This window comes from Taudactylus pleione, unplaced genomic scaffold (genome assembly GCF_031769625.1).
Source record: "Taudactylus pleione unplaced genomic scaffold, aTauple2 ptg000232l, whole genome shotgun sequence".
NCBI classification, from domain to species: Eukaryota; Metazoa; Chordata; class Amphibia; order Anura; family Myobatrachidae; genus Taudactylus; species Taudactylus pleione.
This window is the reverse complement of record NW_028284634.1, coordinates 1,932,059-2,004,147: the sequence shown is the minus strand read 5'-3', so window position 1 is coordinate 2,004,147 and position 72,089 is coordinate 1,932,059. Positions and strand designations below refer to the sequence as shown.

Here is a 72,089-nt window from a genome sequence, read left to right as displayed (position 1 = left end):
TCTATTCTAGAATGCATCATCTCTGTGGAAATCACTTGCATCTAGTGATTAATGATTTTTATTCTGTCTGGAATTTGGTTATAATAGCATTACAATTTAGTATGCTTTAATTCAGGCAGTCTCTAAGGGTGCTCACAGGGCAGTGAAAGTTAGATGATAGCCACTGGAAGCCACAACACCAGCCAATGCACAAGCAGAAGTATTTACATTGATGCACGCTGTTATTCCATCCTCTCTCTCAAATTGAGATAGCAAAGAAAAACTGACATATTATGTAGCTGCACATTGAGGGGATCATGGCATAAATTACATGCATTGATATAACAGAATGTGAAACTGGCCCTGTCCAAATGGGATTACAATCTAAGAGGGTTTTTCTAACACGATACCCAAGGCAGTGGTAGTGTGCATGTGTTTTTCTGAACATTTATATAAAACTACACACAGTAGAAACTAAAAATTATGTATAGTTTGAATTATATTTTTGATTTCTAGAATATATTATTTATATGTCAAAAACTGTGAAATGTCAGATAATTTTTTGGGATTTTCATCATAGTATCAAGTGCTATTTATATGGTAATTATATATATATATATATATATATATATATATATATATATATATATAAATAAATATATATATATATATGCAACCACCGTATGATTCTAGCTTTTCTAACACAGGTAAAAGTGAATAGAATATTCTCTAAAAAGTTGGTATTTTGTGAAAATATTCTGTTCTAATTATTAGAACAAGATGGTGATATATTTACCTCTTTAAAAATATACTGTATTATTACAATACTTAATTTGTTGAAACAAAGTTACCGCACTTTAGTTTTTTATTTTGAATTTGTCTGTTTTTCTTTCAAATCTATAGAATATATTAAATAGACAAACCTTGCACATGAGTACAAATAAATAATATTGTAAAATAAACCAGTCTTTTACATTGCATTGGCATTGTGCAACAAGATAAGTGATAGGTACAACGTAAAAAATCCTTTTATATTTTAATGCAAATGAACTTGTCTAAAACATTTTGGAAGATGCTGTGTTGAAGGATAGTCCTGGAGAGCAGATGGCTTTTTTTCTGTAAGACTTAATCTTACACTAGCTGTAAATGTCAAATTTAAATTCATACTTAGTACCACCTTTGATTTCAAAGAGGATTACACCTATTCGTTGAAAGCAAAGCAACACCAAAGTTACATGAAATGGAATTACCACTACTTAGGCCTTTTTCTCTTGCTCTTTATATTGTTAACTCCTTCCAATTCATTAAGTCTAATCCTTATTAGTCTAAGTAAGACACATATGAATAGACAGGACTGGACACTGGAGCATATGTGCCTATTGTATCACTCCCTGCTTAATTCAGAGCCCGGTGTGAGTACAGACACTATAAGACATGATTGGCTCGGGTTTCTGACTAGGCTGAGCAATGTGCCTCTCAGCGGGGCACCACAAAAGGACTCTGTGATCGGACAAACTCAGTGCAGGAGGCCTCCACTGCACTTCTTTGTTAATCAATCTGTCTTGTATTATGTACATAGAACTCAAACCAGCAAACATACAAACATAAGCACTTACAGTATCTTTCTACGTTATAGAAAATAGCATCTGTGTATTGGATCTACCACTGTATGTGTTTAGAATTTTTGTGTATACTTTTGGCATCTACAAATTATAGAACTTGTGAGCTGTGAAAAGGATCACAATGAGTCAAGTAAAACTCATGCGTTCTGTAATCCACAATAAAAAAACAGCATAGTAGTATTTCATAGTACATAGTAGTAAACAAAGCAACAGTAAACGTAAAAGTATCAGTTAAAATTATTTTCATGTAAGGGATTAATAGCAAAAAAAGGCCAGTGCAGAATTTTATTATAAACAACAGTTCCTGAATAGTTACTCAAAGGTAATGAAAACTTTAAAATATGGAAAAAACCCTGCAGCAAGTGTTCAAAAGCAAATCAATTAAATCAAATGTCAGTGCGCTGGGTTCCTCGATATATATATATATATATATATATATATATATGAATGGTAGCACCACAATTGAAATCTGCTTCCTATTAAGGCACACAAAAGGCTTGTACAGTATATCAGTTAATATTTACTGTTGAATAAAAATCACTATTATGTAAATATAAAATCCTAAAATCAATTGCACAATCATATGAATAGGCCTATTCACCAGCAATAATTAAATATATCATTCAGTAGAAACAATGTTGCACATACATGTCTCCAAAATACATAGAAATACTATGTTGCTAGCTGTTCATAATATGAAACAATAAACAGTCAAAGTCAATTACATTGCTCAAGCAAATAATAATATTATTATCCGGGCCTGGTAAGTGAAAAGGGAGTGCTTTGAATGACACTTAAATTATGTCCCACGTTCATATCACTTTACACTGGCATTCCAGTGAAGTATATAATAGTGCTAAGATCAGTAATGCGGGAAACGTAAAAAATATTTACCCTTCCAGGTACAGTATTTTGTATATTGTCCCGGACAGACGGTATAGCTGTATTTGATGTCAACATGAAATAAAGCTATACCGTCTGTCTGGGACAATATACAATATACCTGAAAGGGTAAATATTTTTGACTGATCTTAGCACTATTATATACCTGGCAAAACAAATTAAGGGAGCAATGTGAGATTCAGCTTTGATGAAAATTGCACCCTGGTCAGTAATATTGTGCCAGTCAATTTTTGGATTCTGGGCACTAGCTAACAGGAAATTGTTGCCCAGGAAAAATACATTTGTGGTAATCTGTGTGTAGCTCTGTAAACTCATTGGGCCATGTAAATGGAAATGTGGAGTACTGCAGCAATCAGAATATGACACATTATTACATCACAATAATGTCCATTGCAATGTTTGCTTTTATTTTTGATATTACAACTAGACTTAGACAGTGCCGTCACAAGGTGGTGCGGCCCGCACCCTGGTGTCACCTACCGAGGGGTGACACCAAGTTGCAGACCAGTGGCGGCACTTGTGAGCGGTGGGCCCAGGTGTAAAAAATTGCTTTGGGACCCCCTCCTCCGCCCTTCTCCAAGTTCAAAGTGCAGTGGGTGACACGGAGAGGTGGAGGGTGACAGGGAGAGGCAAGAGGTAGACAAAGAGAGGCAAGAAGTGACAAGGAGAGTGTGACAGGGAGAAGCAGTGGGTGACAGGGAGAGATAATAGGCAGTGGGTGACAGTGAGAGGGAGGAGGCAGTGGGTGACAGGGAGAGGTGACAGGCAGTGGGTGACAAGGAGGAGGGTGAGAGGTGACAGGGAGAAGCAGTGGGTTACAGAGAGGGGGAGAGCTGACAGGGATAGTTGACAGGCAGTGGGTGAAAGGGAGAGGGGATAGGCAGTGGGTGATAGGGACAGAGTGAAAGGGAGAGGTGACAGGCAGTAGTGACAGGGAAAAGCAGTGGGTGAGAAGGAGAGGTGACTGGCAGAGGGGGTACAGGGAGAGGGAGGGGCAGTCGGTGACATGGAGAGGATGATAGGGACAGGTGACAGGGTGAGGGTGATTGGAAGAGGTGACAGGTAGTGGGAGACATGGAGATGCAGTGGGTGCCCGACACATTATACCATACTGTAGTGCCCCACACATTATGCCACACTATTGTGTCCAAACATTATACCACCTCTAATGCCAACACATTATTCTACACTCTAGTCCCCACACATTATGCCACCTGTAGTACCAACACATTATGGTACAATGAACAGTGTAGTGCCCACACACTATGCCACATGTAGTGCTCACACATTATGTCACACTGTAGTGGCCACACGTTATGCCACACTGTAGTCCCCACACATTATACCACTGCAGTGCCCACACATTATGCTACCTGTAGTGCCCACACATTAGGCCACCTCTAGTGCCCACACATTATGCCACCTATGGTGCCCACACATTATGCTACACTGTAGTCCCCACACATTATGCCACCTGTAGTTCCCACACATTATGCCACCTGTAGTGCCCACACAGTTTACTCACCAGCAGTATCCTCAGGCAGCTGGCAGAGCAGCAGACACAGCCTCACAATGAGTCACACCCATGAGGCTTTGCTGCTGCTAAACTCCACGTCCATGGAGCATATGATGGGCTCCTAAAATCAGAGCTGCGCACATGCTCCTCTGACCTCGCTGCAGAGATTACTGGTGTTTATTACCCACTAGTGCACTGCAGTGCTGAGCCTGACTGAACTGTGACCTGGTCTTCTCTGCATGTAGCTGCTGGCCATCTCAGTCACAGCCTTGATGACTGCCGCTTCACTGCAGCCTGCCATTTACAAATGGCGCCGGGCAGCGTGGATCCCTATATTTTGGCAGGCCCCAGTGCAGTGCACTGGCTGCACCAAAGGTAGTTCTGTCCCTGGTTCAGATTCCCCCTCAGTGACAGGAGCCGGGTGCAGAACTGTAGAATTAACTGCAGCACTCGGCTCCTGACACTGTGACGGAGCTGGCACTGCACACAGGGCAGTCCACACTTCCTACACCCCCCTGGCCCTCCCAGTAAAAAGTAAAAGGGAATGAGGGGTTCCAGTCGAGATGCAACGCCACCTTCCCGCATACCCATGCCACTGTGTGAGAGGCCACACCCTCTTTTCTTTGGCGTGCAGCTACGCCGCGAGCATAGCATCCCTCCGCACAGCAGGTGACACCACGGGGAGTGACGCCACTGGACTTAGAAAACCTCAAGATGTATTTCTAAATATCTCTATATTGTTCTTAACATTTTTCTTTTTTATCTGTAAAAATCTTTATTGTTTATGGTGAGAAATCAAAGAAGAATGTCATGCCAGTAATAATGTAACCAATATCTGTATTGTGTATTTGTACACAAAAATGATACATTGATCAGTGTAGTGCTTACATATTTTCTTGTCCTATCAGGTCCACCACATGCCATCCATACACAGATACCACCAGTAGAGTTAGAGAAGTAACATAAGGACTTTCAATCTTCAGGGGAGACCACAGTAGATATAAATGAGGCACAGAGGAACAGACTATTCCTCAAGAACAAGAACTGTTGATATCCATTATGCATGGGACTCTTGACAATTTATAAGCTTAAGTTTGGGTTTATGCATGAGCAGCAGAGGCTGAACTACTGGCGGTGCAGCCGGTGCACTTCACTGAGGCCCGCCGCAATATAGGTGTCCACATGCCATTTGTAAATGTCAGGCTGCAGTGCAGCTGCTTGCCAGGCAGTCATCAAGGCTGTGACTGAGCTGGATGGCAGCTACATGCAGAGAGGACCAGGGCACAGTGCAGTCAGACTCATGGGTATGACTCATTGTGAGGCTGTGACTGCTTCTCTGCCGGCTGCCTGAGGATGCTCCTGGTGAGTACACTGTGTGGGCACTACAGGTGGCATAATGTGTGGGCACTACAGGCGGTGTAATGTGTGGGAGTTACAGTGTAGCATAATGTGTGGGCGTTAGAGTTGGCATAATGTGTGGGCACTAGTGGTGGTTTAATGTGCGGGCACTACAGGTGGCATTATGTGTGGGCACTACAAGTGGCATAATGTGTGGGCACTGCAGTTGTATAATGTGTGGGGACTATAGTGTGGTATAATGTGTGGGCACTACAATGTGGCATAATATATGGGCACTTGAGGTGGCATGTTTGGACACTATACTGTGGCATAGGGCCGTAACTAGGGTAGTGCAACCTGTGCCATGGCACAGTGCACCGCAGGGCGAGGGATCACTGTTTGGGCCTTTCAATTTTCCTGTTTATTATCATTCTCACTTGCAGCTTCCTCTTATTTTTTCCCCAGCATCTCCTGGCTTTCCTAATCTCTTCTCTGGCCCTTACCCATGAGGCCATAGCCCTTTTTCAGGTGCACTATCTTATGCCCCTATTTAAAAAATGGGAGAAGGGGGGCGCCAATGCTTTCTCTGGCACAGGGCACCAAAAAGTCTAGTTACGGCTCTGGTGTGGCATAATGTGTGGGGCACTACAGTGTGACATAATGTGGTGGACACTACAGTGTGGCATAATGTGTTGGTCACACACTGCATCTCCATGTCACCCACTGCCTGTTACCTATTCCGATTACCCTCTCCCTGTCTCCACTGCCTCTCCCCGCTCCCTGTCACACACTGCCTATCACCCTCTCCCTGTCACCCATTGCCTGTCACCTCTCCCTATAACCCTCTCCCTGTCACCAACTGCCCGTCCCTCTCCCTGTCACGCACCCCTCTCACCCACTGCTTTTCCTTGTAACTACTGCCTATCACCTCTCCCTATAACTCTCTCCCTGTCACCCACTGCCTATCCCTTCTCCCTTTCACCCATTGCCTGTCAACTATTCCAGTCACCCTCTCCCCCTCTCTGTCACCCACTGCTTCCCCCTGTCTCCTCTCACCCTCTTCCCTGTCACCCACTGCCTCTTCCATCTCGCTGTCACCCACTGTCTGTCATCTCTCCCTGTCACCCACTGCTTCTCCCTGTCACCCACTGCCTCCTCCCTCTCCCTGTCACCCACTGCCTCTTCCCTCTCCCTGTCACCCACTGCCTATTATCTCTCCCTGTTACCCACTGCTTCTCCTTGTCACCCTCTCCTTGTCACCTTCTTGTCTCCCTTTGTCTACCTCTTGCCTTTCCCTGTCACCCTCTACCTCTCCCTGTCACCCATTGCACTTTGAACTTGGAGAAGGGTGGAGGAGGGGGCCCCAAAGCAAATTTTTGCACCTGGGCCCACTACACAAAAGTTCCACCACTGATGAGCAGACAAAACAATTTAAGTACATTACTATTCATCGCAAACTGCTATGGATCCTTCAGCATCAGAATTCACCAAAATGAGACTAACCAATACTTGAGAAAGAATATGCTAATCTATGCTTAAACTAACACCAGCTATATGCGAGCAAAACACAAATAATTAATTAATTAGTAACCACATTTGTACTGCATTCAAAAGTTTATAACAAGGTCAAACCTAACAATTGCCTTAACCAAGTACATGACAACCAGCAGCCAAAACAAGACTCCACCAACATCTGTTACAACTAGTCCACCAAGACTAAATGTGAGGACCCGGGTAGGACAAAGACTTGAAATGTCAAGCAGTTGAGGTGTTGTGTGTTTTTGAATATTCCATTTTGAATTCAGTAAAACTTGGGTGTTTACTCAAAGTTTGCATATCTAGGACTTCAAGAACCTGGCAATGGAGTATGACTTATTTGATGTCTTAATGTCTTTTCATCCATCATTGTTATTGTAGAAATGATGTGACCCTGTCAGACAAATAGATCATATAACGAATCACCAAAATCAGTATTTTACCTATTACTTTGTTATAACATGTACTAGTTCTTTGGTATATGCATTAATACCTAGTACATTTCATCTTTAAAAGTTGCTTAAGTAAGTGGCGTTCCTCCCTGTGGTGATACCCGGTTTGGGGAGGGATGCCATGCGCGTGGTGGCCAAAAAGGGGGTGTGGCCCCAGATAAGAGGTGTGGTATCGGGTAAGGGGTGTGGCATCTTGTCCCAAACCCCGGTTCGAGGTTATCAATTGGGTGGTGGGGGGTGCCCGAGGTGTGGCCTGAGCAGTGCCGGCTCCCTCACTGTGACAGGAGCCGAGTGCTGCACTTAATGCTACAATGCAGCACCGGGCTCCTGTCACTGAAGGGGAGCCTGCACCTTGATGTCACCCCTCGGCAAGTGACACCCGGGTGTGGCCAGCAACCCCCCTGGTGATGCCACTGGCTTAAGGTAATATTTACTTAATGTACCTGAAGCCTACAAGGTTCTTTTATGGGTATTCAAAAAAAATTTAGGCATACTCCCCTAAAAATTTTTTTTACCTACCTTGGTATATGCTTAAAGCTGTAGTTAAAGACATACTGTAGAAATCCAAACAAAAAAATCCCAAGTAAACAACATTTAAAAAAAAAAAGCAAAATGCAATTAACCAGAGAGACTCTACCTATATTTCATAGTTTCAGAAACCAGTTTTGCTCTCTGCTTACGTATCAGGCTCAGAAAGCCAGGGATTTTTCACTTGCAAAATTATGACTTACAAATTTCTGCTGCCTAAACTCAGAGGACACCAGACCAAAGTCCCCACTAATCAACTTACACAGACTCTAGGAAGAAAGTGCTATTAGCAATAAAATTATTGCCCAAAGCTTAGACGTCAGACCAAGATGGATTCCTAAATAAGTTATATTCAACCTGCAGCCAACAGCTTGTTCCAACTTTTAGACTTTTGTATAATTCATGGTTGGAAGAGGGCAATTTTTCACAGGAAATGTTGGAGACACAAATTTTCACTATTCTGAAGCCTGTGTTAGATTCTCTTCAGCATCATAATTATCATTCCATAGATTTAATAAAAAACTAATTTCAAAATATCTGATTCTGAGTTGGGAGTCAAGTAAAAAAGAGCAAGTATCTTTGCAGCTTGGTAAAACCATGTTGCACTGCAGGTGGGGCAGATGTAAAACGTGCAGAGAGATTTGGGAGGGGTGTGTCCAAACTCAAATATAAATTGCTGTGTAATAATAAAGCGGTAAAGCATTTGTGGGCTACATCCGAAAGTATCCAGTATTTAGCATGCATGCAAATTAATAAATGTATGTGCAACCCCTGCATTGCCACATGGTATGTCCAGGTGCACATTTACTTGCTCTTTTTTTTGCTTTACTCCTAACTCAGAATCAGGCCCAATATGTCGATACTGAATATGTCAACAGTCAATATGTTGTTGGGAGAACGCCAACGGCATAATGCAGACACAGTTGTAATGTTAGTTAAACCATTTTAACTGTGTTGACATTCTAACTTTAAACATTTTGATCCTGTTTAAAGTTATAATGCTGCCATGATTGAAATGCTTTAACTAACATTACAAGCGTGTCTGCATTTTGTCGTCAGCATTCTCCTAATGACATATTTACTCTCGACAGCACAAATGTATTTTCTATGAATTCCTAGTTTCCCATACACAGATCGTGTTGATCAGGTAGAATTCATCCGGGGTTTCAAGACAACACTCACCAAATTCTCACTTTTGGAGCTTCTCAGGTTTCATACAGATACTCTTGGTTTTATCACTGGATTCAGATAAGGCAGTTTCTGTTGAGACTACATTAACCTTATACTGCCAAAGGGCCTGATTCAGAGCCGGACGCTATTTGCGCTCGCTCGTTCAGAAAAGGGGCCGGATATTTAAATAGAGCGCTCGCTCTTTGTGGTCTGTTGACGCCTCTATGTCTGAACGAGCGAACGAAACATGCGCTCGCTATTTTTTAAAAAACTCCCCCTGGCCGCTCGCATCCTACGTCATCTCCGCTATTTATTAGATTAATCGAGTACATCGAAAGGCATCTGAACTGCTCGCAGTGCTTGTGGTAGCATTTTCCTACCGCAATCATGCGAGCAGTTCAGGCTAAAAGACAACCAAGTGAAGTGGCCGATGACGCTGCTTTATTAATTATGCACACCCTTAAAACGCCCGTTTTGACCGTTTGGCACCCTTGCGTTCGGATCACCACTCCCCGTTTTCAAGCACCTTCCCCTGTTACCACCAACAAACGCCTCATCCTGTCACTCAAATTAGCAGGCATTCGCTATTTTGCGAGCACACAATTTCCAACCGCAATGATTGGTTCGCGCATGAATATTACAACCCATACGTATGCGCAGTTGTGCGAACATCGCTTGGAGTGAATGAGTGGCCGCTTACGAGCGGCTCTGAATCAGGCCCAAAGTTAGCAAGGGGTACTGAGCAGCCCAGTGCTAATCCCACTGCTAAATGGGACAGTGTACACTGAGAAAGGGTGATTCTCACCTCCACCATTCAGGACTGAGAACATGAAGATACAACCAGATACAACTGTGTGTGGACTGGGAATTTTGTACAGATCCTCTCTGCTGATGCCTCATTTCTCTCACAATCAGATCCCTCTCCTTACAGCCTGTCACCAGGAGGGATGCTGTCAACATCAGCAGTGCCAGGAGTCACAGCCTACCCCCAAGTCTACATTCAAAGCTGTTACACTCATCACCTGTCTGCACTACCTCCCTGCAGTGCTTAAAGTGGTCATAGAGAAGTGGGGGAACTCACCCTCCTCCTCTTAAAAAAATGAAAATGTGTGCTGTAGGCATGCGCTAAAAAATAGGGGCATGGCTCTCAAAAGAAAGTGGCGTGGTTACAGAATAAATGGGCATGGTCACACAATTCTATTCCCAATTCAAATGACACCACTCAGTAGCACAATCGTGATTCACCCGATTCATATTACAACACATAGTAGTGGCCCTTATTCATTTATGACACACAACAGTGCCCTTTTTACACCATGCCCACATTTGTGCCCCTTATACACAATGCCCACAGTAGTAGTGCCCCTTATACAATGCCCACAGCAGTAGTGCCCCTTATGCAAATTCAATGCCCATTGTAGAGGTACCCCTGATGCAGTGCCCCCAGTAGTGGTGCCCATTATGCAGTGCCCACAGTAGTGGTGCCCCTTATGCAGTACCCCCAGTAGTGGTAGTGTACCTTTTGCAGTGGTCCCAGTAGTGATAGTGCCCCTTATGCAGAGCCCCCAGTAGTAGTAGTGCCCTTTATGCAGTGCCCATAGTGATACTGACCCTTATTCAGTGCCCCCAATAGTGGTTCCCCTTATGCAGTGCCCCTAGTAGTGGTGCTTCTTATTCAGTAACCCTTATTCAATGCCTCCAGTAGTGGTGCCCTTTATGCAGAGCCCACAGTAGTGGTAGTGCCCCTTATGCAGTGCCCTCAGGAGTAATGTAGTAGTAATTCCCCCATAGTAATGCCTCTGTAGTAATGCCCCCAGTAGTAGTGCCCCCTGTAATTTTGCCCCCAGGGTAATGCCCCCAATAGCAGTGCCCCCTTAAGTAATGCCCCCTGTAGTTGTGCCCCCATTAGTAGTGCCCCCTAAGTAACGCACTCTGTAGTAGTGCCCCCTGAATACTGCCCCCTGTAGTTGTTCCTCCTGAGAAAAGCCCCCTGTAGTTGTGCCCCCTGAGTACTGCCCCCCAGCCCCATGTTGTGAAGCTGATACAAAAAAATAAAACCTAATACTTACCTTAAGTCCCGCTCCTGCATCCACTGCCATCACCTAGTCCACTGGGCTGCTCCTCTGAACTATGGGAGAGATTTCATGACGTCTCTCCCACAGTGCACTGCACTCAGTGGGAGCCGGAAGCCGGACCTCATGAGTGAGCTTCAGCCTCCAGCTGCTGCTGGTGCTGCGGGGAGGGAGCCGGGTGCATGCTGGTAACAAAATCTCAGCGGGCGCCCAGAAAATGCAGCCTCCCTGTGGTGCCGGGGTTAGGTGGGTCGGAGAAGGCGGAACTGGTTCTGTCTCAAAAATAAGTTACGGAACGCAGTTCCGCCCCGTTCCGGCCCACTTTAACCCCTGCCTCCCTGACACCTTCATACACACTACTACCTATCTACAGTACCTCCCTGACCCCTGCATATTCACCACTACCTCTCTACACTATACCCATGACTCCTCTATACCTAACACTAGCTTTCAGCACTGCCTCCATGCTCACCACTACATACTCCAAGGGTCTATTCATCATAACATAAAGTATGTTGAAATAATTAGGTTTAGAACTCACATTGAGTTCTATCTAATTACCAAAGTAATTCATCATTCCTTCTCCACATAATCATCTCTTCCCGCAAAGCAGCCATGCTTGCAGAGACAGCTGTTCGGTAAGGATATACTTTTCCCTGCCTGGTCTAAGTAAATGAAGCTGCAATTAGTGCTATGCATGCGCTGCTTCCGCTCACAGAAGCGGTGCATGCGCAACATTGAGTACAGCTTTGTCAATTGAATATATTTAATTATTTTTCAAAAGACTTTTCTATGTTCTCCCTGCTGCTGCATGCTGCCTGTGATGGGAAACATCTCCCCTCTGTCTGTTCCCCGGTGGCACTTGTAAGTGCTTCTTCAATTAACTGTTTATAGTAAATAAATAAGTGATCAAGCTTACTTACAAATGCCACGGGGGAACAGAGGGGAGACTCTTCCCATCAGCATCAGCATGCAGCTGTGGGGAGACCACAGTGCAGCCGGAGATGGGAGCGACAGTTGGGGACCAGCTCACAACCGCTGAAAGCAGGTATATATATTGTGCTGCTACACAAACTGCTGTGAAAAGATCAACTTGTGAAGCATTATGGGGGCTGTATGCCATCTGAGGTGTATAGACTTTGAATTGCCTAATTTCTACATCCCTATACTAAAGTGCGGGGAGTGTGGAAATTATTGTGGCTGCACAAGTAACCAGGAATTCTCAGTGCATTACTAGAATAATGAATGGGGCTGCCACTTACAAATAACATAGGCATATGTTATTTATAGGATGATGAATGGACCCCCAAATATATTCTATTCAGTTTTATAGTATTCTATTTTTAGTATATGCAGACATGACCCCTTCCAAAAGTTATAACATTTTCTGCTCCTGGACTTCCCATTTACTATACAAATGCTGTCACCTGTGTTGGACTGATTAATCAATGAGAACAGCATCACTAGGTGGTTGCAGTCATAAATTAAATGGGAAGTCCAGGAGTGTAGAATTTTGTACCTGGTGGATGGGATCATGTTGGAGGGTCTGCATATATAAGTGGTCATAGATGATACCAGAGGTTCCCAAACTCAGTCCTCAATGTACCCTAACAGTTCAGGGTTTAGATTTATCCATGGTTGAGCAACAGTGTTTAAATCAATTTGACTAAGGTACTAATTAAGTCACCTGTTGTCAAGCATGGATATCCTTAGTATGTGGACTGTTTAGGTGCCTTGAGGATCAAGTTTCAGACTATACCGATACTTTTGCCCAGTCTAGTTGTCTCCCAACCCCCACCCCACCCTCACCAGTGACTTGCCTCATCCCTTTGTGGGCCTTTATTATTGAATTTCACTGTGGGCTCTTTATGCTCTAGTCCGCCACTGAAATAAGATGTATAGATAGATAGAAATATTAAATAAAAGTCAAACTATTATTGTGTATACAGAAATAAACTGCACATTTGCCCAAATTTAGGATGTGCACTTACAGTATTCAAGAATTAGCTGTCCAAGTAAATGTATTCATCAATATATGTATTGAAGAACTCCCATTACAATAGCAATGCTTGGCTTTTCAGGTAACAACTGTCCACACACTAGGTAGAATATATGACTGACACACTGACTATTTGCCCAGGTAATGCCCCAGAACCATGCACACTATAGTTCACAGATCTGACTGATATGATAAAAAAATGTTGGCACATATATACCAAATTTACTGTATTGTGTAGAGAAAAATACTGTAGCCTCAATAAGACGTGGATACTGTTATGCAATGCAATGTAATGCAATAGAATTATATAACACCAATTCTAATGAATGGCTACTGTTAGGTCCAGTGAAAGGGTGTTAGGTAGAGACAGGGGTATCAGAATGATTTTATGTTGGGAGACAAGATATAATTTCATTTTTGAACCTCCCCTCCCCCTCCAACTCACCTGCTGCCAGGTGGAGGTGGGTCGGTAACACGTGGCAGGAGGAGGCTGGCACCACAGACGAAGGAGAGGACGGGACCACCAGGGAAGTGTAGGTGGCACCATAGTAGAGTAGGAGTCAGGGGCTGTGCATTATAGCAATAGGCTACACTGCCCCTGCACTGCATTGAGAAAGAGGTGTAATGTGCATTTTTTTAACTTAAAGACCTACTTCTCCTTAGTTCAGTTCAGGGGCTGTGCAGCCTATTGCTATAATGCACTGCCTCTGACCATCCACGACTGCCACTCCACTTGCTCTGTAATGTCTGGGAGGAAGAGCCACCCCCTTGCCCCTCCTGGTCTGGCTCTTACGGATAGAGATTAGAGATGTTCGCTGACCCCCGTGTTTTGGTTTTGGATCTGTATCTCCTTGTGTTTTGTATCTGGATTTGGTTTTACCAAAACCACCCATTGCGTGTTGTGGTTTGGGATCTGTATTTTTTTTTAAATATATAAAATCTGCTAAAATAAAAAAAAATATTTTTTTGTTCCTACAGTATTTTTAACATCAATAACATTATTTTCCACTTATTTCCAGTCAGTTTTGATGACCTTACAGCTCACAATATTGTTTTCATCTGGTTTAGGCCCAAAATGTGCACCAAGCTAGCTAGCTGTCTAAGCTAAGCAGCAGCAGTGGGTGGCACAAACACATGGCAGTTCAACTTCCAACATCAGGAAACAAATGTTTTTTAGAGGGAGTTGGAGTATGTACATAGTTGAAGGCAGGGACAGGAAGGGTTGATTGGTAGTAAATTTAATTAAAATTTTTTATTCTGAAGCAAATTTATGAGGGAGGAGGGTAGGGGAGGCATTCACAAAAAATATTTACATTTTACTCATTCACATCAGTCTTTGCCCTAGAAGAATCATTGAGTGCTATGCCTGCTGCTGGGAGTGGATTTTCATGCCAGAAGTGGACCAGGAAGACTACTAATAGTGCTTTCAAAAACAATTGACTGTTAAATAATCCTTTTCAAAGATTCCACTTCACTAGAAAAGCATTTCCCAACCTATTTAAGGACATAAAAAAAAAATAATTAGTGGCCTCCAAAATGCCGTTGTACCCACTGTCTACTTAATCACAGAAATGTGGATAAGCCAAACAAAGCAAATGCAAGATTTAAGGTTTAAGTCTTACATTGTGTCTTTCTTGAGAATCCTTGAGCACTATGCCTGCTGCTGCTGGGAGTGGAATTTCATCCCAGAAGGGATGAAGACATTGCATCTTTCTTCCCAATGTACACAGATCTGAAGAGGTGCAAAGAGCTGTTAGTAATCAAATTGTCAGCTCAAGTGGCATGTGATGCAGCAATGGCTTATCCTTCAGTTTCTCCAGCAAGTGCATCTGCCGAGAAAAAACTAAACTTTCCCAAAACACCCACTGGTGCTACAGATGAGTCAACACAACCAAGTTTTGACATCTGGTCAGGTCTAAAAGAATTGCCTACAATTAATGAGACCTCTACCATGACTCCATCTGATATGTTCACCATTCAAATAATGGTTGAGGACTATTTAAACATTTTTAATGATAGCATCCAAATAGGCATGTCAGACAGTCCGTTTGACTACTGGCAGGACTACTTTCACACACTGGCTTCTTTACTTGAGCTGCACACCCTACAGTGTGTACTCAGAAACAGTTTTCAGCACAGACTGTCAACCTTGTCAGTGAACGGCTTATGAGACTACTTCCCCAATATGTGGAAAAGATGATGTCCATCAAAATGAACTACAAATTATATGAGAAAGACCGTTACCGCCAATAACGTCCAAAATTTACAGAGGCACCTGTAATGGTGGATTCCAGCAGGGACAAATTAATATTATGTAAAGATGATGTGAGGAATCAGATAATGATGATGATGGTGACAACATCTTGCTTCTGTAAAGCCAGTTTGTGCACATAGAGATCATTGCCAGCAATGTCAGCTGCCCATTGGTAGCTTGTTTTGTGGGGGCCCAAACAAAGCAATTGCTTCATGATTGAGGATATTGTTGATGAAGGTGTTGTTGGTGAAGATGGCAGGTGCTTGGATCTAGCAGAGAGAAGGGAGCTAGCTGATGCTGGACTGCTTGTTACTTTTTTGGCCAAAGTTTCTGAATTTTTGCAAAAATGTTTTTGATGGATGTGCTACAGATGACGTAAAAGGGTGGAGGTTCCTCGATGGTTAAGGTTCCTACCTCTACTAATTTTGGCTTTACAAAGGGTACAGATGCCTTCACAACTGTTGTCAGGATTTGGGTTACAATAATTCCACACCCAAGATGTGGCTTTTCTGGTGTTATGCCCAGGCGTCACCTCAGCCTATAACCCTAGCTTATATCATTACCCCAGCCTATAAGATCACCCCAGATTATACCAGCACCCAAGCCTATATCATCATCCCATCCTGTGTATAAATTACAGCTGCACTCCCTGTTAGATTGGGGATTCATTGTCCACTTTAGTGGATATGAGCTCCATTTTAGTCCATATCACCATACTTTCTACACATCTTCTGACCTGGGCTACAGGAGTAGAAGCTGTACTCTGGAATACGGTTGCATGGAGTTGCCCCTCTGACTCGCTGAAATTCAGGTAGAGGGGCCATGGGTAGGGAGTAGGGACATTATATCAGAGAACGCAGTTTTAGCTGCTTTCCATTTTTAAACCATATTCTCTAATTTCATCTTTTGAAAATATGTTTCTGTGAATCTCAGCTGAGGAGTTTGTGATGGCAATTATGATTTATATATTATGCACGTTATTAAGCACTTTGTTGTGGTCTTGTAGTCGGCATGTAGACTAATCATTTATTCATGATTGATGAAAGAAGCGAAAAGTTGCATTTTTTATTGCTAACTTTGTGTTAATAAATTGTAAAATTGTGAAGTTTCCACTTACAGTGTCACAAATTAATTTAATATGTGTTGAATATCACACTGCGGTTCCACTTACAGTGTCATAAGATTTCTTATGAATAAGAAAAGAATAACACTTCACTACCACTTACAATGACACAAGATTTTTTGTGAATAAGAAAAGAATAACAAGAATAACTACTCTGGGGAAGAGCACCACTGGACGAGGCAGCAGCCCCTTGATGAACAACACAGACAGCACCACTTCTTTATGGACAACAAAGCACCCCTGCTGAGTGCGGGCAGACCACTTGCAGAGTCACAAATACGTGGTCGTTAAACTGCGGTCTGGCTGGCAGTGTCACCAAACAATAATAGTGCAGCTAAGTTGCTAATGCACACACACACACACAAAATATATATATATTTTTTTGTGAATTGATATTGATATTATTAATTTAATTTCACTTACATTTTTTTCACACTGGGGAACACAGGCAGCACCCCTTTTTGATGTACAACAAAGCAGACCTGCCGAGTGCGGACAGACCACCTGCAGAGTAACAAATATGAGGATGATAAACTGCGGCAGTGTCACAATACAATGATAGCGCAGCTAAGTTGGTAACGCACATATACACACAAAAAAGCACTTTTTATTTTTTTTACACTGGGGATTAGCACCTGAATGAGGTAGCAGTCCCTTGATGAAAAACATACACAACACTTTCTTTATGGACAACAAAGCACCCCTGCCGAGTGTGGCCAGACCACCTGCAGAGTCGTATATACATGGACTGTAAATTGCGGTCTGGCCAGCAGTGTCACCAAACAATAATAGCGCAGCAAAGTTGCTAACACACAAAAAAGAGAAGCACTTTAATTTTTTTACACTGGGGAACAGCACCCCTAATTGACAGAGCACCCTTCCTGGACAACACAGCACCCCTTTATGGACTGCAACCCTAGCCCCTTGATGGACAGAACAACAACAGCAGCCCTTATGTATAATATAATAACACAGCAGCAGCCCCTTGATTGACAGGACAAGTGACACAGCAGCTGCAGCACCCACTGAAGCCCCCTTTATATACTGCAGCCCCAGTCCCTTTATGGACAACACAGCAGCAGCCTTCAGCCCCAGACTCTGACAGGACAAGTTGGTTAACACATTGACACAGACAGTGACAGCAACATGTCTGTTCAGTTCACCTTCCACACAGGAGTGAAAATGGCGCCGTACATGAGGACCTTCATAGAATCCAAAACCCGCAAGAATCCGACAGTGGGAGGATGACATTTTGCCTCTTTTTGAGATCCGAGTCACGTGGGAATACCCAAGCCTAGCCTCTAGTAGAGAAGTGCGCAGAACTCTATGCTTTGGTTCTAAATCATCGTCGTGTTTTGGTTTATGCAATGACACCCTCAAAATCTTTTAATCTGGACTTGTTTTAGAGCCTTATTCAGAGATGTACACAAAAATTATGGTTTTTGAACATTTTCAATATTTTGGGATCTGTGCCTGCGCAGGACCCATTCTGTGCATTTACAGAATGGCTCCTGTGCTTTCCCAAGCTGCATCATGATTGACATGCTGCAGTAATTGGGTTGCTGTAGCGCACACAAGGGGGTTTCTGAGTACTCAGAGACCCCCCTGACATACTGGAGTGCAGGCACCATGTTCTTAAGCCCCGTCCCCTCACAGCAAATTGCCGTGATTTGTAGGTCAATATGGAGGAGATGGAGCCAATATGACGTAATTTCATTAGAATCAAGTCATTTAGCCCCATCCCCTCCCAATTGACCCGGGAATCACATCAATTTCCCGCTTAAGAACATTGTGCCAGCCTGCCAGCATGATAGGTCCTGTCCCAATCAGATCTGCATACAGTAAAGTACCCTTACTGTACTTTACTGTATGCTGATTCACAGATAAGCTGCTTTTTACTATCTCCGGACAGGCATTCATTTGCAATATTGAATCTCTGAAATTGTAAACTGTGTTACACTATGTATGTCTATTTTAATGTTTTTTTGGATTGCCTTTAAAATTATGAAAATCATTACTGATGTCAGTGACCTTATGAGGTTCTTCACAAAGAACATGAGATAAGCTGTCGTAATTTTATGCACATGGTACGGGTTCACTCATAGCCCTCTTCACACAATTTTGGTGTTGTTTCACAGTTATTGCACTAGGAGGTGCCCTTGTTTTTTGTTAATTTACACTTTTACATATATGTATATATATACTGTGTATGTATGTATATATATATATATATATATATGTATATATATATATATATATATATAGATAGATATATGGAAACCCCCCCCTATAAATATCCTGCGTTTGCCCCTGGGTGTGGAGAGGGGTTGTGTCTGGACAGAGTTCCTGGAAATGGGGACATGTCCCTCTGTTTTCCGGGAGGGATGAGACCAGGGTCTGCGTTGGTGGATGCAAATTTTCTGGTCTCGCAGGCAGTCAGGAACTGGCAAGGCTGAGTAAGTCTCACCTTGAGCAGCCTGGCCAAAGGAGCAACCATCACAACCAATGGTAGTGATGGTTGCAATGGTGATCTACAGATGCTGCACACCGATCATCAGATGCGGCAAGGAGATGTCTATTTCCTACAGACACATTACGCTGCATTCGCATTTAGGTTGGACAATATGTATAGCTGCATCCTTGCAGCTTTGCAAAACCATCCATCTCTGAATCAGTTTCTTAGTTCCTACGCTATTATTACCTTCAAAAACAACCATTTCCAGTAATTTTCAGTCAATTTTGTCCATCTCACAGCTCGCAATAATATTTTCACAAATATTGCCCAAAGGTTGCTGTGAACTGACTAGCTAAACTTAGCAACAGAACAACTGCAAAAATGCATGGTAGTTTAAAAGAATATAACACATTTGTGAAACATAGTGGAACAGCAGAAAGCATGGCAGTAAAATCAACTAACCCTATATACTGTTTTCATTAAGCAAGAACTAATAGCCTAACAATAAAAGACTAGTAAAAAATCTAAAGACAAAAAGATAATAAATAATAAGTTATTAATTAAAAACAAACTTCTCCAACCAGCAAATCACAGACCTCATGCTAGTACAGGCAATTGGAGGTGGAGATAATTAATTAATCAATTTGGGGGAATATAAAAGAGAGTCTCATTACCAGAGGGCACCTCTTAGTATTTCCATAAATTTAGTTTGGCTGATATAATCTGCTGACTTCTTTATTTTATATAATGGTTTACATGTATTCAAACTGTTGCCATCACTATTCATATTCTTTTTATGGGAGCATAGTGATGATAATCACGTAGAGACTTGTAACTGTGTCTTCATGCTATCAGAATTTTTTTGTTATTAATGTTATTTTGAGTTGAGGCCAAAACACCCAGAAAAGTAAAATAATATATGCTGCCTTTCAAACACACAATCTTGGCAATACCCATAATGAAAAGTAATGCACAATGCAATTGTCATTGGGCTCTTTCCTTGGGAATTGCTGTTCTGGCAAAATAGAATTTTACATGGATGTTGGTACCATGGACACATGACAGCAACTAATCAGCTAAAACCAGAGTATACTGCTTGAACTATCACTATCAGCAAATTTATCACCAAATTTATGAAAAACAGCTAAAATCATGTAATTTGGGCCTGCCTACAGTGTTATTAACCTTAATTACATTAATTTCCAGTCAATTTTGACCACCGCTGCACAGTTCACAATATAGTTTTCACCCATATTGGCCAAAGGCTGCAGCGAGCTGGCTGGCTATAGTAAGCACCAGTGTAGCAGCACAAACACATGGCAGTTTAAAAAAGAATATAGCCCATCTGTGAAACTTAGCACTCTGCAGTGGCAGACAGGATGGCAGTTTAATGTAAACTATATGATGCTATAGAATGTTTATATTAATTAAGAACTAGTTCAGAGGCCTGAGACCAGCACAAGTAAATGAAGGTTGCAGTATTAGTGGCAACCAGGTAAAGGATTGATTGATTAATTGATTGATAATAATTTAACTATAACAATATATATTCAAAGAAATGGGAAACACTACTAAAGAACAAGCATCCAAAATCCCAATGAGATTGATTCCTCAGGATTTAAGGTAGAGTAACAGCCTAGTCATTAATGACACTGGTAAACAAAGATTTTGTCCCATGCAAAAAAGACATGATTCTGATATACTTTTTCACTCTGAATTCAAATATGGTTTAAGATTTTTTCTAACAACCATAGTTTTTTTGTTCCAGCAAAAGCTCTTTAATTCATTTGGAACCAGAATAGTAGCAAACATCGCTATTTTTGTAGTTTGTTTAATGGACTATGATCGGGTAATTTATAAATATTGATTATAATCAAAGAAAAGTATTATTAAATGCAAGATCTAAAATAAATGACTCACTAGAAGCCTACATAAACATGACGGAAGTCAATATATAAAGAAAGTATGAACAAAACAAATGTCACTGACTGAAGGGCAGAAATATATAGTCAAGACTCCTCTTATTGATCTGGAGAAAATTTTTCTGCCTCCGTTGCACATTAACCATCAACCCAGTGATGTCACAATGTGTGCATTGGTCATCTCCATGGGGCTTGGCCAATATAATACAATATACTGTAGAGCAATTAAAAAGATACAATTAACAGCATAATGGTTTGCTAGAAACATAAGTCAGTTAAACCAGAACAATAGCTAAACACTTTAACATTTTAAATTACTGCACTACCAATTTGCAAAATATAACTTGAATGAACAATGATATAACCCCACATTTCAATTGTATCTTTAATCTAAACTATAACCTCAAAGTGCTTAAGTCAATACATTTCTAGAATGGTTGGCGAACTAGCTCTGTGAAGGTGGTGCACAGCTGACGATTTTGTAATCCTATGCCCCTTGGATATAGTTGGATACAATTAAATAGTTTTGCTTTAACACACTTTACTTTGTACCCTGGCTCTTTTTAAGTCTGCACTGATTATTGCATGGTTTAATCAGGATCAGTATGATTTACATGGCCGGTGGTTAAAATCCTGACAGTGGCAGCCTGGCAGTGGTGGAAATCCCAAATGTCTTAAGGTAAGTATAAACTAACCTAATTTTTACCCCCTAACCCTCCTTTAGGGGTGCCTAACCCTAACCCCCCAAGTGCCAAACCCTAACCCCCCTCTAAGTGCCTAAACCTGAACCCCCCCTTCCCAGCAGCCTAACCCTAAGTCTCCCGGGAGGGGGTGCCTAACCCTAACCCCCTCTTCCCCCTAGCCTAACCCTAACCTCCCCTCCACGTGGTTGTCCGCGCCCGATGCCCAGCTTACCTTCGATCGGGATGGTGGGCGTCGGGCTCCTGGCATAAGTAAAATGACAGGCATTAGGATCTCGATGCCTGTCATTTAACCATTGCCGGGATTAGAGAGTTGGGAAGCCGGCGGTCGGGATTCCGTCTGTCGGCTTCCCGACTGCTTCCCATTTAATCCTTCCTCTCTGTGCTGTAAACAAGAGTGAAGGCCTCTGGCAACATTTATAATGTTAGCATGTAAGTGTTCCAAAGAGAGCAGGTTAGTTTCTATTGGTTTTCAACCGGTACAGTCTATCTTCCTTTGCACAATGTGTAATTCTAAAGCTGCATTGAATACCATGATGACAAAGCAGTTTAATTAACTTTGAGCTCAAGGCCTGATTCAGAGCCGGACGCTATTTGCGCTCGCTCGTTCAGAAAAAAGGGGTGGCTATTCAAATGAACCGTTCGCTCTTTGCGGTCTGTTCACGCCTCTAGGTCTGAACGAGCGAACAAAACATGCGGTCGTTTTTTGGAAAAATACACCCCCTAGCCGCTCGCATCCTACGTCATGTCCGCTATTTATTAGATTATTCGAGTACATCGACCAGTTTTTGAACTGCTCGCTATTCTTGTGGTTGGTTTTCTCTACCGCAATCTTGCGAGCAGTTCTGACTATAAAATAACCAAGTGACGTGGTCAATGACGCTGCTGTATTAATTATGCACACCCTTAAAACGCCCGTTTTGACCTTTAAGGATGCCTGCGTTCTGATCTCCACTCCCCGTTTTCAAGCACCTTCCCCTGTTACCACCCACATACGCCTCCTCCTGTGACTCAAAATAGCAGGCATTCGCTATTTAGCGAACAAACGATTTTTGGTCGCACTGACTGGTTCACGCATGCGTATTACGATCCGTACTCATGCGCAGTTGTGCAAACATCGCTCGGAATGAACGAGCGGCCGCTTACGAGCGGCTCTGAATCAGGCCCTCAGTTAGTATTCTTTGCTGCTACACTAGTAATGATGCTTTTGTTGAGATCTGAAGTATCCATATAATTGGAGCAATCTATGAAGAAGGTTGTCTTTAGCTTCTGTTGTAACTGCCTGATTTTACTATGTGAGTCTGTCTGCTGGGTCTGGAAGTTATCAGCTGATTAAGGCAGCAAACATGCTGAAGATAGGAAAATAGCTTAACTCAATCACTTATTAATTAATAATTACTGTAGCTGCTCCAAGTATTCAGTTTCCCTAAGGAAGGGTACAGCTACACTGGCAATAAGGGACACTGAACTGTGAGTGAATGCAGCATCCCTTGAATAGGCATCTATGTGTCATATTAAGATCTAACAGCTGGGTAATGAGGCAGCAATGCAGGGTGGTGCTTGGTGTCTTTACAGACCTTTCCTGAAGCTGATAATCTGGAAGTGGGAGTCTCTCAACAGGGATTTGTTGCCCTTTCCAGTCAGCTCCTCCGTTTCGTCTTCTGCCTGCCACCCCTGGCCCGCATCTTGGTCAGAAAATCCGCCACTACTCCTGCTTTACACAGGAATTTCCTTGTCACCGGCTCTGGGCGGAAATCCTTGATGCTCCGGTGTCACAGTCAGCTATTGCTGCTCCATCTGCCGATCGCCCCTGTATCTCAGGTAAGTGCTACAGCACGGGTTAACTCCACTGCACTAGTACCTCAGGACTCCCAATGGTTAGTTGGTCAGTCGCTTTTATATCCTTTCTCCAGGTCCCATGTGTCGGCTCTGATGGCCTTGCCTGCCACAGTGCTGCTCTTCAAAAGGCAGCCTGCTGGTTCCTCGAGGACATGCAGGGCTCCCCCTTAATGTTTAATGAAAGAGTCCCTGCTTCACACCTCAGAACTGCTAACAGTTTAGGCCAATTGGGGGAGACCATTACATTTCAGAATAAAAGGGCATAGTCCATGGCATTGAGGGAAGCAAATACATGCTAGCAAGGACACAGTATACTATGCATATTAACTATATCACGAGCATATAAACATATACTTAACGCTACTTTATAATGGTGCACAGGTATTTCAGAATAAATAGTAATAATAATTGGCACACCCAGAACCTGGGGTACCATATGCAGTCTATAGTGATAGATTTTCTACAAAAAAAAGGGGTAGGTTCATTTTAACACAAAATAAAATCAACAACACCACACAGAGACAGTAGGCTGTTTGTTTGCACTGCATTGTGTGAGTGTGTAGTCAGTAGGTTTCTTTGGTTTCCAACGAAAACGAACCGCTCATCTCTGATTCTAATAAATTAGAAATGTTCATGATGGGCTTAATTTTTTAGTGGTGTACCACATGGATCGGTATTGGCCCTATCCTTTTTAAATCTTTTATCAATGACCTTGTAGATGACCTAGAAATAAAGTGTATATATTTGTTTATTGACACTAACCTATGTAAGGTTACTAACAAGGTGCAGATAGTAAATTGTTACAAAAAGATTTATAAAATAAAGTCCAACTGAGAAATGAAATAACAGAGAAGGTTTAATGTAGATTAATGTTGGGGTTATGCACCTAGGCGTTAATAATAACTATACTGCTTATACATTAAATGGAATTCATTTGGGAATACTGAGAGCAAAAGAACTTGGGAATACTAGTTGACAGAAAGCAGAGTAGCAGCACACAGTGATAAAAGCATCTGCAAAGGGGAATACATCCTGGGATGCATAAAGTGGAATAGAGTAGATGCATGTTATGATCAGTGTTAAACAATATACACATTTAATGGCATAAGAATGAGTAAGAAGGATGTTCCGCTGTTAAGTGTATTATTTTTTATGTTATTGAGGGGCGAATAATAATAATTTTGATGATGATGACTGATATTTTAATATAGTTAAGAAAAGCAATTCTAAATAAATTAAATATAAAGTAACAGCATGCTTTCCATCTATCTCAAGATGTATCCTCGCAACGGCACAGTGACAACAAATTTGGGAGAAGGAACAGTGTGGGACCCCGCGAAAACTGCTACCAGCAATAGGCTATGTCAGCCTAAGGTGGTCACATTGTAACTGGAAAACTTGCAGCATGGGTTGCTTGTGTCATGTTATCACCCAGCTGTAGCCTCTTTACTACTCTTCAGAAACTTACCACCCATCTGCCACTGGATTAGCTGAAATATGAGTTCAGACATCCAAGAAGGTTATCAAGGCAATGACAACACAAATTAACAATTTAATTTTATTTATATCAATTGAAGGTCTGGTCCCATAATATATACTGCAGACTGCCATTGTTTTAGGTGGCTTAACAGTTAGCGGTCGCTCATTGGCTGGGACCCACGTGTAACCAGCCAATGAACAGCCACTACATGTAAAGAGACCGCTGATTGGCTACCAGTCCTTGGAAATATAGATGAAAGTGATCATCTGTCATTTTGCATAGTGTAAGTATATATGACAACATATATTTACACCTGCCCGCCTTGGATCGGTTCACTCGTTTTTTTATTTTAACAAGTATGAGGATGCTATGAAGAGTGGCGCCAGGATGTAGGTGAGTATGGGATCTTTTTTCCAGGTACTCCCAGTGGATTCTACATGAACAAGGGGACAGACCAGCTGGTAGCAGGTAAGTATGTGTGAGTGAGGTAGGTAGGTATGTAATAAAGTTGTACTATACATGGTGTGAGTGTTATGGTTACACTGTAAAATACAATGTTTTTGAACTATTTTTACAATAATATTACCCCCATACCCACAGTCTAGGGATGTGGGGAAGAGCCCCAGGCTTCAGCCTAAGCTTAGCTTTCGGGAGAGGGGGGGGCTTTCTGGGGGGGTCTTTACCTCCCCTGAGATCCTCAGTTTTGGCTGACCGGCTTGGGGTGTTAATGCTTTGGCCGGGAGACCGGTCACAGGGTCTCCTGGCTGTGGCATTACACCCTGGTCGGTTTGGGTCCGGTGCTGGTTTTAATTATTGGGGACCCCTACAAATCCCCCCTATATTTAAAACCAGGACTGGCCCTGCAGCCTACACATTTTTTTCCCCATAATTTTAGGAACTAGGACTGGCTGAGCAGTCTGGGGCTGGTTATGTCTTTTGGGAGGGGACCCTACATAATTTAAAAAAAAAATTTAACCCTTTTTTTTACAGGTACAAAACACAAGCAGCCTTCACATATCTCACTGTTCTGGAGAGTTTGGCAGAGAGAAACCACTGCAATCTTGAGTGAGTAATCTCATCTAAACTTGCTACTCGGGGAAGATATCTCGATCTGCTACACCATCAGAAAACACACTCTCAGCTAAACTCACTTCTTAGTAAATTTGTGAGTTTCAGGAGCCTCAAATCACCTGAGTTTCATTGAGGATAATCGAGTAAACTCGGTCAGACTTGAATCTTAGTAAATTTACCCCCTAGAGTGCCATTTTATAGATCAGATCCTTAATGTACAAGGGAGGGTGGTTCTACGCTCAAATGTCAAACCAATTCAAAAGAGCTAATGTTGAATCAATTCAAGTGTCAAATGTAATGTCAGCTGTACAACCTCTACTACTTATACCATAGACCGGTGCTGTGGAGATACTATTGGATGGGCCCAGGGGCATTTCTAGAGAGGAGGGGACCCGTGTGCAGTCTCTGACACGGGCTCCCTCCTCTCTGCCCCTGGTGGCCGGTGGTGCACTGAGCTGTGTGGGGCCAGCGCCGGAGTTATAGACTCTGGGCACTAGAGTGTGCCCAGAGTCTATAGTGTATGCACAGGTGACCAGGAAAATGGCCGCGGCAGCCATTTTCCCTGTACTGCGCATGTGCAAATGACGGGAAAATGGCCGCTGTGGCCATTTTCCAGTAGTTTACAGCGCCGGACGCCCACGCCAACGTGGGACTCTGGAGAGGTAAGTATTATTATGGGTGCAGGGTGTGCAGTGTGGGGCCCCCCTGGACCCAGGGGCCCGTGTTCCCCACAGACCCTGCACCCATTATGAATACGCCCCTGGCTGGGCCACCATCAGGAGCCCGGAGAGAGCAGGGGCCCGGGTTACAGTGGTGCAGAATCAGATATGCAGCGGCAGCCAGTGAAAAACAGCGTTGCCGCCAGCACTTCAGATGTACGTCGCGGTGCTGGCCACTCCTGATTGGTGCTGTCCGTGATCAATCACAACTTGCGGACCAGCAGCCAACCAGCAGCCAATATGATTGGCTCGCGGCCAGCACCATTTATCTGAAGTGCCGTCGGCAGCGCTGTTTATTTCTCCATGGTTGCAGGTGCATACTGCAGGAACAGAGACAGCCAGGCACTTAGGTCCCAGAACAAGAGGATATTCCACCTCAAGCTCAATGACCCCTATAGGATGGGCCAGAGGGGCACTTAGGGGGGTGGAGGGTAGAGGGGAAGAGGAAACAGTAATGTGATGAGGGGGGCCTTGCCTATTTTCTCTGTACCGGGCCCCACAATTTCTGGTGGCAGCCCTGACTATTGGCCTCCCACAATTTACTGATACTGTAGGAAACTGACAGTAGCAGTGTAGCAATGCTCAATCACACAATAACAACTAATTATACTCAATCTAGCAAATGTGAAAATCCCTCTCTTACTGTATGTGAAAATGTGAAAATCCCTTGCCTATCATCATAGGACTAGCCATAGGAGAAATGCCCCCCATACTCACTAGGCCAGTTATTTTTTCCAAACAGTGTGCGATAAAATATGGTTGAATGGACAACATGATTGTATGGTTGAATGGACTATATGCAGTGCCAGACTAGGACAAAAAATTAACCCTGGCATTTAAAGCACACCGACCCACCTCAGCCTCTCCTGGTGTGCTCCACTTGGATACTTAAGTGACCCCCTCAAATGCACGATGTGACATTATCACCTTATGTCATGCCTTACACCCATCACATCAAGTAGAGTGCTGGGAGGCAGAGCTGTTTGGTCAGAACTCAGAACAGCTCAGCTTCTGACTGCTGACCTGAGACAGATCTAGACTTTATAAATAGGAAGGGCATTTTGATAATTAATATAGACTCCTGCACTCTCTTTTCCCAACTCTTTCTACTTCTCAGACTATATTATTATTATTAAAATTTATTTAGAGGGCACCACTTGTGTTCCACAGTGCCATACAGAGAGCAAAACAATAAGACAGTATAGGGTAAAACAGTACAGTACAAATAGCATTACAAATCTTGACATAGTCACTTTTTCAATGTGTGCAATTGAAATGTATTATGTCAGCTGAAACCTGTAGCTATAGGAGTGGGCACAAATGACAGGTCTAGGTCATCTGAAAAAAACAAAAACAGCGAGAACCCAAGGAGGATGCAAAGCAGGTGTACAAGAGAAGTAGGTGATTAGAACAGGAGGGAAGAAGGTCCTACTTATGATTAAATGGATGGGAGAGGCAAATGAAAGACCTGTAAGGGGAGCTAAGGACAGAAAGCAGGTTTGAAAAATTTGGAGAGTGCAAAAGAGTGAGGTAGACTATGTGGTAAAATGGTTAAGTGGTGGATGAATATGCTTTTCATGAACAGGTGGGTTTTCAGAAGTTTTCATTGAAGCAATGCAGGCTGGGGAATAACCTGATGGAAGGAGGGAGATTCTTGTAATGGTAGGGGGAGGAACAAGAGAAATCTTGAATTCTGGATTGAGATGTGATAACCAGAGGGGAGGAAAGGTGGCAGTCATTGGCCAACTGGAGATGGCAGGAGGCAGTGTCTAAGGAGATGAGGTTGGAGATGTAGGGAGCTGTGGAAGTTGGAGAGTGCCTTGTACATGATAGTTAGGCATTTGAAAAAGATTCTATAGGGGAAGGAGAGCCAGGGAAGGTAGGCAGATGTCAAGTGGCAAAATAGGAAGATAGGTCTAACTGAAGCATTAAGTACAGATTGGAGATTAGCAAGATGAAGGGGAGTACAGTGTGAGGAAAGTTGCAGTAGTCAAGGCAAGAGATGATCAGTGAGTGGACAATGGTTTTGGTGGCATCCTGGGAGAGGAAGGATCTAATTCGGGTGATGATGTGGAACTGGAAATGAAGGATCGGGCAAGAGATTGAATGTGTGGGGTGAAAGAGAAGTAAGAGTAAAGAATGACTCCAAGGCAGTGGAGTTGAGGAACAGAGGAGATAGTGGTGTCATTGACAGTGATAGAGAGGTCGGGGAGGAGACTCTAGATGGAGTGAAGACAATAACTTTAGTTTTGGCCATGTTGAATTTTAGAAAGTTTTTGGCTATCCAGGAGAATGTGGCAGAGAGGTGGGTGTCACATCCCCATACACTACATATCTTATGAAAAAGAGCTGAAACAGATAATTCGACCAGAGATTACCCGGAACTCAAATTGAGGATACAGACAGATCTCCAAACCCGGCCCCTATTGGTGAGTAACATAAAAATACTCATATTACATATTTGTACTAGCATAATTTACTTGGGTGTTAGTACTGCTCTATTACTGTACAATAATCTGCTGCTGTAGAACAACACATACAAGTATACTGTGACATAAAATAAAATTGTTTCAATGTTAGGCCATGCTGGGATGTGTTGTACTACAGTCCATATTAATAATGTCCATTTTTTTTGTTAAAAATAATGTTAGCAAGTAAAAATAGAATCAAACACAGCAATAATATGTTTATGAATAAAGCCAACACAGAAAGGCCCATTGCACTGTTATGTTTGAAACCACAGACAGTATTTTGGCTTCACTATGTAGTTTTTATAAATTGTGTTTTTTTTTTGTACACTGCTCAAAATAGTTTTGCAATAAATGTAATGGGGCAAATAATAATGTCTGGAATTGTTCCGCAGCTGCTCCAGGGAGAAGGAATTCTTCTTCAAAAAGGGCTCGTCCACGTGTGGAAGTACATACTGCAGGTATGCGCTAAAATAGAAATGTTGGAAACACAACAAATTAGTATGTACATTAGCATTTAATGACAAAATACCCCAAAAGTAAACATGCTTTAATGTGGATACTATACTAAGATTTAAATACACATACAGTAACTTTAGAAAAATCTCATGTGGACACAATCAGCAAACAATGCAGAAGCAATAAATCTGTCTAGCCCCCCTCTCCATTTAACATTTTTAAAAATTAATCCTTCCTTACCTTTTTTTAGGTCCTTCACGTCCACCAACTCCTCAGCTCCATCATCAGAAAAAAGATGATGATCTTAAGATTGTCTTAGTCACAGTAGATCCTGGCATGGTTGTGGATGAAGATACAGAAGTGGTTACAAACAGCAACCAGCAACTGAAGCGCACATCACCAGAGCAATTGTTGCACATTTTGATTGCTATGCAAATTTGAATGCAGTATATTTGTCTGGTTTCTGGTGCTACTGCTTGAGATGCTTTAACCTTTGAAGGCTGCATGCATGCAAGACTTAACCATACTTTAAAGCATCATATAAATATTTATATGCATTGTAAGATTGACCAGGATGGGGATACTATTATAAAATGTTATCTGCTGACTAACTTATGTGAATGTCTGACTTGAGGAACAAAGCAGAGTAAATGAAAACAGTTTTTTAAGTGGATGAAGAGGTGATTTAGAGCCTCACCTAATGGAAGGTATGGTGGTCATGTGACCGAAGTTTTCACTACCAGATAAGTAGTGTCGATTTTTTCCAATTTTGCACGTGTTATCATATCACTAATTTATTTGATACGGTTAGGCGCTTATGTTACACTTCACGTTGTCTATATATGTCAGTTTTGTTACTTTTACATTGACAGATCTTAAGCTGTTCTTTGATATTATTCCTATGTTGAAGAATTGTTTTCTATGGAAATAAAAACATGTTACAGTGCAGTAACTGTGACAAATGATATATTTGGTTTATTTTCATATTGAAACTAAAAAAATTACTAGACACTCTTTGTCCAAAATATATATATAGCATGCAGCATTTTCCATGGATAGAGCTCAGGGCCTGAGCCAGACCCGCTCGCTAGGCTGTGTTTGCATGCAGCCTGCCGATATTTGCAATCTGGCATGCATATGCATCTCAGTGTGCATGCGTGTACTAGTCCATGTGATCGGGAAGCGTTCGTTCACTGTGTATAGACTGGTCGCCAGAATGAGTGACAGGAGAAGTCATATGTGGGTGGTGACAGGGGATGGATGATGGAAATGGGGGAGTGGTGGTGGGAACGCAGGTGTGCCTGAGCATCTCAACGCCATTTCAGAGGCGTGCATAATTAAGATACAGCGTCATAGTATACATCACATGGTTGAATTACACACTGAAGCACTCGCAGTGCCTGCAGCAGGGTAGGGTCAACCACAAGTGCTGTGATCGCATCCGATGGTACTCAATGTTACTGATGGTTGCATACCCTTCCTGCAGATGATGTGCATTAGTCATCTTCAGACAGGCTGGTGGACGTCTGCATGCACACCACCATCACATACCAAGACAGTTGGAGTGCTAATGCCTTGCTGTGAGATCTCGGATTTGCATACTTTCGCTGTGTGCGAACGCATCTAGCGAGTGGGTCTGAATCGAGCCCTCAGTCCCCTGTGTAATGTACAGACATTTTAAGTAATCTGTTTGTAGGCATACAACTTGAACACATACACATTCTCTAACATTGTGTCAAAAATACTTACGTGCAAAATACTGCTGGATGATCCTCTGATGAACCTCATGCCTGCCCTCTGTATTGACAATGCCCTCTGATGGTAAAGGATCTGGCTCCTCCACAACTGCTGCAATGTCCCCAAGGTCATCATGGCCTTGTCCAAGGGCCATGTTGTGGAGCATGCAACACGACTGGATGATGTCACACACTTTATGCACATCGTACAGGAGGATGCCAGCCGACCGGTCCAAGCAACAAAACCTGCTTTTCAAAATGCCAAAGGTGCACTCTATTACTGACCTTGTAGCAATATGTGTGTTGTTGTACCAGTGTTGTGAAGGGCCTCGTGGTCTCAACAGAGGTGTCATGAGCCAAGTCTGACACCCATATCCTGAGTCACCAGAATTATGAAAAAGGGTGTTTAAATGCTTAAATTAAAAATACTCAAATAGCATTTTGAAAATGCTAACACTTTGTTAAAATGTAAAGATAAACTCAGTACTAATTGCAATTCTTGCATTTTGGGATTGCTAAAAACATGCTAACAAAAGCAAATACTATCAGTACAGCAATAGAGAGAAACACACACCTATTACATCTTAAATGTAAGATATTTTATACAGGCAAAATAACATACCAAGTAGCCAGACCTCCGGCATGTGTCCATCTTGAAACCTCTCCCACAGGACTGACTGATGCAGGATATAGGCATCATGGCAAGACCCTGGGTAACTTGCAAGTACACTGAGAATCATGAGGTTAGCTTCACAGACCACATGCACATTGAGGGAGTGGTAGCCATGTCTATTTACATAGACATAGCCCCTCAAGTGTGGTGAGCTGATCCCAATGTGGGTGCAATCTATGGCTCCCAGCACATTAGGTAATGCTGAGAGTCGATAGAAAGCTACCTTAAGGTCCTGCCACTCGGACACAATGTGGGAATGAGATATATGTTCACCACAACTTCTTCAGGGCAGATAACACTTTAGATATATGCCTTGAGAAAGTGGCTTGTGTAATACCCGGCACTCTAGTGTTCACTGACTGAAATGAGCCAGTGAAAAAAAAATGCAGGGAACACATTCATTTATGCAGCCCAGGCACTGCATAGTTGCTGCCAGCCAAAGGCCCCAAATCATCTCTTAACTGCTCATATAGGGTCATGAGGTTTGTGCAGTTCAATCTAAATTACTGAACCACCTCATGATCTGGGAGGGAGTCCAGGTCCATCCTTAGTCGATGTCCTCACCTGGCACGAAGCTGAATAGGGACCTTGATCTGGTGATGCTCCTGCGCCCTCCTCCTGTGCAACTCCTCCAAAGAAAGCAGCCCACAGCATACAGCTCCAATGAAGACTGTGCAAACTCCAATTCTCAAGACCTCACAGGTACAATGGCTGAATGTATGGTTTATATAGGGATGTGATTATGATTTATGGAGTTCACATGGGTACATTAGCCTCAGATTTTTATAATTTAAGAAAGTGTCATTAAACTCGCCTATCTGAATCTGGTTTAAAGATTTTGTGATTTTTAGTAAAGTTTGTATTACAAATTTATAACTCGCGTTCTATTACATTTGGATCTTTAACATTGGAAAACATCTGGATGCAAGTTTGAAAATCACAAATTTGCACAAGGTTAGAAACACGCAAAATTGCTTGTTCTCACACCCTATTACAATAGGGAGTTAAAAAGATGCTAATTTAACGTTAACCTAGCAAAAAACACAAAATCGTGACCTATTACACTTGGGACCTCATTCAGAGTCTCTCGCTAGATGTGATCGCTCACCCCCAGTGTATGCAAATTTGTCAAAGTGACACCACGGGAAGCGATTGCTCGCCAAGGCATAAGCACGCCCACCATGTCTTAGCGAGCAGCCAGCATACGCCCAATCACACAGGCAAAGCCGCCCACCAGCACACTTCATCTCCAGGAAGTGTATTAAAACATTGGTACATCGAGGACAATCGGAAGCAATCGCAGTGCTCGTGGTTGCCTTACCCTACCGCAAGTACTGCGAGGACTTTAGTGTAAAAAACAGGCATGTGACTTGTACTATGATGCTGCGTGTTAATCATGCACGCCTCTAAAATGGCGCTGAAACACTCAGGGACGCCTGCGTTCGCACCTCCACTCCCCCGTTATTAGTGTCCTGCCCCTGTTACCACCCACAAACAGCCTCTCCTGTCACTCATTTCACTGGGCTGTCTTTGCTGGGTGAGCGAGCGGCCTGTGATCACAAAGAGTAGTTTGCGCACGCGCAGAATGAAGCATGCACGTATGCAAACCATCGGGCTGCTTGCGAGCGCACAGCGGTAGCGAGAGACTCTGAATGAGGTCCTTGACCCTATATATTTTATACTTTGGACATCTGGTAGGCAATCCCATCCTGGAAAGTTTTTGTACTGTATAGATATTTTTAAACTTATACTTTTGTGAGTGCATGTTCTTGAGTGGTCAAAAGAGCAAATTTTTCAATTTATAATTTTTGTGTCATTCCTATGTAATGAGAATGTTTGTATACCCTGTGAAACAGGATTACACTAAGCTGTATGTTTTCATCTAATTTTTTGAGAAATAACCTATGGAATAAAGATAAATTGGACATTGGAAAAATTGTTTTGTTACAGTTAATAAGCTGACTATAGGCCTGATTCAGAGCCGGTCGCTATTTGCGGTCGTTCAACAAAAAGGGGTGGCTATTCAAATGAACCGTTCGCTCTTTGCGGTCTGTTCACGCCTCTATGTCTGAACGAGCGAACAAAACTTGCGGTTTTAATTTTGAAAAAGACTCCCCCTGGCCGCTCGCACCATACGTCATGTCCGCTATTTATTAGATTAATCGAGTACATCGAACAGCGTATGAACTGCTCGCTATTCTTGTGGCTGGTGTTTGCTACCACAAATTTGCGAGCAGTTCTGGCTATAAAATAACCCTGTGACGTGGTCAATGACGCTCCAATATTAATTATGCACACCCTTAAAACGCCCGTTTTGACCTTTAAGCACGCCTGCGTTCTGATTTCCACTCCCCGTTTTCAAGCACCTTCCCCTGTTACCACCCACATACGCCTCCTCCTGTCACTCATATTAGCAGGCATTCGCTATTTAGCGTACAAACGATTTTCGGCCGCACTGACTGGTTCGCGCATGCGTATTACGATCCGTACTCATGCGCAGTTGGGCAAACATCGCTTGGAGCGAACGAGCGGCCGCTTACGAGCGGCTCTGAATCAGGCCCTAGATTTATTTTTTAGTATGGGGCCAATACATTTATGTTTTGAATATCTTTGTGTCAAGTTCACATTATTACACTAGGAGGCATCCTTGCTTATTTTTGATTTTCAGATTTGATTTGGGTATATTTGCATTGACTTTTAATAAGTATCAGGATCTCCAAAATTTCAATGCAACTGACATGTACTCTAATTTATTGCAAAATATCCTCACGTCCAATAATTAAAATTACACAATAAAGTGACAAATTCAGTTTTACTGGGATGTATTGAATGGGAATTAATACATTTATCTGAAAGTAAGCCTATGTGAGAACTAGAAATGTCATTATTTGTTTACCAAGTTCATCTGGATTTCAATATAATATTTAGTATTATCATTAAATGAGTGAACAACCAGCACTTTTCAAAATATACCAACAAAATCAAGTATTTTACAATATTTCATGTTGATTTTGTAATGAAATTTATGGGGATGTTACTACAGTGCATCCAGAAAGTATTCACAGTGCTTTGCTTTTTCCACATTTTGTTATGTTACAGTCTTATTCCAAAATGGAATAAATTAATTTTTGTCCTCTAAATTCTACACACAATTCCCCATAATGACAATGTGTAAAAAGTTTTTTTGAGATTTTTGCAAATTGAATAAAAAAAACCCCTAAGAAATCACATGTACATAAGTATTTACAGCCTTTGCTCAATACTTTGTTTATGCACCTTTGGCAGCAATTACAGCCTCAAGTCATTTTGAATATGATGCCACAAGCTATGCACACCTATCTTTGGACAGTTTCGCCAATTACTCTTTGCAGCACCTCTCAAGCTCTGTCAGATTGGATGGGAAGCGTCGATGCACAGCCATTTTCAGATCTCTCCAGAGATGTTCAATCGAATTCAAGTCTGGGCTCTGGCTGGGCCACTCAAGGACATTCACAGAGTTGTCCTGAAGCCACTCCTTTGATATCTTGGCTGTGTGCTTAGGTTTGTTGTCCTGCTAAAAGATGAACTGTCATCCCAGTCTGAGGTCAAGAGCACCCTGGAGCAGGTTTTCATCCAGGATGCCTCTGTACATTGCTACATTCATCTTTCCCTCTATCCCGACTAGTCTCCCAGTTGCTGCCACTGAAAAACATCCCACAGCATGATGATGCCACCACCATGCTTCACTGTAGGGATGGTATTGGCCTGGTGATGAGCGGTGCCTGGTTTCCTTCAAAGATAACACCTGGCATTCATGCCAAAGAGTTCAATCTTTGTCTCATCAGACCAGAGAATTTGTTTCTCATGGTCTGAGAGTCCTTCAGGTGCATTTTGGCAAACTCCAGGTGGGCTGCCATGTGCTTTTTACTAAGGAGTGGCTTCAGTCTGGCCACTCTAACATACAGGCCTAATTGGTGGTTTTCTGCAGAGATGGTTGTCCTTCTGGAAGGTTCTCCTCTCTCCACAGAGGAATGCTGTAGCTCTGACAGAGTGACCATTGGGTTCTTGGTCACCTCCCTGACTAGGGCCCCTCTCCCCTGATTGCTCACTTTAGATGGCCAGCCAACTCTAGGAAGAGTCCTGGTGGTTCCGAACTTCTTCCATTTACGGATGATGGAAGCCACTGTGCTCATTGGGACCCTCAAAGCAGCAGATATTTTTCTGTACCCTTCCCCAGATTTGTGCCTCGAGACAATCCTTTCTCGGAGGTCTACAGACAATTCCTTGGACTTCATGCTTGGTTTGTGCTTTGACATGCACTGTCAAGTGTGGGACCTTATATAGACAGGTGTATGCCTTTCAAAATCATGTTCAACCATGGCAAAGGCTGTGAATACTTATGTACATGTGATTTCTTATTTTTTTTTTTTTATTCAATTTGCAAAAATCTCAAAAAAACTTTTTACACTTTGTCATTATGGGGTATTGTGCTTAGAATTTTGAGGACAAAAATGAATTTATTCCATTTTGAAATACGGCTGTAACATAACAAAATGTGGAAAGAGTGAAGCGCTGTGAATACTTTCTGGATGCACTGTATATCTATATATTTAAATTGAGCTACAATTCAGTAATTTTTTCCATAGTAATTAATGTAATTATATATAGAAATAAAGATCCCTTCTGTATATAACATTTTACATTTATATTTGTAAATGGAAGATCATTTTTATTTATAAATAGGTGATATTTACTATTTAAACAAGAATGACTGCGGTGATCAATGAAATAACATCTCAAATATATTCTGTAACTAATATTGCAATGATTGAAATTAAGTACAGTGAGGCAAAAAAGAGAAAACTAATTTTAAGAATTGTTGGAAAATGAAACTGGCAATTTAATGTAGCTGGAGACTATTCTCACATAGAAATAGAGTGTTTAACCTTTTATTTGTATCATGTACCAAATTGTTGCTTGATATGTAGGAAGGTCAACATGAGGTCACATTCACCAACACAGCCAATCACTTTAAATCATCCAGACTGTGATTAGGCTCCAACCAGAATAGTACAAGATCTGATTTCACAGGACTCACTTTCTCTGCTGTTAATGGCATTGGAATGATGATCAAGCAAGAAGTATATGCGTTTCTGCCTCTACTGAGTACTTCAAATAAATAGCGATATAATCAAAAAGGAATGGATTTGTTATTTTTTATCCAGACAGTAGACTACAGATCACTAAAAGTTCTATAAATATAATGCAACATATATCTTGAGATATCACTATAGGATAGAAAAATATAAATAAAAGTAAAGCGCATATATTTATTCAGCATTATTTTGTTATAATTTTTTTTTTAATCAAATTACACCAGCAAGACAATATATAAGCTGTACATTAGTATGTACAACAACAAATCTAAAGAAAATATATAGACACAAACACAGCTTCTCCAACTGCAAATTTTGTCCAATGTCAGTACAGAATAAAGTGTTTGTCACTTCTCAGCAGTGCAATAAGTGATATATAATTATTTTATATTGATGGATAGATAGATAGATAGATAGATAGATAGATAGATAGATACTGTAGGTACAGTAGATACAATTAAAATCCCAAATTTCGGGTTTTGGATTGCAAAAATTACATGATTTTAGCTGCTCTTAAAAACTTTTTAGCAATTTTTGTTTTAAAAAAAAATCCAGATCCACAACCAAAACACTTGAGGGTGGTTTTGCAAAACCAAAACACAAAGATGAATCCAGATCCAAAATGAAAACCAAAACACGGGGGACAGCGCACATCTCTAGTATAGATAGATATACTGTATATAGATAGATTATAGATAGACAGATAGATACAGTGCCTTGCAAAAGTATTCACCCTCCTTTGCATTTTTCAGGTTTTGTTGCCTCACAACCTGGAATTAAAATGGATTGTTTGAAGGTGCGCATCATTTCATTCACAGAACATGCCTACAACTGTGAAGTTGTGTTTCTTTTATATTGTGAATCAAACAACATTTAGGACAACATAACAGATAACTTCAGCGTGCATAACTATTCACCCCCCTAAAGTCAGTATTTTGTCGAGCCACCTTTTGCGGCAATCACAGCTGCAAGTCGCTTTGGATAAGTCTCTATGAGCTTGCCACATCTTGCCTCTGGAATTTTTGCCCATTCCTCAAGGTAAAACTGCTCCAGCTCCTTCATGTTGGATGGTTTCTGCTTGAGAACAGCAATGTTCAAGTCTGACCACAGATTCTCAATTTGATTGAGATCTGGGCTTTGACTAGGCCATTCCAACACATTTAAATGTTTCCCCTAAACCAATCGAGTGTTGCTTTAGCAGTATGCTTCGGGTCATTGTCCTGCTGGAAGGTGAACCTCTGTCCCAGTCTCAAATCACAGGCAGACTGAAACAGGTTTTGATCAAGAATATCCCTGTATTTAGCACCATCCATTTTTCCGTCAACTCGAATCAGTTTCCCAGTCCCTGCTGCTGAAAATCATCCCCACAGCATGATGCTGCCACCACCATGTTTCACTGTGGGGATGGTGTTCTTGGGGTAATGGGATGTGTTGGTTTTTTTGCCAGAAATAACGTTTTCCTTGATGGCCGAAAAGTTCAATTTTAGCCTCACCTGACCAGAGCACCTTCCTCCATACATTTGGGAAGTCGCCCACTTGCCTTTTGGCAAACTCAAATCGTGTCTTCTTATTTTTATCACTAAGTAATGGCTTTTTTTCTGGCCACTCTTCCATAAAGCCCAGCTCTATTGAGTGTATGGCTTATTGTGGTCACATGTACAGATACACCAGTCTCTGCTGTTGAACTCTGCAGCTCCCTTGGGGTTACCTTTGGTCTCTGTGCTGAATCTCTGATTAATGCCCTCCTTGCCCGGTCTGAGTTTTGATGGGTGGCCCTCTCTTGGCAGGTTTGTTGGTACCATGTTTTTTCCATTTGTTGATGATGGATTTGATGATGCTCCGGGGGATCATCAAAGATTTGAATATTTTTTTATAACCCAACCCAGAACTGTACTTCTCAACAGCTTTGTCCCTGACGTGTTTGGAGAGCTCCTTGGTCTTCATGGTGTGATGCCTCTTGCTTAGTGGTGTTGCAGCCTCTGGGACCTTTCAGAAAAGGTGTGTTTATACTGACAGATCATGTGACCCTTAGATTTCACACAGGTGGACTTCATTTCACTAATTATGTGACTTCTGAAGGTAATTGGTTGCACCAGATCTTTTGAGGGGCTTCATAGTAAAATGGGTGATTACATATGTACATGCCAATTTTCAGAATTTTATTTATAAAGATTCTTTTTTATATATATTTTTCTCATTTCACTTCATCAATTTAGACTATTTTGTGCAGATCCATCACATAAAAATCAGATTAAAAAAATAAATAAATAAAAAAAAATTACAGGTTGTAATGTAACAAAAAAGGTAAAAAGCCAAGGGGGGGGGAATACTTTTGCAAGGCACTGTAGATAGATAGATAGATAGATAGATAGATAGAGGTCTACAATAGGTTCAGATAGAGATATTTCACTGATACACTTTAGAATACATCACTCATTCATTTTTAGAAGATCCTTAATAATCTTCTACTATGATCCAAAATGTTCTACTATAAATTATAACAATGACATACACTGTATGCTACGATAATTGTTAGCATACAATTCTTTTAAAAATGTACACTTATAATAAAGATTTACAATAACAACAGAGTGTTAAAATTGGTTTACCTTCTTTTTTCAACTTGTCCCACATCCTACATGCTACGATCCTCCATTGCTGAAATGGTCCAGTTATTCATGCAGTAGAATCTATGTCCTATTGATTGGGGTCACAGTGTAATCAATAAAACTTTGGTTTTATATATGATTCTCCTTCAGCAGTAGTAAGTGCTAAGAGTTTTATCTTCTGCGTTTTCTGTTCAAATGGTACTTGTCTGTGGTCCCAATTGTATATATCTTATTTATGGAAAAACTATTTAAAGAAATGTCTAGAAATCCATATAGGTAACTGCAATAAAAACACCAGTGCAGAAATATAATGTATGGCTTCTATAAAATAAAAAGGAATAAAATTATACGTAAACCCATTGAACTATAAAATGTTAATAATGCACAAGCAGAGAAATTTGTCTATTACAATTTAAATCCCATGACAGAATTTTTCCATGAGTTAGAAGGCATGTCGCACAAAAATTGCAAATCACAACTAACCTAGTGATTTCACAGGAAAAAAGGGAAAGTTACCCCACCAAGACAAGTGGTCCTGTTATCATTGGGCAATGTTTATTGTAAATAAATATATATATTTTTTTTATTAAGCAATAAAGACTTATAATCAGGCATTTCTTGCCTTACCAAATATGTTGGTGAATTTTACCATCACCACAATAACTTTTACCAATAAAAGCTCAGACTTTCATTCAGTGACAAAACACTTGACCAATAGACCACTTACTATTTTTTCAAGGGACTTATATCCAAATATTACACAGACCCAAATGCCTCAAGTTGAAATTGGAGTCTGCTATAGCAGAGATACAGAAAAGGATGAGTGTGCAGATGTACATAAGAGATAATACTGTTTATGGTTAAATAATGAAAGAAAATGTAGATACAATTTTATAATGCTGGCACTATGTTCCCACCAGTTTACATAGAATCTAGCCGACAATATATGACAAATTCTGAAGATGTTGCACTTTCTCAGGCTCTTGTGAGAATTAGATTATCTCTATTTTGGAAAAATCATGGTGTCTATTGCCTTCCTTATATACATCTTGCTCCCTATATCTATCCCCTTAGCTACCCTGATGGACCCGACCATGGCTGACAGACTGTCAAAGCCCTGTCCCATAACTGTGATAATGCTGTGATTCACAGGTGGATGGGCAGGGGGTGGGGCCTAATGCCATGAAGTGCCCGGCCCCATCAGAAAGCTCATGCTGCAACAGGTCAGGTAGTAGGAATGGCCATTGGTGTGGTTATCATCAATGGTTACCATCGATGGCAATATAGTAAGTGGCCATCGATGGTTACCAACTATGCAATGGATGATGATTGATGATTTAACCAACTGATGATCATCCTTGTTCTTTGACTGACTGGCCTGTGAGCCAATCAGAACCTGTGGCAGGGCTTCTCAGGTGTCAGGGGCGGAGCTATGCTCTGTGTCCCAGCACCTTGTAAAACAAAAAAAAACATTCAGTTATGCTGTAACAATGATAGAGAGAAACCATCTAATTCTCCCCATCAATGGTAGAAACATTCAACATTGGCCATAAACCATTGATAATTATGAAACATCGATGGTCGATGGCCTCCCTATCAAGTAGTGTATGCGCGCCCTCTCATTCCCTTCATCCCTCCCTCTCTCTCTCCCTCTCCCTCATTCTCTCTCTCACTCCCCTTCACTCTCACTCCCCCTCTATCATCTCCCCTCTCTCTCCCCTCTCCCTCTCTCCCCCTCTATCTTCCTCTCTGTCTCCCTCCCCCTCCCTCTCTGTCTCACTGTCTCTCTCTGTCTCACTTTCTCCCCTCCCATTGCTTCCTCCCTCTCTCTCTCCTTACCTTCCTCGCTCTCCCTCACTACTTTCTCTCTCTCACTATATATCCATAGCTCTACTGTATATATCTATATATACATATATATATATATATATATATATATACATATATATGTATATATAGATATATACAGTATATATATATAAATATATGCATATATATATATATATATATATATATATATATATGTATATGTATATATATGTATATATAGATATATACAGTAGAGCTATATATATATTGTATATATCTATATATACATATAAATATATATATATATATATATATATACTAGCTGGAGTACCCGGCGTTGCCCGAGATTTTAAGAATGTTTGTTTACACATCATCCTCCAACAAACCTCTCCTTAGGGAGGCCTCACGAAAAGTATGACATCCACAGTCCTAAGGTCTTCGAAAGAAGTATGACCTGTAACGATGTAAAGCAAACTTCAGAGATAGAAGTATTCAAAATTTGTCGGATGTACAGTGTAAACACAACCAAGAGCTTCTGTTGCTCTGATACCAGGATGACTGTGTACTTCCTGGTTGCTGGATCGCAGTATGAAATGCTCAGCAACTACTTACAGTTCCTTGTGCAGCTGTTTCCGGCATTCAGGGTCTCCACGGTGTATAAAATTCATCCAATCAGTTTTACCCTTCAGGGGTTGACAAAGGAATGAACCAGAAGTAGCCTCTGTGCATTCCACAGTGTGGTCCAGCAACCAAGGAGGTAGACAAAAAAGTTTGGTCACCACTGTTGACACATTTAGTTGTGTAAGCTCATACATGAGCACGTATAAATAAAAATATGTGCTGCAGAGCTGCGTTTTTGCATCCCAGTATAGTTGCCATCTTTATGGGCCTGATTCTAAATCAGATGGATCTCTCCTCATGGATGCAGATACTGTAGCAATTTTTACCATATTCAGACTCATAATAAGTCTGGTTTAATATCAATAGTAGAGATGTTTTGGTTTTTTATCTGGATCTCCCCTGGTTTTGGATCTGAATCTGGTTTTGGATTTTTTTCCTTGATGTTTTGTTTTTGGATCTGGATTTTTTCTTAAAATATCATAAAAACAGTTAAAATCACATAAAATGGGCCTATTTTTGTTCCTACTATATTATTAACCTCAATAACATATATTTCCAGTCATTTCCAATCAATTTTGACTACCTCACAATATTATTTTTTTCAACTAGTTAAGGCCAAAAGGTTGCATCCAGCTAGCTGGCTGACTAAGCTAAGTGACACAGTGGGTGGCACTAATATGTGGCAGTTCAGCTTCCAAGTCCCAACACAGATACAGTGTGTTATACAGAGTGGGTTGGATACACCAATAGTTCACTTACTGTGACAGCAGTGTTGGTAGTGCGGGGTGCTGGTGGTGTCCTCAATGCGAGAGTGCCAGTGGTGTCCTCAATGCAGAAGTGCCATCAGTGTTGGCATTGTGGCAGTGTTGGCAGAGTGGGGGCCTTGGCAGTGTCCTGAGTGCATAGAGCTGGCAGTGTCGGCAGAGCGGGGGTGCCAGCGTGTCCTTAGTCCAGGAGTGCTGACAGTGTTGGCTGTGCAGGGATGCCCTCGGAGTGGGAGTAGTGGCAGTGCGGGGTCGCTGATGGAGTCCTCAATCCATGAGGCAGTAGTGCGGGGTGATGGCAGTGTCCTTAGTGCAGGGTGCCGGTGGTGTCGGCAAAGCAGGGGTGCCAGCGGTGTTCTCATTGCATGTGTGCTGACAGTGTCGGCAGTGCAGGGGTGCCAGTGGTTTCCTCTGTGTGGGAGTGCCAGCAGTGTCAGAAGTGCGGGGGTTGCTGACGGTGTCCTCAGTACATGAGATGGCAGTGCTGCGGTGCTGGCAGTGTCCTCAGTGAAGGGTACATGTGATGTCGGCAGTGTGGGGGTGCCAGCGGTGTCTTTAGTGTAGGTTTGCTGGCTGTGTCAGCAGTGCAGGGGTTGCTGACGGTCTCCTCAGTGCGTGGAATGGCAATACTGTGGTGCTGGCAGTGTTCTCAGTGAAGGGTACCAGCAATGTTGGCACTGCAGGGGTGCCAGCGGAGTCTTTAATGCAGGATTTCTGGCTGTGTTGGCAGTGCAGGGGTTGCTGATGGTGTCCTCAGTATGTGGAATGGCAGTGCTGCGGTGCTGGCAGTGTCCTCAGTGAAGGATACCAGTGATGTTGGCAGTGTGGGGGTGCCAGTGGTGTCCTCAGTGCAGATTTTCTGGCTGTGTTGGCAGTGTGGAAGTTGCTGGCGGTGTCCTCAGTACATGGAATGAGAGGGCTGTGGTGCTGGCATTGTCCTCAATGAAGGGTACCATAGATGTCAGCAGTGCGGGGGTGCCAGCGGTGTCTTTAATGCAGGTTTGCTGGCTGTGTCAGCAGTGCAGGGGTTTCTGATGGTGTCCTCAGTTTGTGGAATGGCAGTGCTGTGGTGCTGGCAGTGTCCTCAGTGAAGGGTACCGGCAATGTAGGCAGTGTGGGGGTGCCAGCGGTGTCCTCAGTGCAGGTTTGCTGAGTATGTCGGCAGTGCAGGGGTTTTCTCAATACAGGGTGCCGGCGATGTCAGCAGAGAGGGGGTGCCAGTGGTGTCCCAAGTGCATGTGTGCTGACAGTGTCGGCAATGCAGAGGTGCTGGTGGTGTCCTCGGTGTGGGAGTGCCGGCAGTGTGGGGGTCACTGATGGTGTCCTCAGTACGTAGGGCCATGGCCGCCGTCAGGGGGGGACTGCCAGGACTGGAGTCCCGGGCCTGGTCCCTGGCTGAAGGAGGGGGGGGCTGCCAGGGCCTGCCAACTTTTGCCACTGTACAGCCTGCAGCCCGAACTAACCCCATGATCAGAAGAAAAGGGGCCCAGCCACCGGGGCCACTGCTACTGGCCGCCACCTTGGTCCCCATTAATGGAAGAGGCAGCAGGCCCACTCGGGCCGCTCCTCCACCAACTAACACTCGCCTGCCCCATATGTCAATAAAGTTTGCTCTATTTTGAAGTTGGCGCACGTGACTTCAATATGTCGTGCCACGCCGTGCTGCTGGACGGAGAGTCTGAGGAGCCGTGGACTGAAAGGAGCTGGACCAGCGTCTGCAGTGCTGGGGAAGAGGCAGAGAAGAAGCCAAAGACTTCAAGGAAATAAGGTAAGTGACAAAACAGGTGTGCACAGCAGGCAGAGACTGGATCTAATAAACGGTGTCAGGCAGCGGGGGATGGCAGGCGCCATCTTCTTTTGCTTCCTTTGTGCATATTAAATGGCCTTAACACTGATTGGCTGAGAGCCATGACAGACGGCTCTCTCAGCCAATCAGCGGTAAGCCCGCTCAATATACAACCTTGTGACCCATCACCCGTGATCGCAAGGTTTTGCCTCGGTTGGGGGATCCGGGGCAGGCAGGGAGAATCGAGACCTGGATCCCCGAAATTCTGGTGGGTTTGGTTCTTTGAAAACCGAACCCGCTCATCCCTAATCAATAGTGGCTATAAATTCATACAGCATTTAAAAGGTACTGTAAACTCCACGCGAGAGCAATAGTAAATGATGTTCAGAGACTTTGATTATATGCTACAGAATAAAATTCCATAATTCCTTATTATGTAGCAAAATGCATGTTATAAAATCAAATTATTGACCTTGCAGATAGCCCAAGAAGAATGGTGTCCAAATCTGCATCTAACAATAAACCAAACAGGACAATGCTTTATTCTTCTTTGGTGTTTTAGGTGTAGAACCATGAGAGATCTTGGCTTGTAAACTGTGGCTTGTAAACTGTGAATTTGTATAGAAAGACAGAAAGAAATATTTTTGCTTTTATATAGTAAATAGTAGAGATAGAAAATAAAATATATTAGATAAGCTAAATCCTTTTCTAATTCTGTACCTGACCTGTAGAGGGTGAATGCTATGCAAAAATTGTGGTTTTTAATTAATTAAAAATGAACAGTAATTAATTTCAATTTCAAGTTTTTTTAGTTGCCTCCGCCATGTTTTAATACACTCGTATGTAAAATTTCACAATCTTGGCTTGTAATCTGTGGATTTGTATAGAAAGATAGAAGGACAGAATGACAGAAGGACACATTTTCAATTGTATATAGTAGATATAGTCCAAATGAGTCCACACTCTCATCTTCAATAGTAAATTGCTGGGGTGACAAACCCATAAGGGATCACAAAAATCCTCTTCATACAAAAATATAAAAAGTGAGGGTAGCACTCACCAATCTTCTTAAAAGCATATCTTTATTACATCTCAGCAAAAATGTCACAACATTTGAAAGTCCGACGTTTCGGTCCTGTCAAGGTCAACTTTGACAAAGGTCCATGCACAGGACCGGAACGTCGGACTTTCAAATGTTGTGACATTTTTACTGAGATGTAATAAAGATATGCTTTTTGAGAAGACTGGTGAGTGCTACCCCCACTTTTTCTATATATATATATATATATATATATATATATATATATATATTTATATATAAAATTAACAACGACACTCACAGGACTCTGATAAAGAAGACTCACGACTCAGGTAGGTCAAAGTTTAATGTTTCAGTCTGGCGACTTTTATCAAGAACTAAAGACAGAAGATACAGTGCATACCTTTATACCCAGTGATATCCCATAGTAACCATGTGCAGCGCTCACCACGCCGTCGATGATGTCATCAGGGCGGGACAGGGCGCTTCCACAATGATGCAGCCGCACCAAGCGTGGTTGCCATGGTAAGTAACCAGGCCAACCCGATGATAATATACAAACATAACTACACAGCCGCAGCATGATGCACTCCCCGCCACTTACAGCGATCACTGGGGAGAAAGCATGCGGCAGATGCTGAAAGGCAGCAATGATGTTGAACTGCCCAATAGAACCCGGCAACATGGTAAAACAAAATGCGGCATACTTGTGATAATAAACAATGGGTGAATGAAGAGGAGACAAAGTGATACATGTGATTTACTATAACAAAAATTCCCTACAGTATAACATAATGAGGTAAATGCATTTAATGAAAAATGGTAATGTATAACACAGGTGCTGATGACCATGGGCTCTGAATGGTCAAAGGCAACATCATAAAGTCAAACGAATGAGACACTTAGCAATAAACATATAAGAATATGGAAAATAATCAATGAGATAAATTAATGAGATAAAATAACCTCTACATGACTAAACTGGTCATAGGGTACCATAATGCATGATAATGCATGGTTCTGACTATACCAAAAATGGTAGGTCATGTGAGAATAGAGTATGGGGTGGCCTTGGCCACTAAAGAATGGCGAATTAATCAAAAAATAAATCCATAACCTGGTCGTAATCTGAAATAGGAATGTTCAAAAAACTCCACATGGTACTGAAATGAACATGTAGATTGATCTGATAAGATCCATCAACTGTGTAGATAAATAAAGAAAGTGGACAAAATAAACCGGCAAATGCAAATGGACAGGCGTCAGAAAGGATAACTTCATGTTACAACACCAGGTATTCCTAGGTGATCTCCCATTCAAGTGCTAGCCTGGACTACACTGCTTAGCTTCAAAGATCAGATGGTATAAGGCATATCCAGTGTAGTATGGCTGTAGCAGAAGAATAGTAAATCCAAATATGATAGTCCTGCGCATGCCAACGACCGAGACCCCAATATATCTAAACACAGTAGATGGATCCGTAAAAAATAATGACACACGACATATCCATAAGAACAACCAGGCGTGGATAATGTAAAAGTGCATAATATCCAAAAACACTGATGGGAACAAAATGTGGGTAACCAATACCCTGTAAGTGTGAGTCTAAATACACTGTGTGACAACAACAAACGGTCACTAGAAGTCCTTAGAAAAAACAGGAAAAGGAAAGTTGTTCGTTGAGACCAAATGGTGATATGGTGTTCATTTTATGTATCCAAAAAGTTTCAAGTTGTAAAAATTTCTTGTCCCTGTCACCTCCACGTTTGTTGATAGGGACATGATCAATTAGTTTATACACCAAGGTGGATAATGAATGTCAAAAGTTCTTGAAGGGGCTTCCACAATGATGCAGCCGCACCAAGCATGGTTGCCATGGTAAGTAACCAGGCCAACCCGATGATAATATACAAACATAACTACACAGCCGCAGCATGATGCACTCCCCGCCACTTACAGCGATCACTGGGGAGAAAGCATGTGGCTGATGCTGAAAGGCAGCAATGATGTTGAACTGCCCAATAGAACCCGGCAACATGGTAAAACAAAATGCGGCATACTTGTGATAATAAACAATGGGTGAATGAAGAGGAGACAAAGTGATACATGTGATTTACTATAACAAAAATTCCCTACAGTATAACATTTGCATGATAACCAAATTTGCACAACGTGGGTATAGACGCAAGGATCTTATTGCGGCAAAAACCAGGGCAAGATCAGTACAGGGACGGACAAATGAAGCCAACAAAATAACAAGTAACAAAACTGATACGATGCTATTCGTTAATCAACATAATGTCGCCAGCAAATTCATCAACTCCACAGCCAAACGCCTCTGGCCGATAATTAACACGGACAATTCCATCAAGTCATTAAAAAATTCAAAGATTATGCTGGGCTACAAATGTTGCAAAAATCTGAAGGATTGGCTTGTACACAACGACATCAACTTTGGTCCCACTAATACTGAACAGGATTTTTTATCCAAGAACCAGGATGTTATCGATGCACCGGCTGCACGACATGCAGTTTTTTGGAAACTGGCCCAGACATTGTACACCCGCACTCGGGGAGATGTTTCCCAATCAGACATATATTAACATGTACATCCAAATATGTGGTGTATATGATCCGATGTCCCTGTGGACTGGCATACATTGGGAAAACCACCTGCACTGCTAGAAACAAAATGGCACAACATCGTACTGCAATCCGTCAAGCACTAGAGGGAAAGGAAATAGACCAACCTGTAGCTCGCCACTTCAAGAACTTTCGACATTCATTATCCACCTTGGTGTATAAACTAATTGATCATGTCCCTATCAACAAACGTGGAGGTGATAGGGACAAGAAAATGTTACAACTTGAAACTTTTTGGATACATAAAATGAACACCATATCACCATTTGGTCTCAACGAACAACTTTCCTTTTCCTGTTTTTTCTAAGGACTTCTAGTGACCGTTTGTTGTTGTCACACAGTGTATTTATACTCACACTTACAGGGTATTGGTTACCCACATTTTGTTCCCATCAGTGTTTTTGGATATTATGCACTTTTGCATTATCCATGTCTGGTTGTTCTTATGGATATGTCGTGTGTTATTATTTTTTATGGATCCATCTACTGTGTTTAGATATATTGGGGTCTCGGTCGTTGGCATGCGCAGGACTATCATATTTGGATTTACTATTCTTCTGCTACAGCCATACTACACTGGATATGCCTTATACCATCTGATCTTTGAAGCTAAGCAGTGTAGGCCAGGCTAGTACTTGAATGGGAGACCACCTAGGAATACCTGGTGCTGTAACATGGAGTTATGCTTTCTGACGCCTGTCCATTCGCATTTGCCGGTTTATTTTGTCCACTTTCTTTATTTATCTACACAGTTGATGGATCTTATCAGATCAATCTACATGTTCATTTCAGTACCATGTGGAGTTTTTTGAACATTCCTATTTCAGATTACGACCAGGTTATGGATTTATTTTTTGATTAATTCGCCATTCTTTAGTGGCCAAGGCCACCCCATACTCTATTCTCACATGACCTACCATTTTTGGTATAGTCAGAACCATGCATTATCATGCATTATGGTACCCTATGACCAGTTTAGTCATGTAGAGGTTATTTTATCTCATTAATTTATCTCATTGATTATTTTCCATATTCTTATATGTTTATCGCTAAGTGTCTCATTCGTTTGACTTTATGATGTTGCCTTTGACCTTTCAGAGCCCATGGTCATCAGCACCTGTGTTATACATTACCATTTTTCATGAAATGCATTTACCTCATTATGTTATACTGTAGGGAATTTTTGTTATAGTAACTCACATGTATCACTTTGTCACCTCTTCATTCACCCATTGTTTATTATCACAAGTATGCCGCATTTTGTTTTACCATGTTGCCGGGTTCTGTTGGGCAGTTCAACATCGTTGTTGCCTTTCAGCATCAGCCGCATGCTTTCTCCCCAGTGATCGCTGTAAGCGGCGTGGAGTGCAACATGCTGCGGCTGTGTAGTTATGTTTGTATATTATCATCGGGTTGCCCTACTTACTTACCATGGCAACCACGCTTGGTGCAGCTGCATCATTCTGGAAGTGCCCTGTCCCGCCCTGATGACATCATTGACGGCGTGGTGAGCGCTGCACATGGTTACTATGGGATGTCACTGGGTATAAAGGTATGCACTGTATCTTCTGTCTTTAGTTCTTGATAAAAGTTGCCAGACTGAAATGTTGAACTTTGACCTACCTGAGTCGTGAGCCTTCTTTATCAGAGTCCTGTGAGTGTCGCTGTTATTTTTATATATTTTGGGATTTTTTTTCCATTGGATGGCACCCGGGCAATTACTTATTATTTTGTGGAGTGCCGGCCATTTTTGTACTAATATATATATATATATATATATATATATATATATATATAATCGCCCCTCTCAAAATCCTATGTTTTCCCCTGACAGTGTATTATATCGTGTCCGCTATGCTACCAGGAGTCAGTTCCCAGCAGTGTCGCAGACATGATGTAGTTTTTTGCGACCTTGTGGTCAGTGGAGAGTTCAGAGACAAGGTAAGGGGCATAGTAGTCGCTGTGTTAGGCCATGGCAATCTTATTGATGGGACCTCCACAACTTAGTTGCCCCGGGGCGCCCACAAGCCTTAATCCGGCCCTGGTGCCTGATGTTAAGCTGGACACATAGTGCATGTAAATTTTCACAAAAAAAAATCTACACATAAAATGTGCATACTTATTGCATGCCCATGTAGCATACACATGGCCAGATGCATGGGGCCAGCGCAAGTAGCATATGTGCCAGGTTTTCATCATATATACATCATATACACTTACTCTCATGTTTTAAGTATTTGTGCTCTAAAACGTCTCTCTTTTTCCTAATTTAAAATAAAACATAAAGTTCGAAATGTAGCCATCTTTAAAAATGTACCTGCCTAACAAAAACAATTTACCTCATTTTCAATATTCTACTTAGGGAGCAAGGAAATAATTTAATTACAGAATAAACTTTTCCCTGATGGAGTTCACTCCTCCTCTAAAATATGATTGAATTCATGGTAACAAACTAAGTACAGGTATTATTGAGTTACATTCTCTATAAGGGGTTCTTGCTTTCAAGTATACAGTATGTTGCAATTTGGATGCTGCAATTATTATATATGGCAAATAAATGTACATGTGAAACTAAAGAATGCCACTAGTAACATCATTCAGAATTCTTTTAATTTTGCAAGAAAAAGACAAACATTTTGAAACAGGGAAATGCTAACATTATTACATAAAAATGCTGGTAGCACATTTAGATATTACTAACTGGAAGCATTTGGCCATAACTATTGTACAGTGATAAGCCACTCTTCTTCACAGACTTAAGTTGGTGATTTCCAACATCTCTGATAACTGCTAATAATACTGTAAAATATATGCCACGTGACACACCACTGTTAAGTTATTACATTACTGAAAACAGAGAAATGAGAACACTTTAAATCAGAACAATATAGAGTATTTTAATTTCCAACAAAATTTAGTTTATTTCTCATACCCACTGTGTTTTATTTTACTTCTTTCAGGAGGTAACACTCTCATCTTTCATCTAGTTCTAGTGTTACCTCCAGCCTTGCATTGTGGCGTACAAATTGCTGTCACAACGACCTGCTTGGAAATAATTGGAGGTGGGTGATTTTCATGCTGGGAGGATGGTAAAGAAGAGGGCACTTTCCTTTCTATGTTACAAATGCATCTTATACTTGTAGATATATGAAAACCCTTTGAGGTACTTTTTATTTTACTAAAAACCAAATAGAAATAGGCCAAGGTAAATTATTAATACATCTGATATTGTAGCATAGTTGTCAAAAGTAATTTTGTTGTTTGCCTTTTATGGATATAGAATTCACAATATTATTGCTAAAATATGTAATATGTAGTATACATTGGTAATTATAATGATTAAGGCCTAATTTGGAGATTTAAAGTACTCGAAGGCGATGTTTATGCAAATCTCCGATGTTTTTAGATTTACGCATTAGCAGAAGCTGCACGTTGCTTGTGTAGATCTGTGTCTGCATGCAGTGTCCCAAATGCTGCAGTATGATTATATGATTGACATGCTACTGGCATTTGGGGGCAGCGACACAGAGCATTCCTAAAAATGGGGGCGCATGCTACGGCATCCATCTCTGAATCAGGCCTTTAATTATTTATCTTTGTTTTGTTAATATATTTGTATAAATCTTTTTGGCCGCTAAAATTCTGCATTCTATAACACATAAGGCAAAGCAAAAAGAATAATAGCAAAAGACCAATACTGTTAGTTATTAGTCATTACTTTTTGGATATTCTCACTCAATGCTATTTTCATAAATACGGTCCTCTTAATATCTGGTTAGATAATTATAGCATGGAATCATTCTAGCATGTTGGCAGACTGTTAGAATGTCAGGGAGGGAAATGAAACACAGTGTTTGTGCTAACAAAAAAAACACTTGTTTTAGATTCATTTGAAACTTGAGTTCAGAAACTGAATATGCATATTTTATGTGGCTGTTTCCTACATTTCCAATAATTTGTATGACAGCAAAAGAAGCTAATCCCGAATCTGAAAAACTATGTGATGGGGGATTTACAGTATTAGAAGGCAAACAGTGGCAGGTGTAATTAGAAGAAGAATTTGTCATGCTCTTGACTCTGGTAGAGAATGAAAGGTCTGCAATAGCAATCTCCCAAGTGTTTACTCTATGTGAGCACACAGAAGATGGAAAGCGCATTTCCGACCAGAGACAGATTAATATTTGATGCCAGAAAGAAAAATGCATGCTGTTCATGTTTATTTAGGATATTGTGAAATACAGTGAAATTTGCAATTTTATTGGATTTGCAGTTCCTTGTTTTTGCAAAGTGCTAAGCAATGTTATGTAAGATGCACATTGGAACTGTAAATGTTTATAGTTGCTTGAACCAAATACCCCAGAAGTTTCCTTCAATTTAAATTAAAGATCAGCAGGTGGATACTGTATAATCAAAAAGATAAATGTCTGTATCTCTAAACACTAATTTTGTGGCATTTTCTTGACAAAAGAATACAAATCAGTTAATCAATGTTACTGTCAATCAGCAGAGGATTTTTGAGGTCTGCGCACATTTTTAAATGGATGAAACTGACATGCCTATTACAATACCATATTGTGCTCTGCACTAGGATATCATTTGTTTCATTTTAAGAAAACTGTCACCAGCAGAATCTACATTATCTTACCAAATTTTAAAAATCTGTATTGCTATACCCAAACAATACAATCCATCATGTTATTGCCTCCCCGCAGTGATATATGCTAGTGATATTTTCTTGCCTAGTTTTATGTTAGTAACTGCTGAGATGCAAAAAAAATGAAAACTAAATGAAATGTGAATACGTTGTTTTGGGGGTTATTAACTAGCAACCAGATATTTGCTTCCATTGTCTAACTTACTTATTGGTTTTTATGTATTACTGCATATTTACAATGTTTCACTTTGTTAGTAAAAAGCACCTTTGTATTTGTTTTAACTCCTTGGCTGTGATGGTGGACTCTCTCTCTCACTTCAAATCCCGGAAAGACAAGTTCCACTTGTCGTGCAGGTCAGGGGGTTACAGGAAAGCACAAAACTATAGGCTTACATTTGTGCAGCTGTTCTTAGATTTCTGGGAAATTGCATAGGTTTGTGGACCAAGATGGCAAGTTCTGATGTTTTGCAAAAGTTTAATAAAACATTCAATAAATAGGATTTTTTCAACATACACAAGCATACACTACATCCTTTACACCTAAAAGCTGAGCAGTAAAATATTATACAAAATGTATGTTTAATCTGACATGGTAGTATGTTTAACTTTGATGTAACATTTTTATTATTGCCACCCTATGCATTTTCCTAGCATATTCCCCAAAAAGAAAAACAGAGTGTAGTATAATTTTAAGTGTAACCCCTACTGCCTTTGTTAGACCAAAATCAACAGTGGTGTTTATGTATGTGATATACTGTAATTACTAAGTCAGTGTAACTCATGTGTCAATTGCTACTCTAGGTATTGAAGTCTTTATATTGAGCATTCTGGGGATTTCCTGACCTACACCTCTAGATGAGGTTTAGCATACTCTATAGTGTAGCCATAGCTATTGTTACAGGCTCTTTCGGCAATCAGATCTGGGCCTAAACATATTTCACAAAAGGGCTCCAAAATAGTAATGACCATTACTCAGTATTGATTGTGAACTTATAGTTATTCTGAGGCCTGCCTCTTGTGTAGAGTGTGAGGGTGAAACATTGATAAACTGTGGAAAGTTTCCTATCTGTTACACTGGAGTGACGCCATTCATCTGGAAGAATATACCTGTATATACTGTAAAAGTAGGCAAGTTTGCCCTATTCTATTGAAATAATATATAAACCACTTCATATAAAACACTAATTAGCAGAATACCTATGGCAGTTTGCCAATCATTTTGTCGTCACTGCCTATTTCAGAGCCTCTTTACCAGCACCAGAATGCCAACAATGTTAAAATGCTATTTAAAGTATTTTAACAGTGGAACTAATATAAGTGTAAACATGCTGTAAAGTTATGCTAGTGACACCATTAAAATACTTCAAGTAGCATTTTAACATTGTCAGCATACTTTACTGGTGCCAGCAATGACGTTCTGACATGCAGAGTCGAAATAATGATTGTTGATATCACAACTGCATACAAAATTAGCAACAGAAATGTTTATACTGTAATTGACTATAAACCAAGGGCAAGAGGAAGTTATTTCAATGTACCATAACAATTGTGTAAAAAGTTGAATGGTATCATTCTCTGTAACCCATGTCTGAACTGTGGGCCTGATTCAGAGCCGCTCGCAAAATCTGAATCAGGGCGGCCGCTTTTTTTTTTAAACCGGCCTCCTGGCCGCTCGCATAGCTGTGGGTGACCATCTGGCTTGCGATGAGACCCTTGTGGTAGGGTCTCATTCCCGCAAGCCCCAGTGAGCTTTTGGCTCTAATAGAGCCGGAAGCTCACCACTGACATCACTCTTGTTGCCAGTGGTGTCGCGCACAAACGGCTGGTGTTCCTACGGGAACGCCTCCATTTGGCCAGCCACCCCCCCTGCCCCCCTCCAAAACGGGGCGAGCTGTCAATCAACATCGACAGCCGCCCCTTTTGGATGCGAGTGCCGGAGCAAGTGATTTCTCGTTCGCTCCGGGGCTCACGCATGCTCACTGCCCGGCCATCGACCCGCTTGCGAGCACATAGCGCTTGTGAGCGGGTCTGAATCAGGCCCTGTGTTTGTTAAACAATTACAGTATATGTGAATAGTTACAGTATTTTTATGTAACTGAATAGACACCGCTCTTATTGTCAAGTGAACCGTTAAGCCATTATTGGACCCATGGACAGGTCTTAATAGTGGGCTCCCATACACTTTTGCAAAACATGACCCATAACATGGAAGTATATATTTATTTATGTATATTTTTTGGCAGCTGCTTTTACCTTCCCACCTGATAGAGATTTTATTAACTAGATAAAAAGCATATTCAACTTGAATACATGAATTCAAACATTTTTCATGAAATAATTGTATTGTAGTAGCATTGCTTAATAGCTATATTTGAACGTGACTTTTTTGATAATCTCTTGTACTCTGTGAATAGCCTTGTTAATAAATAACACCAGAGTATTTGTATTGATATGAAAATAATTCAGTGAATTAACTACATAGTATCTATTGCTTGGTGCCTCAATTATATTACAAATCCTCTAGTCACATAAGTAAAATATATTTAAATGTATTAATTTATTAATCTTGTTATTGGTCGCTGAACTATGCCCTGTTCAAAAATGACATTTATGTGTTCCAAATGTAGTAGGGAGTTCTTTGTTCCTTATTGTACTGAGTTGATATGTAAATGTAATATATTAAGGTAAAGAAAATTTCAATACATTGAAATGTTGGTAAAAGGAGGTGCTGTATTTACTTTATTGAATCTCCGATTGCCGCCATCTGCTTGTATTCACGGACCTTTGTCCAGATCATGGAAGGCAACAGGGTAATGTAAATTTGAAAAGTAGTGAGTGCCAGATATCAATTGCATATGCTATCTATCTATCTATCTATCTATCTATCTATCTATCTATCTATCTATCTATCTATCTATCTATCTATCTATCTATCTATCTGCGGTATTCAATTGTTTTGCCCCTTTGCGCGCCCGACAGGAGCTATTCAATTGTTGCTCCTGACGGGCGCGGTCAGCTGCCAGTGCAGCATTTCAGCTCCCAGCCCCAGGGGGGTGCTAGCTGAAATGGGTTAAAAGTTACCTGTTTGGATACCCAAACAGCACTTTTCGTGATCGCGCCCAGCACTTTGGTTGCGGGTATCCATTTTACGCGGCTAAATCTGACGACTGCTAAACCTGAAAAACAGCAACAATTGAATATAGTACCCCATGATCTCCCATAACTTTAGGGAGATTGGGCGTGTTATAACAATTTAATACCACCCTATTTATCTATCTATCTAACTAGGACAGACATGGCAATGACTTTTGCATTGTATGGTACAACATTTTAAATAACTGCAGGATCTTAAGCTTTTAGTTATTGAACAAGTTGGTGTCGATTAGGTTGAATTGAGGAAATATGTTACTACACTTGAGGAGACTCTGAGTTACTTCATAAACTGGACAGGGATATCAACAAATTCAAAGAAGATCGACTTAAGATTAAATGTGTTTCGTCCCTCCTTTGGGGAATTTGTCAATGATCTTGGAAAAGTCCCCAAAGGAGGGATGAAATGCGTTGATCCAGCCCAAGTTACCCGTGATTACAACCACAGCCTATAACAAACTCAGGGTTTTGGGTCTCTCTCCATGTGATCCTATTCTGCTCTGCGATAGAGGGACAAGTTGTTCCTGGAGAAAAATACCTGCAGCCGCTCTCTATATGGACATACAAGCCCACAGGTGTACGAGCCTAAAATATTATACCACTGGGCTCCTGAGAAGTTGGGCACTCACAAGAGAGTGAAGCGTGTAGACCACTGTTAGCGCTTCCACAGCCCCCTGGCTCTCCTGTCTCCTGTCACCTGCTAAATACCAAACTTCAGGGGACATGCCCAGTCCAGGACAAGTGGCTACATATATTTCAAATAGTGTTCAGTAGCGGATGATGAGTATCTGATACTTTATTTCTCCAACACTCATACCAGCCTATGTTTCACAAATGATATTTGATTGATTGAACCAACACAGAGCATATGTGGATCAAGATTAAAACTAATTTTATAAATAAATGAGAACCTTTTGTCTATTAAAATACACAGACATTTATTTCCAAAGGACTTTTGTATTACTATTAATATTTAGAGTTGAGCGGGTTCGGTTTTCAGAGATCCAAACCCACCCAAATTTTGTAGATCTGAGTTGGATCCAAACCGGCTCGGATGTTCCTGCCTTACTCGGATCTCTCAAATTGAGGCAAAACAATAGATATGAAATCTCACGGCTCACGAGCTTTCGTCTCTATATATAAGGGACGTGGCGGGCGCCATTTCACTCTGGCTGTGGAGACTGAACAGGGAGGGTGGGTAGTGTAGTGCTAGGGAGAGGTGTTGGGCTGTTCTGTCTGCTGTGTCCTGTTCTGTCTGCTGTGTCTTGGGCTGGTGCTGATCCATTCTGGGCTGGTGTTGTTGTACTGTCTGCTGTGTCCATCTGGGCTGTTGCTGATCCATCAGTGCTGGTGTTACTGCTGTCACTGTGCTGTCTGCTGTGTCCATCTGGGCTGTTGCTGATCCATCTGGGTTGGTGCTGGCTGCTTTGCTGGCTGCTGTGTCCATCTGGGCCCAAGTTCTGGACCCCCACAAAAATATAAATATTTATATTTTTTGTGTAATATATATTTGTCTGTGTGCGTGTTAGGCATAACCGCAAAAGATCTAGCAAGTGGTAACCTAGTGCTGCCCGACTCCAGTCATCACCAATCTGTGCTCTGGCCCAAGTTGTGGACTGGCAGAAAAAACGAAATTGTGTATTTTTTTGGAAAAAAAAATTTCTGTGTGCGCACGACTGCACGTGTGTGAATTTTGTAACAGCACCTTGGCTACACTCTTGGTGCTTGTGACACTGCTTCAAGACTGCAGAAAATATGGAGGGCTGTCACGTGACAGGAGAGCAAGGCCAAGAACGACATGTTTTAGCTGCCACCAGCAGTGCAAGGCCATCAACTTCCTAGTCCTCTATGAAGGCCCATGCCCCTGGGCTTAAGTCACGCCATCGATATGGTAAAGCTACTTTTACTGAAGTCAAGAAAAAAAATTGAAATGAAATTTGGCTTTAGATAAACAAAAAATTGGCAATATGCCATTCACTACACGAAGTGGCAAGGAATGGATAAGGCCTTGGCCTTTCTTTATGAAGACTGCTGGTCCTGATTCTGATAGCCCCTCAGAAAAAACAACTGTTTGCCCTGAGAAATCAAAATCACAAATCCCCGAGGAGAGTGCAAGTGTGTCCGCAGTTGCCATGTGTGAGCCAGACCTAAATACTAGTGTACTGGAGGATCCTCCAAGTTCCAACATTTGTGTGCCCTCTGTAAATGTGGGGAAGGGCAGTCAACATCTTGCAGATGTAGTCAATGAGGATGCTTCTGTGGAATTACACATGGGGAGGAGGATATTTTGGTTGTTGAAGGTGCAAAGGATGATGAGGATGTTGATGATGAAGATGTTGGTGATGAGGACGTTGATGCCGAGGATGTCCTTTGTGTAAGTAAGGCAACAGCTGTTGCCCATGTATTGAAAAAGACAAAGCCCATTGTTGTCATGCCGGGGCAAAAGACAAAAAAAATCCTCTTCTTACGTGTAGAATTATTTCCACCACAATCTGGACAACAGTTGCAAAGGAAGAGTGAATAGAGGGAGGGACCTAAACCACCTAGGAACCTCCTCCTTGTTACGTCACTTGGAGCGCATTCATCAAATATCAAAGTGTTTGTCGCCAAGTTGTATGTCGCACCTTTGATCTCCAACACCAACACCTGCATCATCATCAACATCCTCATTCGTGATCGGAAGTAATTTAAAAAAACAATTGACTATTAAACAGTCCTTTGATAGAGGAAGTAAGTATAACAGCTATCACCCAGTTTCACAGCAGATCACTGACGCCATGATGGCTGTGCTAGTATTAGATGGTGAAATAATAAAAAATGAGGATGATATTGTGGAGGAAGTGCAAAAGGAGGATGAGCGGGAAATTTGTGTCCTATCTGACGCTAATGTGGATGTTGATGATAAGGATGTATTTTGGGTGTGGAATTATTTTAATCTAAATTCTGACAACAGTTATGAAGGCATCTGTTCCATTTGTAAAGCCAAAGTTATCAGAGGAAGGGACGTTAACCATCTAGGCACCTCCTCCCTGTTACATAATTTGCAGCGAGTTCATGCACATTGTTTAACAAAACTATAATTTGTAAATTAATAACAAGCAGTCCAGTATCAGCTACCAGCAGTTTGGACCAGCACATGCAATCTCCACCACCAACACCCTCATCATCAACCTCAACGTTAATGATTGAAGGTAGTCCTTCCAAAAATGGTTTTGAGGGCCTAAACAAACAAAGGAGTTCAGCCACGAACATGTCAGTCCTAGTGGCTAAAGTGCTTGGTTTGCTAAACTGGGCATGTCCTTTTTAATATCCCATATAAGAGTGGGTGGGAGGGACAATTCCATCTTGCACCTCTTTCATTTACATTTGGCACAATTTGGGGCATTGCCGACTGACATTATTATAGTTTATTAAACTGCAATCCTGTATGCTACTGCTGTGTGGCAATGTTTCATAGATGTCCTATATTTTTTTAAACTGCCGTGCATTTGTGCTGCTGCTCTGTTGCTTACTTTAGCCAGCCAGCTCGCTGCAACCTTTGGCCTGTATTGGTGAAAAATAGTGAAATCAATGTTGTGAGCTGTGAGGTGGTTAAAAATGCCTATAAATGCCTGAAAATGATTGTTATTAAGGTTAATAATACCGTAGGAACAAAAACATGACCAAATTATGTGGTTTTAGCTGTTTATATAATTTTTGGGAAAAAATCCAGATCCAAAACCAAAACCTAAAAACAAAACACCAAGGAAAAACATCCAAAACCAGATTTAGATCCAAAACCAGGGGAGATCCAGATCCAAAACCAAAACCAAAACACGGGGGTCGGCGCACATCTCTACTAATATTATAAGAGTACCCAATGGTTATAATACCAGAATTAGGTCGAAAGACTCTTTTTACTCAATATAGGTATTTTGTGTGACTATATATATATATATATATATATATATATATATATCCTTATTGCTGCTGCTATTATTGTGAATGTATATATGTTTTTGTTTTATGTGTAATGTGATTTTTTATGTGTTTAGGATTAAAAATCTATTTCATACAGCCATTCCTTTATGAATTTATTGAATTAATTAGTACATGTTTCACTGGCACAGTCTCTCCCTAAATACACTTCTCTCCTTATTGGACTTTCAGCAATAAATCCTCTAAGACTTGCTGCAGGTGAAACACACTCATTCACTTATATATTCCATCATATAGATTTTTACAAATGATGTTATTTTTACAAATTATCCTTGCTTTTTAAAATACTATGTTTATATTTTTTATTAGAATGTATAGTCTTTTTGGGGCCTATTAAATTAGTTTAGAATTCGCATTGATTTTTTCAAAATTTTCGGTTGCATTCATCATTTTGAAGCTACATAAGTATCACATCCGAAAAACTGCCATTTCTGCATAAACATTTTGTCGGATAGTGATACTTTACTGCTCCTTAACGCTCCCATACCTGTGTTGCGCATGCGCAGCCTGTACACTGTGACTGGCATGGTCAGGGCCACGGGAGTACCAGCGACAGCAAGCAGTGGGGGCGCAGTAAGCAGGAGCAGTTAGCGCCGCGGAGCACCAGCCAGCAAGCAGTGTGTCACTCACTGTGGCTGGTGTGGTCAGCAGTAGCCCCTGTTCCGGGAGCCATCAGCGGGAGTGGTCGGCGGGAGCCTTTGTGCTGGGAGCGGTCGGTGGGAGTCCCTGTGCTGGGAGCCATCAGCCGGAGTGGTCGGTGGGAGCCCCTGTGCCGGGAGTGGTCAGCGGGAGCCTCTGCGCTGTGAGCGGTCAGCGGGAGCCCCTGTGCTGGGCTCAATCCTGAGGCAGCAGCAGCGGGGGTAAGCTTTCTTCAGCTACGGATGGAGCAGAGGACAGCTGCTGACACGAGGGAGGGAGGAGGAGCGTGCTGCTACACAAGACAGCTTGTGAGGTCTTTCGGAGGGTGAACGCCGTATACAGATGGTGTTCATTAACAGCATCAAATACCGAAAATATAATATTTTCGGGGTTTGATGAATACAGCAATTTCCACATCCCCATACTAAAGTATGGGGAGTGTGGAAATTAACAATGACTGATTTATCGAGGAGATATTAGTCATATCTCCTGCGTTAAGTCTTTTAATGAATTCTACTAGTACATAAATATGTAAAAATTACCTAAAAAATAAAACTTTAGGCTTGATGAATAGGCCCCTTAATCTGTTAAACACTTCAGCACCAGGATTTGGGGTATATTTGCTCCTTGTGGATATTTGTTGAGTCTGGATCTGTGTAAGAAGAGCATCCAAGCAGCGGTTGTGGCTTTTTCTCACGCCAACTTCCTTTGTGCTTAATCTGCGACTTTGTACATATTTAAAACTAAATTCTGTACAGGTACAGTCTCAGCCCAGTATCTCCATTACGCAATGAATGGTGTTTTGATGCATCTGCAATGCAAATTAGACACAAACTATAAAGAAAACATGTTGCACTATGGGCTCTATTTACTACAATCCGCATATTGAATGCAGATTGTAGTGTGATAATAACGACTGAATTCTTATTGCAAATTCAGGCAATATCACAGGGATTTACTACAAATCCCTTGCAGGGACAGAGCTCTGTCCCTGTGAATCCCCTTCGGAGCCTTATCATGGTATTTTCGCAAAAAATACTGTGACAAAGTGCCCTCGCATGCGCCGACCAGCCGCCACTGCTAACCCCCCCAGCACTAAGCTCTGCCACCCGGCGCTAAGCCCCATCCCCCAGCGACCCCCCCTCATTTAATTACACTTACTTGCATGATCCGGGCCTCCGGTGATGTTCTCCATGCCTCCGGTCAGGTGATCTCCCATACTGCACTAGGACCCGATCACCTGATGACCGGGCAGGAGTGCACTATGGGAGACCAGCTGACTGGATGGGAGTAATCACCGGAGGCCCGATCACCAGTCCCTGGAGTCAGGTAAGTAAATTTTTTTTTTACCAATATTTTTTTTTGCAGTGATCAGCTTGCTTTTTCACTTTATTTTAGTCAAAATAATGTTAATAAATAGAGCCCTATGACTCTCAGTCGCACTGGGCATCTTGTGCCATATGGATAAGAGACACTAGGAGTATGAGGACACATTTGCATTCTCAACTGCTACGTGTGGCACATACAGTATAACATCGTACAAAGAAGATCTACTTACCTTTTTCTGGAAGAGAGTTTTCTTGTCCATTGCTACAACCGTATTTATATTAAAGAATCCAACATCAAAGTCAGAAACTTTAACAGTTCTAACCCCTACAAATAACAGTGACTCTACTTATGAAGAAAGACAATTTTGTGAATACCTATTCCAGGGCCGTAACTAGGGTCCGGGCCTGTAAATTTTCTGTTTATTATCATTCTCACTTGTATCTTCCATTTTCCTTATCCCCAGCATCTCCTTGCCTCCCCTATCTCTTTGCCGGCCCTTCCCCAGGAGGCCATGGTACTTTTTTGGGTTCAAATCTTATGTCCGTATTTCAAAAATTAGGAAGGGGGGGCAATGCTATTTCTGGAACAGGGCACCAAAAAGTCTAGTTATGGCTCTGACCTATACTACTGCTTCAAACTTTATCAGGAAAACAATTTTTGGACATTGGTATCTGCCCATGGCTGATTCTTATCTCACTAAAATGAACTTGGCCTCACACCGTTTTGCATGCAAAAGAGGACCCAATTTAAAAGATATGCTAGTTAAGACTTATTGTTCACATTTACCCATTTATACTAAGCTAATGTGGCTTACAAACACCCCTGGGGTGTGCCGTTGATCAAGATGCATTACAGTTAACTCTTTTACCCATCCTATTTAAGTTTAAACTAAACTGTGGATAACTGACCAAGGGGCGCATAAGAGTAATTGAAGTTACCAGACCAAGTGATGTATATATAGGTTCTAATGCATAAGTTAGGTTATTGTACATATAAATGGCGTATAATTAATAAGTCTGTGGCGAATATAGACTGTATATTAATGTGCATTGATGAATTAAACTCTTGTTATTGATATTGTATTGACCTCGGATCTGTCTAAAACTGTATTTGGATCATTTGGCTGTATTCAAAGTGGTAACTAAACTTATAAGTTGCTCTTGCATGAGCCTGCATTTGTATTGAATCTTTCTATTACAAATTCATAATGTAAAGGGGACATAGGTTAAGTATGAGTAGTGAGTAGGTGGACTGATGTGCATCAGCAAATTATAAGAGAGAGTATAGGGGCCTAGTGGCAGCTGTAATGAGGAACTGACTGTGGGTATAGTGCCAAAAATGATTAATAATGGATAATGGATTTGACGATGTTGGCGATGTTCAGTCCTCTAGGTGTTTGTGTCTTGAGTGTAAATATCCATTTGAGTTCTTCTTTATCTAGGTGTTTCTCAAAGTTGCCACCCCTCCAGTTCCTCTGGATCAGTTCTATCCCTATTATGTCTAGTCCCCTGGGGTAATTGTTGTGGGTATCTTTGAAGTGGCTTGAGAGTCTGTGGGTGTCTAGACCTTTTCTGATGTTTCGTATGTGTTCTGTAGTCTTCACACATAGATTCCTCTTGGTTCTTCCCACGTATTGTAGGCCACAAGGGCATTCTGCTAGGTATAGGTGACAGCATTCTGCTGTCACAGGTGATTTGTTCCTTGATCTGGTAATCTTGTTTGGTCTGGTTGGACTTGAAGGATGTTGTGTGTTTAGTGGTACTATTGTGTAGACGGCAGTAGGACCAGCGTTCACAGAACTAATAGCCCCCTAATTTATGGTTGGTCAGTGTTTTTTGTATTAGGCTGGAGGGTGCAATGTGATTTTTGTTAATCTTAGAGTTGAGGTCTGGGGCTTTTCTGAAAATTATGTGTGGTTTGTCTGGGAGGATGTCTGTCAGTTTTTTATCCTGCAGGAGGATATGCCAGTAATTCTTCATGATCAGGGTCAAATTATATGGGGGGTGACAGGGGCGGTCGTCCCGGGGTCTTCACACCTAAAGGGCCCCCACACAGCAGCAGCAGCTGCACAAGAGCAGGCACCGTTATTAAGCTCTGCCCACCTCGTGAAAAAATGCAGTGATTCGTGGGTCAATCGGCTGGAGGCGGAGCCAGTATGATGCACTTCCATTACAATTGTGTCATTTGGCTCCACCCCTTTCTGATTGACCCGCAAATCATGTCCAAAGTCGCGTGGGGGCGGAGCTTAACATGGTGCCTTCCTGCCAGGTTCCCTCCCCATCCACAACATACAGTGCAGATGGTGCAAGGTAAGTGTGTGTGTGTGACGTGTGTGTGTATATATGTATGTTTTTGTGTAATGTACAGTATGTGTGACACATGTATGTGTGGTGTATATATGTGATTTTCTGTATGAATGTATGTATGTGTGTGTAAGTATATAAATATATGTGTGTGGTGTATGTGTATATACACAATTATATTGGTAGGGGCCCCCACAAAGTTGTTGCCCCAGGGTCCCCTCAAACCTTAATCTGGCCCTGTTCATGATCCACTGGAGGGATGGTGCATCGCGACTGTATTGTGTCACCATGCATGTTTTGAATTTGTCATTAGTGGTGGGTAGTTCTGGTTTGTGCATGATGAGCTTGTTTCTGTTTGTTTGTAGAGCTTTGTTATAAGCCTCCTCTACAATTCTGGAATCATATTGTTGAGATCTGAATTGTTCCTTCATTTCGTTGTCCTGTTCAATGTAATCTTGTGTAAGTGTACAGTTCCATCTTATTCACTGGAAATGTCCCATGGGTATACTCCCTAACCAATTGGGGTCAGGTTTACTGTCACTAAATTTTTCAGTAAGTCTCAATTTACGAGAGGCACAATAGTTATCGATGTTCCACCTCATTTTGCCAAATTTGATAGTCGGTATAACAGACAGTTCACGTGACAATACACTTTCCTGGTCAGGGCTGAGTGTCAATAAGAAAATATTTGTGACTTTATCCGAGTGTTTTTTGGGGGGTTTTGATGTTTTTGGTTCTTGCTCCTTCTCGGGTGGGGTCTCCATCATTTGTTTGCATTGTATCTATCTGTGACATTGTGATAATGCGAGAAAAAGGATGATGCCTTCCAGCCTGTGTATCCAAAATTTCCTTATCAGAAGATGAAGCAGTGGAGTAATTATCAAACTGACTAGGACCTTGTCTGTTCCTTAAGTTTTTCAATCTATGTGTGGGTATATCTGACCCTACCAGCCAGCCATATACTCTATGATCCCTATAGTCTTTTTCCACGTTATCCAAATTATTCCTCTTGAAATTAATCAAATCAGTTTTATAATTATTTATCTCTGTTTTTAATTTCATCAGCCGGTCCCCTGTTTTATCTGTTTGTAAGATGAGTCCTAAATCAGTATGAGTTATACTTAGATCATTCCTTACTCAATTCAAGTCCGAGCCAACCTCCTCAATGACTAGGAGTAACAACTTGAAAGAACACTTATTTAAAATCCCACTCCACTGGCTGCAAAACTCAGGGATATTGCAGCCGATGGTGGGGATATTCCTAATCTGGAAACCTCGTGGTATCTTTTTCTTACGAAAGTAATCCGAAAAAAACTTACCATGTAGTAATAGGTCTATCTCTCTTTTCTCAAGGTTCAGTAATTTATGATAGGCATCTATCACTTTCTCAAATAATATACGCTCAGCCTCCTCATCTGTATATGATATCTGATTAGAAAGCATTAGAAAGCAGCTCAGGGTTAACCAGATTCTCCATATATGGACAAACCTTAATCTACACAACCAATGTCATAAGTAACTGTGTTAGCCACTGTCCCCAGAGTCTATGTCCAAAAAACAGATATCAAACAAATAAAAAACATCAGAAAAAGATAAAAAGGAAAAAAAAAAAAATCTGATCCTCTCAGTGTATCAATGGTACTGTAGTAATGTCCAATTAAAAAATATATATATTTCATCAAATACTTCTCATAGGCATAGTTTCATCAATAAATGTCAGGGTGCAGGAAAAAGCTACTATGGATCCCAAATCTTCATTTTTATCCACAGTAAACACAGAGGCCCTCATTCAGAGCCGTTCGTTAGCATCAGTACGCTCATTGCGTTCCGATGTTGTGAAACCGCGCATGCGCCGGTGTTACACTGCGCATGTGCGTACGGCAGATTGTGAGCTTTTTTTGACTCGTTCGTCAATTTGCGAACAGGAAGTGACATGTGAAATGTGATTGACAGAACAGGCCGTTTTTGGGCGTTGACGGGGGTGGAGATGGGAAAACGCAGGCGTGGCAAGGCGTTTTTGAGGCGTACATAAATTAGCTCATGCGAACGTCAAATGTGTTCGTACCAAGTCATACATCACTGGCTGATCCTCTTTCCGTTCAAACTGCTCGCACAGCTTGGGGTGTGGATTACTCGACCACAATGTTGATGGGCTTGTCCTCCGGGTTCGGGCCTCCTCGATGTTTCATCGATTTATCATGGCTTGTCAGAAAAACAATCAACTTTGAATTGAAAACCAGCTTGTAATGTGTTTTGAAAATAGTTTTTTTGGTTAGCACAAAACCTTACGCAGGTGAAAATCTCAGCTGCTAATTTCAGGATTACACAGTGAATTAGCGTACATTTTTAGGAATGTTCTTTTCATTTTTTCGGGGGTTTTGTGCTATTGTAACAATAATATCCTCATGTTTGTGTGTATTTTACCATTTTGCTTTGGCCTGGAGAATTTGCATCCTTTTTTCAATTTCAAAGTGTTCCTTAAAGAAACCTTTTTTTTTAACCCTTTGGTTTTTTTTTTTTTATTTCGTTTTTGGCTTGTGGGCCAGGATTAACTCTAAACCATTTTTCAAATAATGTCACAATACAATGGAGAACATTTGTCAATTTTTTTATTTCATCAACACAGATTTCATGTGCATTTGGCAAATAAAGTTTTTGGTCAATGTTAGCCAATAATAACGGAAAGAATTATGCCAAAAATATTGCCAGTTTTGGCAAAATTAAAAAAACACATTAAAAACAAATCACAAGAAAGGAGAGGGAAGTTTTGGCCCTAAAGGAATATGGGGCAAGCACAGAAGGAGTGTGGGAAAAGTAGCCAGTGCTGTCATCATTTTTTTCCACGTTTGGCTGGGGTAGGGTGGGCGCCAGACCGGGTCCGGGATGTCCTCTGGCTGGCCAGGCAGATGTTGTGGCCTCTGGACTAGGCACAGGGCTAGGCACATTTGGAGGAATGGCTGTTGTTGGGCCAGAGGTGGAGGATCCTGATGTTCCGGCAGGAAGGGAGGTCGGCTCCACCATGTGCTGGCGAACGAGCTGCTCCAGGTCATTGGCTATTCTGATGTTGGCCCTGGTATTTTCAGCCAGGGCCTGACCAATGGTCACGTTGGCCGCAGCATTTTGCTCCAGGGCCTCAGCCACCCGTATCAGACTGGCGTCCATCCTCTGCAGAATCTCCGTATGGTAATTCGATTTAAAATTGAGTTCTGTGAGGAGTGCCTGCGAGGGGGATTGCCCTGGACTGGCTTCTGCAGGGTCCTCAGCCAGATGTACTGGTTCCTCCCCTGCAGAGCCAGCTGAAATTCTGCGGCCAAGGCTCCCCTCTGGAGCAGACTCATCCGCCTGTGTCTCTGTGAGAAAAAAGAGAAAAGAGTCACATTAGAATCTACATATTGTCTCAAAAACATTTCAGAGTTGGTTACATCACAACATTTACCTGGGACAACATGAGGAGCTGCAAAGTCTGGCATGTCCGTATCCATGTTGGACACGCCAAACACCTCCACAGCCTGCACACACCCCTGTGCCAGCTCTTCCAAATCAGTCAGCTCCAATGACACAGGGGTGGGACCCCCGCCTGTCCCCCTTGCATGCCTAGCCCTGTCAGCCAGTTTTTGCTTCAGCCGATATTTGGGTGGGTGAAAAGTTGGCATTATTCCTGCATTATTTGGCCCTGTATCCACTTTTTCTTTTTCTTTTTTCTTTACTTACCGGCGTTTGACATCCCGGGCTAGATGGACAAAATCACCCACCCTATTGACAGCATTGGCTATCTCCTCCCACATTCTCCACTTCTGGCTTACACCCATATTCCTGTCTGCCTGTGGCAGGATGTCCACACACTTCTGAATCAAAACCTCCATCTCCTTTCTTGTGAATTGTGGCTGCCTTTTCTTTTTGCCAGCTTTGGCCGGAATACTGAGCCCAGCAGCCTCTTCCATGTCATCCTCAACACCTATTTACATTAAATTAATTAAAATTTAGATGTCAATCTTTCACTATATTCTGGTTCTAAATAATCCTTGAATAGAAAGAGAAAAATACTTACCGGCCGCCTCTTGGCCACTGTTTGGCTAGTCTGTAGCCATTTTGCTTGTAAAAACTTGAACTACACCAGACCGTTTGTGTTTTTCCGTGACGTATATATACATGCGTCCTTATTACTCGACCGCATCATTGATTGTGCATTCCTATGATCCGTCCTTAATTTGAGCGGGAAACTAAACACTATTTATGGCTTTTGACGACTCAAGTTGAGATGGCGGGTGTTGTTTGTTGGAGGTTTCATGGTTAGGAGTGTATTTTTGTAAGGAGTAGTGTTTGGAGGCGGTTTTTTGGAGTTGGTTCAAGGCGCTTTATTTTTCAAATTTTCCGTTCGCATTTTTTTGTGTGGTTATTTTATTAGTGGTTTATTTTTGGAGTAAGTTTTTTCCCGTCATCCTTGTTTAAATTATGGATCTACAAAATAGATGTTTTTTTTCTTAAAATATGTTGGTTTTTTTGTAGTTTTTTTTTGGCTGGGCCCCAACGAAGTTTTTGGACTGTGACTTATTTATCGTGTATTGGTAAGTTTTGATTATAACTGGATTTTAAAATGTTCATGTATTGTTCTTCGCATATTTTGGACTCAGTAAGTTTATTTTGGGTTTTTTGTGATCTTAAAAATGCGAACTATTTAGCGCATTTTTGTTTCCTTCCCCCTTGTAAAAATGCGGTCTATTTAGCGCACTTTTGTTTCCTTCTTCCCCCTTGTAAAAATGCGATCTATTTAGCGCACTTTTGTTTCCTTCTTCCCCCTTGTAAAAAAGCAAACTATTTAGCGCACTTTTGTTTCCTTCTTCCCCCTTGTAAAAATGTGATCTATTTAGCGCACTTTTGTTTCCTTCTTCCCCCTTGTAAAAATGCAATCTATTTAGCGCACTTTTGTTTCCTTCTTCCCCCTTGTAAAAAAGCAAACTATTTAGCGCACTTTTGTTTCCTTCTTCCCCCTTGTAAAAATGCGAACTTATTCTCGTTCAAATTTTTTGGGGGTATTTGTTTTTGTAAATTTTGTAAGTCCTCTCAATGTAGGTTTACAATTTTTCGAAATGTGTGCTCCCCCCCTATATTTTTGCCCATTTTCTAAATTCTGAAGACTACCAAATTACCACCCAAAATTCTAAACTAATTCTTTTATGTTGAAATGTAGGTTGTTACAATCATGACAATACCCCGGCATGTAAGCATCTTTGGATTTAATTTCAACATACATTAACTACATTACTTACCATTTCAAGTTGATGTTGGTCGTATTATTTTGGCCATGCTGCCGGAAGCCGACCAACCTCAATCTCGTCCCAGGCGTAGGCATCGTAGGCGTGCAAGGCCCCAGATATATAGAACACGTGTCACCCTTTTTGGAATGCCAGATGATGAGGTGTTAAGGCGCTAGCGTCTTCTGCCACAAATCATCATAGACACTCTCTCATTAATAGAGAGTGATCTTGAGCGGCAAATTGACAGTCCTACAGCAATACCACCACTTACGCAATTAATGTCGGTGTTACATTTCTGTGCCTCAGGATCCTTTCAAACCATGGTGGGAATAGTTGCGGGAATTGCCCAATCCTCCTTTTCAAGGATCCTGAGGGCAGTGATGGAGGCCCTTTTCAAGCACCTCCATCATTTTATTAAAATGCCTTTGGATATGGCTTCCCTTAGTGTGGTGAAGGCCAATTTTTACCAAATAGCTGGCTTCCCACACATCATAGGGGTTGTGGATGGTACTCACATACCACTTCAGCCTCCAGCACGGCTGGAGGCAATTTTTAGGAACTGAAAACACTATCACACACTGAATGTAATGGTGGTATGTGATGCCTCCCTCCAGATCCTGTCCCTGAATGCAAAATTACCCGGGAGTGCACATGACTCATTCGTCATCTGGCAATCAGGGATTTGGCATAAATTAAACAACCTACAAGCTGGTGATGCGTGGCTTCTGGGTAAGTGGAGACCTTTATTAGATACCAATGCAAAGCTTGATACACAGTGATCCTGATTTTTTTACTTCTTTTTCACAGGAGACAGTGGCTACCCTTGCACGCCCTGGCTGCTCACTCCTTATTTGGCTCCCACACCAGGCCCGCAAAGTGATTTTAATTCTGCACTTACAGCCACCAGGCAAGTGGTGGAGCGCTGTATCGGCCTTTTAAAAGGCCAATTCAGATGCCTCCACTGCTCTGGTGGCGAGCTCATGTATTTGCCGGATATGGTTTCGAAAATTGTTGTCCTGTGTGGGATATTTCACAACATCACCATAAGGAGTGGTGTCCCAATGCAGCCAGAGGATGCCTTGCCTGAGGATGGCCCCCCCAGGTTGGTCGGATGTCAGTATGTGGGGGGGCCATACGTGATGATGTGGTCGCCAGATTTTTTAGGTAATTATTGTCCCAAATGAAGTTAGTTGACACAATGTAGACATGTAATAATTTATTTCTAAATTTTAACTTTTTTTTAATCTTTTTGTGTTTTATTCCATAATATTTTTTGAAAAAATGATGACTACTACCTGATCCTAAAAATGGACTTCATGTGGACACATTGGATATAACTTCTTGAACAAATTTGTCGTCACCTCATTTGTGGAATCATGTTGGCATGCTACTTTGTAAAACAGTTCTAGATTGTTGTTTTAATTGTATTTTTTGGGTGTAGGCTGTATTTTTGAGAGTGTTTTCACTGTGTGTATTGATTGTGAAAAATCACTTTGTGTTTCTTATTTGTGACTAATAAATTTTTTGTTAAGTTTAAACAAACATTTCATTTCTAAATTACATGCAAGTGTAACCAGGTTCCAAAAAGGAAAATTTGCTTAATGGCTAAACCTGTAATTAATAAAATTGGTCTGTATTTTACCATGCTTTGTGGCTAAAAACAAACACCAAAAGGTATTATGGTGAATCAGTATGTTTTCTAATCTCGGCCTAAGCAGGTTTCATTTAATATTTACCTTACCCACCAAATAATTTTAACAACAAATGCTGGTAATTCTACAAACCTATTGGTATTGTTAGGTGTTTAATGTGCCAGCTTACATAATTCAGCTTTCTAGAATCTAAGTTACATTACTTTCAAAAACTTGCTGCAATATTCGTCTTATGTAAGGTTAAACAATCTAATATTTACAGAGAAGGAATGAGACTTTAAACCAATTTTTATTTTTTATTTTTTAAAAACATGAAAAAATCTGGGTAAAAATTAAAAATTAGTGGCACAGGATACCCGACATCTGATCGAGGACCACCAGCAGGCCTATAACATGGCCCCACAGCCTCTGCACACAAGCTGCTAACTCCGTCAGCCGCCTCTGGTCCTCTGAGGGTTAAAAAATTGTGGTGCTTAATAAAATGAAACCTTAATTTTTGTTTCCAAACAACTTCAAAAGCAAATTGGACTTTAAAAAAAGTGACAATTTTAATAAAAATTACAAATCAAAACAAAAAATCTTTGCCAAAGTAAATTTAAAAAAATGACTCATAAAAATAAGTACGCCCAAAAACTACATTTGTTGGTACCGTAAACAAGTATGAGTGTTTGGACATGTGTGATATGTGTAAGGGGAAAACATCATAGA

General features: G+C 41.4%; 1 pseudogene; it reads left to right on the top strand.

Moving 5' to 3' along the window:
* The first annotated feature begins 48,979 nt into the window (after positions 1-48,979).
* LOC148516899 (5S ribosomal RNA) lies at positions 48,980-49,097 on the top strand (annotated as a pseudogene).
* The last annotated feature ends 22,992 nt before the right edge of the window (positions 49,098-72,089 follow it).